This window comes from Coffea arabica, chromosome 3e (genome assembly GCF_036785885.1).
Source record: "Coffea arabica cultivar ET-39 chromosome 3e, Coffea Arabica ET-39 HiFi, whole genome shotgun sequence".
NCBI lineage: Eukaryota > Viridiplantae > Streptophyta > Magnoliopsida > Gentianales > Rubiaceae > Coffea > Coffea arabica.
The window spans coordinates 40,890,827-40,962,915 of NC_092315.1; the positions used below are offsets into that span (position 1 = coordinate 40,890,827).

Below are 72,089 nucleotides of genomic sequence, written 5' to 3' on the forward strand. Positions count from 1 at the left end.
TCTCGTATTTTGGAAACTAGCAAGGTACAGGTCTTAAAGAAAGAAAAGAAATGACACAAGACTTAGGGTTTTAAGAGCTAGAAAAAGTATTTTCTATAACTATCAGGGCTAGTTTAAGCTAAAGGAAAATTGTCGGTTGGCAAAAATTTAGGGCAAAATACTAATTACTGAATTTTATCGTTTGCTACTAGCGAAAAAAATTACTTTTGATTAGCTTGATCAAAATTGCTCGAGTTCACAGGGTCGAAACGACTTTCACAATTTCGATCCCATTTCGAAATCCCATTATGGTTCAAATTTGCCAGCAAATCAAAATCACATTTTAATAGAAAATCCCTAGGGCTTCGTCAATCATTAGCCCTGGGTTTTCAATAGATTCACTTCTGATCAAAATGGAATAAATGACCAAGGCTTCGTCAATCATTAGCTCTTGGTTTTGGCAAGTTCATATCACCTCACAGTTGAAGCAAAATAAATATAAAGGCTTCAAGTAATTCTAGCAATTAATTTCATCACACTTTAACACTTGTATAAAATCATTCAAATGGCCAAGAGCTTCATCAATCATTAGCCCTTGACAACCATCAATCACTTCCAACCACAATTCAATCAGGAATTCAACTCAGAACAAAGAGAAAAGTCACAGCTAACTTAACTCTTAAATAACTCTAGAAATTCAAAAATTCAAATCACAAATAAGCTAAATGTTCGATCCAAGTCAAAATTCAGTTTCATGAAGAAACAGGACATTCAAGCAGGACAGCCTACTTTGAGGAGTCACGGACAGCAGTACACATGGAGGAAAAATATGAAATTTCCAGCTCAAAACAACATTTTTAGAACTAAAATTCGCCACAAGAAATCTGGAAAATTCCTTTACTATCTCTATCAACTCGCTTGAAAATTTTCTAGGTCTACACTTCAACATTTTTGATCAATTCAAACCACAATTCAAATGTTTCACATCAACATATCTTATAGAACTTTAAAACAACATATTCCAGGCATTTCCAACCATTATGCTTCAAAGAAAAATTTCAAAACCAAGCTGAGATTCCAACTCAACCTTCGGCTATCACAAAAGAAATTCCAGCATTTATATATATCAACATTTTTGGTTCAATCTTTCAATATATCAAATATTTCATCGCTAAACAACTTACACAACTTAAAATTTACATCTCTTATGTATTTCTAAACCATTATGTTCCAAGGGAAAAATAAAATAAATTTCCAGAAACCAATTAAAATTTCCAAAGACAAACTGAAAATTCTGGTTCATACCTCTCGGCTATCAATACTTTTCCAGCACTTAGGGTTTTATAAATCCAACTTTTCCTTGGCTAAAACATGGTTTTAGATTCTCAAATTCGTCATGTGAACCTTTGGCTAGCTAATTAACATTTCTGGTTCAAAATCGAATTCGAGTAACAACTACAAACATCCCAAAAATCCAGAAATTTGTCCAGCTAGTCACGGATGAGCATGCATGAAGAAATTTTCTGTTTTCATTTTATTTTCTTGGTTAGCCGAGCTACTTAGCCTCATGCAAGACTTAATTACCTTATTATTAGTGAGGTAATCACATTCACCAGTTCAAATTGTTACCAAATAAACAGATTAGTGCTGCCTTTTCATTTCAGCTACTCGGCAGTCCATTTCTTTCCAAATCAAGGTTTCTTATGCTTCTAATTTAATCATCCAATACGCACAAATCAACATGCAAAGCCACCTAAAGAATTTACTTATCATATCCAGTTCAAAACAGGTTCGGTCAGCAGCTATAAACACCCACAAATCCAGAAATTCCTCCAACTATTCTCGGATGATCTTGCATGCAGCAGGTTTTCTTGTTCATCTTTATTTTTCTGAGTTAAACCCGTTAATTAGCTACATGCAGAGCTTAATCATCTTGAAATTTACTAGTTAATCATGGTTAGAGGCTCAAAACAGCAAAATTAAACCAAATGAAGCGGCATTAAACCAGTCAGATTCTCGGCAGAAACTTTTACTTCCAAAACAGATTTTTCCACAACTTTGATTTCATCATCCGACTGCACAAACAACACATGCAAGCTCTGATACAGCTTCATCTACCAGCAAATAGCTATTTTAAGACTCGAATTTACCTCAGCTAGGAACTCAGCTCACGCACAAGAAAGCTATGAAGTTTTGCTCTCTCAGCTCGCGCACACTATTTGGTCCTGGTTTTTGGTTTGCAGCTGGAATGGTGTTGCGGTGAAGATGGTTGCAGCTGGTGGAGGTTGAAAAGAAAACGGAGGAGACTCACGCACGACCTCTCCCTTTCTTCCTTCAACTCACGGTCAGAACCAGAAAATTTGTTTTGCAGCTCGCGGATTCCCCTCTCTCGGTTTGTAGAGTGCGGCTCTCTCTCACTCCCTCCCTTCGTCGATGGTAACAAGGCAGAGTAGGAGTGCAGTGGTGGTTTGTAATATAGTAATGAAGAGGAAGAGGGATGGTGCCGCTGTTTTGAGAAGGGAGGTTGAGTGTTGAGATGGTAAAAAAAATTTCTATTAGCCGGATGGTGCGGTGCTTAGGATGCTGTCAGAGGGATTGTTTGGTTTTGCATGGAAATGTTGGGGTTGTATGGGGGCATTTTAGTCTTTTCACTTTTCTTCCTAACCTCTACTTAAATTCTCAATTCTAACTTAAATCCAAAAATTATCCCCAAGTGTGATTTGAACGCCTAATTATACACTAGTCATGCAAGACTTTAATTATCGTAACTTCATGCTTTAAGTATGTTTCGCATACTTGTATTATATTTATCTAAAATTCATTGATTTCGTCTTATCGTGAAAAATTTCCTTTTAACATATAACGCTAGCAACTAATTGGAATTAATCATTAAATTTCAAGTAATTTATTTTAAGGTAATAAGATTAATCGGCTCGAGTATCATTAATTTAGTATGAAGGAATCTAAATATTCTAACGTTTTAAATTAATCTAACTATAAAAGTATTAATTTAATCTATCGAAACATAAAAAAAATTCATAGTTTAGTAAAATTATATTATTTTCACATAAAATTGTTTTTACGTGCTTCTCTGCAAACAAGTGAAAGTAATGCTAAAATTTATTAAAGAATTAAAAGAAATGCAAATGAATTATGCGCAGGCTTATATATATTTTTGGGGTTCTCACAATTTATACCTTGAACGAGTTTTCTTTCGCCGTTCATTCGGGTTTCCAGTGGTTCAAAATGTTAAGTGGGAACACAAAAATTAATGACTAAAGCACGTTATTTATGTAAAGTAAGTTTACATCATTTGAATAGCTTGTTTATGCTTTTATTCAGCATCAACCAACCCATTAATGATGAATTTAATTGTGAAACAGGATAACTACTGTTTAAACACATGACGTTAGCGTTACGAGGTGGCATTATTGTAACAAGCATAAGGGAACGTGCTTTGAACGTTGCCTGGTATCTTGCTTAAGGTTAAGTTTAACTTAATATTTATTGATTTGCAGCATTGTTGTGTACGTACAAATTTTCAGGAGATACAAAAGAGGTACTTAAATTGTAAATTCCTTTTTATAACCCATAAAAGACAAAAATAAATCAACAATTAGTCTATGTGTGCAGCTATTGTGCATGAATTGAATTATAGAAACATTTCGGAAGATTAAAAGAAAGTTATGGTTATGCTATCGATGTTATGCACATATTAGCATAAATAATTTCGTAAGATTGAGATTTTATTGTGATTTAATTTAATAGTCTCTCGAATAAAAATTTTATGGTTAAAGAATTAATATTCTCATGAACAGTGGACAAGTACATAGGAATGAGCGGTGAAAAGAAGTCGGTAATGGTTCAAAATGTTTCTAATGATAAATTAATTGTTCAACGATGGACAAGTACATAGGAATGGATTTACCAATAGCTGTTATAAAATTAGATTGAAACACAATTTTTAATGTTTGTCAAGCCAAAATTTTATGAATGCAAAGAGATTTGTATAGGATTATTCTTACTAATTCCTCTGTTTTCCTTGAGGTTTGGAGCTTGATTTTTTTTGTTTGTTATAGAATGAAAAGTAAAATATAGTTAGCTTATCCTTAAGGAAATTTTGTTACCAAAAATCTGTTAAGAGATATATATAAAAGAAAAAGTGATATGTATACACACAAATATATATATATATATATACACACACATGTGTATATATGCGTGAGTGGACATCTTTTCATTTGCAAATAATTCTCGATATGAAAACACAAAACTAGGCTGACCTTTGAATAGGAAAAAGAGTGGTTTCGTAGGATTTCAAATGAATTGACTTATTCAAAAATAGTCTTGTTCTTTGGAAAATCTATATGTGTGTTTATATATGCATATGTATATATATATGTCCACATATGTATATACATACACGCGCGCGCGCACATACATATACACACATATACCTATGCATTTTTCCAATGTACATGTGTACATACATACACACAAACACATACACATATATGAGCAGTAAATATAGTTAATTATTTTTTCTCCTCTAAATGGCAAGCCTAATAGTATTGATACATTCTGAAAACAGGATTTCACTCAATTGTCTATTGCTACGCTCAAGTAGTTTTGGAATCTGTGGAAAGAGAACATCTTGAATATCTTTCAAAATCTTGAATGTATGGAGAATCAAAATTTCAGTAAATACATGGGGTTTGGTGAGTTTTGTTTGAAAAAAAAAATAGTATTGATACATCAAATCTTAACCTTGTCGAAGATTGGACTATTGATAGGTTGCATTTGTATCATTAATTTTATGATTATTTTCCTCTTTTACTGTACCAAATATTGTTTTAATTGATGGATTCTACTTATATTTGATTAATGGTGTTAATTGTAGGAAAATAACCAAAACATGATTAAAAGGGACAATTTTCAGTTAATTTGGTGGTAGTACGTTCGGGACCTACATTCAAGTCCAGAAGACTCGGAAATTTATCGCACATGGAGATTTCCTAGCTCGAGTTAAATATGGACATCTTTGATGGAATTTGGAAAACTTTAATTATTTTTGTTAGTTGTAGAGTTGGATTAGGAAACATGAGTTATTATTGTCTTTATTTCCTTTTTTTCTGGTTAGGCAATAGGCCTTTATTATTAAGTAGTAGATATCAAGTAGGAAACAATAGAATAATGGAAGTCGGCCGAGTCCCGTTTGATTACTACTTCTTAGGGAAGAAAAGAGTCAGCTGGCTATATTCATATATACTAGGAGACTAGAAGAAAAAAGGGATGCTCGGGGGAGGAGCCGATGATTTTGGCTCTTTCCCATAGCATCGCGTTGGCGATTTTCTCAATAATGAAGAACTAAATTCCCATTTTTTAGTCGAAGGTCAATTTGAAAATTCGGTTCCAAACATCTGTGAGATCGAATTATTTTACTTATTTCTTTTATTCATTGGTATTTGTATGTTTTCTGATTTAACTTCTTATGATTGTTATGTTATTTAAATGTCAAGGGTCCGATATTCGAATTAACCTAATAATCTACTGCCAGATTAATTGATTGAATCCGTAATTGTTCAGTTGATTAATACCAGTGGCGACTAGCGTGATTGGTCCCATGTTAGGGAAACGTATGATCTAATTTAAACAAACTCTCGTAGCGTGTTTGTTGGTTAAGTTGGGCTTTTCTAATTCTTAATGCAATCGAGAAATTAAATCCTATGGTCGTACCTAGGGTTATTTCTTGGTTAGGGAAATAGTTAATGACCATACCTTGACTATCGAAAAAGTAAGGAAAAATTGGTTGTTTATTGTGTGTATGACAACTATAACCAATCTATTAATGAGTAATTGAATTATCTTTACATCGATGATCATTTGAATGGACAGTATCTGAAAAGTTGCACCTTTGGCTAGAGTCATACTTATTATTGATTAATTCCTGTTATTTCTGTTAATTGTTTCATTAGTTGGTCAATTAGTTATTTTATATTTTTCAAAAACCCCCCATATTCTGAATTTTAGAAGAAACAAATTATCCGCAATCCCTGTGGATTCGACCCTACTCACCGCTATATACAAAATTTATATTTTTGTTGAATAGGTATTTATTATTATACAGGCTCAACGCCTGTAAATTTTTTGCGCCGTTGCTGGGAACTAGTGTCTGATTAATTTGTTTCTTTTTTAGTTCATCTTATTTTCATTTCTATTTTTTCTCTTATTTTTTTTACTAGTTTATGACTGCTAACATTCCGTATTTTGGTGATAGACTGGATTTTATTCCTATGAAAGGAAATGAGGCTTGTGCTTTTTCTGATGATCAATATTCAGATTCACTGAGTTTTCCTATAGACAAAATGGCTGCTGCAACCTGTGGAATTTGTTATGCCACAGATCATTCAACCAGTATGTGCTTTGAATATCAAGATTACCTAGATGTCTATCTCAATAAGTTTGGAGGTTTTTCATCCCAATCTTGAATATGGTATGACCCTTATTCAAATGGGTATGAGCAAAGATGGTGGGACAACTCCAACTTTAATTATACATCAGAGCCAATCGATTTTCAACATCAATATTAACAGCAACAGCCATCATCAATGTCAGGTATGTCTCTTGAAAAAATGATTAAATTACTAGCTACTAACACATATCGATTTCATAAGGAGACACAAACGAGCATTTGTAACCTGGCGAATCAGGTGCATCTATTGACATCTAGGATAATGCAAGCTTCTCAAATGTGTGAAGAATTACCCTCACAGACTAACATCAATCTTAAAAAAGATGAAAGTGTAATCATCCGGACAAATGACATGGAACTGCAAGAGTTTCAAGAAAACGGATCTAAAGATGCAGTTGAAAAGGAAGTTGAAGTGGAAGAAATAAGACCCCAACATCAACTCGTTCAAATGAATGAATCCAGTGAACAACCTCCAAATGTAGTGACATCTTCTCCATTCCTTAATCAATATTCTCCTGATTCTTATTCTTCAATTCCTGTTAGTGAGATTCACTTTATTATTCCAGAAAATTTTGAATTTCATGACAGGAGTAAGTTAAGAGTGGCAATAGCAAAATATCTTGAACCAGTAAATGCGCGTGATGGAGGAGTGAGTGGAGAATTCAGATTATTATTGACTTATTTGGCGTCATCTACTAGTCCATGGAAGACCATAGCTCGTGTGCTCAAGGGTTACTCTATTTACGAGGGTTATTAGGATTATATAGAGGATGAATCACTGAAACGAGCCACAAGATTTTATCCTCCCTGAACAAACATGACAATATCTAACCAAAAACATTAAAGAAAGGCGTTTATTGGGAGGCGACCCAATTTATTTGCGTTATTTGTTCAATTCTATTTGATTGTTTCAATATGTTTTCTTAGAATTCTTACAAATTTTTGGTTTAATTTTTCGTTTTTGATGATTACTAGATGTCCTCCCGACATGACGCGCCCGCGTCAACAAAGCGCGTGATAATGTGCAACTCTCAAGTGCTTTATCAGAAGAGTTTCCACCCTCATGACGCACCAGTGTCACTTGGGCACGTGGTAATGTGCAATTCTCAAAGTCTTTATCAGAAGGGTTTTCACCCTCATGATCTGCCCATGCCAACAAGGCACGTGGTAACTTTCAATTCAACGATTCTTCATCAGAAGGGTTCCTACCATCATGACGTGCCCATGTCATGTCCTAGGAGAAGGTAAAAAAAAAATGAATAAAATATTTTTTTTCTTTCCTTTCTCTTCTTTTTCCCTTTCTTTTTCTTTCTTTCTTGCTTTCTCTCTTTTTTTCTTTCTTCTTTCTTTCTTTCTTCCATCATTCTCCATCCGAACTCCACCGCCGCCAACCATCAACATACGTTAAGCTCTACAATCATTTGCCCCTCACTTGTAGCTACCCACGACCCCCTCAATTATCAGGGAAGTTTCGTTATTCCATTACTTTTCTTTTGATTATTTATTTTTTACATTGGGGACAATGTAAGATTTAGGTGTGGGGGGATAACGTATGATAGTATATTGGAAAAGTGCAAATATTGGCATTTTCTGTTGGAATTTTTTTGTTCAATGTTTTTTGAATTTATCCAATTTTTGCCAGTCTTTATGCATTTTTATGATTGTTCCTAATAAAAAATGGTTAGATGTTTCAAATTTTTCTATTGCTAAGATTTTATACTCTAAGATGTTATGTATGACATGGTTAAATTTACGGGTATCTCTTTGGTGAATATTTGAGATTTTGTGACTTTTGCACTTTCTGATTAACTTCTCTAAGTATTGTAAATATTTGTCTAGCAATTTTTGTGCAAATTGGTTCAACTATTAATCTTAGTTTCTCCATATTTAAGAAATGAAATGGGTTTGTGTGATTTTTAATTTTAATTTGGTACTTATTTATGAATAGTATTCGGTTATACTTCGCTAGTATCTTTACTTAGTAACCGGAAGTCTTCAACACAAGTGTTGATTTTCGCGTCAAAAAGCAACGATAGTTAAGAGTATGTGATTTTTAAGCGATGGGAGCTGAATAACCAGGCTCCCTTATTTAGCAAATGTCGGAGTTCGAGTCAAAACGCTTAAATGGTTAAAAACTAAACATTCCCCCTGAAAAAAAAAGAAAAAACTCAAGTTTGGGATATTTTAGAAAAAAAAAATGTGCTAATAGTGAAAAATGTGGAAGTGTTTGAATGAATTGTTAACCTGCTGATCCATGAATTTTAATGTTGAGTTTTGCTTAATAGTTGAACCATTTGCTGATGGATGCTGGTTAAATATTTTATATTTTTAGATTAGTTAGTCATAAATTAGAAGAATCCTTGATCTTAAAAACTAACTGGAGAGATATTTCTTGAAAATTGCCACTAATACTTGACGTGTGTTTTAAATATATCTTGGCAATAGAATATTTGAGCAATAGCCATTGTTTGATTGTTTGATTTATTGTTCTCATGCTTGAGGACAAGTATGGTTTAGGTGTGGGGGAAATTTATAGGTTGCATTTTTATCATTAATTTTATAATTATTTTTCTCTTTTACTTTACCAAATATTGTTTTAATTGATGGATTCTACTTATATTTGGCTAATGGTGCTAGTTGTAGGAAAATAACCAAAACATGATTAAAGACAATTTTCAGCTAATTTGGTGGTGGTATGTTTGGAACCTACATTCAAGTCTAGAAGACTCGAGAATTTATCGCGCATGGAGATTTCCTGGTTCGAGTCAAATATGGATATCTTTGGTGGAATTTGAAAAACTTTAATTATTTTTGTTAGTTGTAGAGTTGTATGAGGAAACATGAGTTATTATTGTCTTTATTTCCTTTTTTCCTGGTTAGGCAATAGGCCTTTATTATTAAGTAGTAGATATCAAGTAGGAAACAAAAGAATAAGGGAAGTCGGCTGAGTCCCGTTTGATTACTACTTCTTAGGGAAGAAAAGAGTCATCCGACTATATACATATATATTTGGAGACTAGAAGAAAAAAGGGGAGCTCGGGGGAGGAGCCGATGATTTTGGCTCTTTCCCATAGCATCGCGTTAGCAATTTTCTCAATAATGAAGAACTAAATTCCCATTTTTTATTCAAAGGTCAATTTGAGAATTCGGTTCCAAACATCTGTGAGATCGAATTATTTTACTTATTTCTTTTATTCATTGGTGTTTGTACATTTTCTGATTTAACTTCTTATAATTGTTCTGTTATTTGAATGTCCAGGGTCCGATATTCGAATTAATCTAATAATCTACTACCAGATTAATTGATTGAATCCGTAATTGTTCAATTGATTAATACCAGTGGCGACTAGAGTGATTGGTTCTATGTTAGGGAAATGTATGATCTAATTTAAACAAACCCTCATAGCGTATTTGTTGATTAGGGTTGGGCTTTTTTAATTCTTAATACAATCGAGGAATTAAATCTTATGGTCGTACCTAGGGTTATTTTTTGGTTAGGGAAATAGTTAATGGTCATACCTTGACTATCAAAAAAGTAAGGAAAAGTTGGTTGTTTATCGCGTGTATGACAACTATAACCAATCTATTAATGAGTAATTGAATTATCTTTACATCGATGATCATTTGAATGGACAGTATCTGAAAAGTTGCACCTTTGGCTAGAGTCATACTTATTATTGATTAATTCCTGTTATTTCTGTTAATTGTTTCATTAGTTGGTCAATTAGTTATTTTATATTTTTCAAAAACCCCCCATATTCTGAATTTTAGAAGAAACAAATTATCCGCAATCCCTGTGGATTCGACCCTACTCACCGCTATATACAAAATTTATATTTTTGTTGAATAGGTATTTATTATTATACAGGCTCAACGCCTGTAAATTTTTTGCGCCGTTGCTGGGAACTAGTGTCTGATTAATTTGTTTCTTTTTTAGTTCATCTTATTTTCATTTCTATTTTTTCTCTTATTTTTTTTACTAGTTTATGACTGCTAACATTCCGTATTTTGGTGATAGACTGGATTTTATTCCTATGAAAGGAAATGAGGCTTGTGCTTTTTCTGATGATCAATATTCAGATTCACTGAGTTTTCCTATAGACAAAATGGCTGCTGCAACCTGTGGAATTTGTTATGCCACAGATCATTCAACCAGTATGTGCTTTGAATATCAAGATTACCTAGATGTCTATCTCAATAAGTTTGGAGGTTTTTCATCCCAATCTTGAATATGGTATGACCCTTATTCAAATGGGTATGAGCAAAGATGGTGGGACAACTCCAACTTTAATTATACATCAGAGCCAATCGATTTTCAACATCAATATTAACAGCAACAGCCATCATCAATGTCAGGTATGTCTCTTGAAAAAATGATTAAATTACTAGCTACTAACACATATCGATTTCATAAGGAGACACAAACGAGCATTTGTAACCTGGCGAATCAGGTGCATCTATTGACATCTAGGATAATGCAAGCTTCTCAAATGTGTGAAGAATTACCCTCACAGACTAACATCAATCTTAAAAAAGATGAAAGTGTAATCATCCGGACAAATGACATGGAACTGCAAGAGTTTCAAGAAAACGGATCTAAAGATGCAGTTGAAAAGGAAGTTGAAGTGGAAGAAATAAGACCCCAACATCAACTCGTTCAAATGAATGAATCCAGTGAACAACCTCCAAATGTAGTGACATCTTCTCCATTCCTTAATCAATATTCTCCTGATTCTTATTCTTCAATTCCTGTTAGTGAGATTCACTTTATTATTCCAGAAAATTTTGAATTTCATGACAGGAGTAAGTTAAGAGTGGCAATAGCAAAATATCTTGAACCAGTAAATGCGCGTGATGGAGGAGTGAGTGGAGAATTCAGATTATTATTGACTTATTTGGCGTCATCTACTAGTCCATGGAAGACCATAGCTCGTGTGCTCAAGGGTTACTCTATTTACGAGGGTTATTAGGATTATATAGAGGATGAATCACTGAAACGAGCCACAAGATTTTATCCTCCCTGAACAAACATGACAATATCTAACCAAAAACATTAAAGAAAGGCGTTTATTGGGAGGCGACCCAATTTATTTGCGTTATTTGTTCAATTCTATTTGATTGTTTCAATATGTTTTCTTAGAATTCTTACAAATTTTTGGTTTAATTTTTCGTTTTTGATGATTACTAGATGTCCTCCCGACATGACGCGCCCGCGTCAACAAAGCGCGTGATAATGTGCAACTCTCAAGTGCTTTATCAGAAGAGTTTCCACCCTCATGACGCACCAGTGTCACTTGGGCACGTGGTAATGTGCAATTCTCAAAGTCTTTATCAGAAGGGTTTTCACCCTCATGATCTGCCCATGCCAACAAGGCACGTGGTAACTTTCAATTCAACGATTCTTCATCAGAAGGGTTCCTACCATCATGACGTGCCCATGTCATGTCCTAGGAGAAGGTAAAAAAAAAATGAATAAAATATTTTTTTTCTTTCCTTTCTCTTCTTTTTCCCTTTCTTTTTCTTTCTTTCTTGCTTTCTCTCTTTTTTTCTTTCTTCTTTCTTTCTTTCTTCCATCATTCTCCATCCGAACTCCACCGCCGCCAACCATCAACATACGTTAAGCTCTACAATCATTTGCCCCTCACTTGTAGCTACCCACGACCCCCTCAATTATCAGGGAAGTTTCGTTATTCCATTACTTTTCTTTTGATTATTTATTTTTTACATTGGGGACAATGTAAGATTTAGGTGTGGGGGGATAACGTATGATAGTATATTGGAAAAGTGCAAATATTGGCATTTTCTGTTGGAATTTTTTTGTTCAATGTTTTTTGAATTTATCCAATTTTTGCCAGTCTTTATGCATTTTTATGATTGTTCCTAATAAAAAATGGTTAGATGTTTCAAATTTTTCTATTGCTAAGATTTTATACTCTAAGATGTTATGTATGACATGGTTAAATTTACGGGTATCTCTTTGGTGAATATTTGAGATTTTGTGACTTTTGCACTTTCTGATTAACTTCTCTAAGTATTGTAAATATTTGTCTAGCAATTTTTGTGCAAATTGGTTCAACTATTAATCTTAGTTTCTCCATATTTAAGAAATGAAATGGGTTTGTGTGATTTTTAATTTTAATTTGGTACTTATTTATGAATAGTATTCGGTTATACTTCGCTAGTATCTTTACTTAGTAACCGGAAGTCTTCAACACAAGTGTTGATTTTCGCGTCAAAAAGCAACGATAGTTAAGAGTATGTGATTTTTAAGCGATGGGAGCTGAATAACCAGGCTCCCTTATTTAGCAAATGTCGGAGTTCGAGTCAAAACGCTTAAATGGTTAAAAACTAAACATTCCCCCTGAAAAAAAAAGAAAAAACTCAAGTTTGGGATATTTTAGAAAAAAAAAATGTGCTAATAGTGAAAAATGTGGAAGTGTTTGAATGAATTGTTAACCTGCTGATCCATGAATTTTAATGTTGAGTTTTGCTTAATAGTTGAACCATTTGCTGATGGATGCTGGTTAAATATTTTATATTTTTAGATTAGTTAGTCATAAATTAGAAGAATCCTTGATCTTGAAAACTAACTGGAGAGATATTTCTTGAAAATTGCCACTAATACTTGACGTGTGTTTTAAATATATCTTGGCAATAGAATATTTGAGCAATAGCCATTGTTTGATTGTTTGATTTATTGTTCTCATGCTTGAGGACAAGTATGGTTTAGGTGTGGGGGAAATTTATAGGTTGCATTTTTATCATTAATTTTATAATTATTTTTCTCTTTTACTTTACCAAATATTGTTTTAATTGATGGATTCTACTTATATTTGGCTAATGGTGCTAGTTGTAGGAAAATAACCAAAACATGATTAAAGACAATTTTCAGCTAATTTGGTGGTGGTATGTTTGGAACCTACATTCAAGTCTAGAAGACTCGAGAATTTATCGCGCATGGAGATTTCCTGGTTCGAGTCAAATATGGATATCTTTGGTGGAATTTGAAAAACTTTAATTATTTTTGTTAGTTGTAGAGTTGTATGAGGAAACATGAGTTATTATTGTCTTTATTTCCTTTTTTCCTGGTTAGGCAATAGGCCTTTATTATTAAGTAGTAGATATCAAGTAGGAAACAAAAGAATAAGGGAAGTCGGCTGAGTCCCGTTTGATTACTACTTCTTAGGGAAGAAAAGAGTCATCCGACTATATACATATATATTTGGAGACTAGAAGAAAAAAGGGGAGCTCGGGGGAGGAGCCGATGATTTTGGCTCTTTCCCATAGCATCGCGTTAGCAATTTTCTCAATAATGAAGAACTAAATTCCCATTTTTTATTCAAAGGTCAATTTGAGAATTCGGTTCCAAACATCTGTGAGATCGAATTATTTTACTTATTTCTTTTATTCATTGGTGTTTGTACATTTTCTGATTTAACTTCTTATAATTGTTCTGTTATTTGAATGTCTAGGGTCCGATATTCGAATTAATCTAATAATCTACTACCAGATTAATTGATTGAATCCGTAATTGTTCAATTGATTAATACCAGTGGCGACTAGAGTGATTGGTTCTATGTTAGGGAAATGTATGATCTAATTTAAACAAACCCTCATAGCGTATTTGTTGATTAGGGTTGGGCTTTTTTAATTCTTAATACAATCGAGGAATTAAATCTTATGGTCGTACCTAGGGTTATTTTTTGGTTAGGGAAATAGTTAATGGTCATACCTTGACTATCAAAAAAGTAAGGAAAAGTTGGTTGTTTATCGCGTGTATGACAACTATAACCAATCTATTAATGAGTAATTGAATTATCTTTATATTGATGATCAGTTGAATGGACCGTATTTAAAGAGTTGCACCTTTGGCTAGAGCCGTACTTATTATTGATTAATTCATATTATTTTTGTTAATTGTTTCATTAGTTGGTTAATTAGTTATTTTATATTTTCCAAAAACCCCCCATATTCTGAATTTTAGAATAAACAAATTATCCTCAATCCCTCTGGATTCGACCCTGCTCCCCGCTATATACAAAATTTATATTTTTGTTGAGTAGGTATTTATTATTGTATATGCTCGACACCTGTCAACTGTTCATTTATGAGTAAATAGGCTTTCAGTTAGGTTAGTTTAATAACTTTACTTAATGTTGAAAACTAATTCATTATTCTCTCTCTTTCACACACACCCACACACATATTTTCCTTTCCCTCTGAATGTACAAATAAAGATAATTTTTAAATTATAATATTTGTGTGATATTTCAATTCAATGTTATAATTCAGTTAGTTATTAAACAAAAATAGCTTTATCAATTTAGCAATTTAATATTTTCAGCACTTAATTTTCATATTTCAAAATTTAAGATTCTAGACTTTAGTTTTATCAAACATAGCCTTAGTTGTGTTTAATTTTCAAGCTAAAGAAAAGTAGAGGACTGTATGGCAATGCTGCCGGCCACCTACCCATTTTTTTATGTAAAGGTTTGTAATACTTTGATTTTCAGATTGAACTTTAATTATTGTTTTCTTAATATTTTATATTATAGACTTATAGTTGAGTATTTGGATTGTTTTCTTCTTGGATATATAAATAACAAAATATGAATAAAAATTAACACCTGTGAAAGAACATATGAAAAAAGTCAAAAGCATGACTTGGGTTAGTGGGTCGGTAATTGAGTACTGGGGAGACATTTTTTAAAGAATGGAAATGGGCGTGGGATGGGACCCATCACATTGTGTTTTTGTCAATGTTTTGAAACCGGACCGGACCGGCCGGTTGAACCGTGAACCGGCCATGGCACCGGTCCGGTTCAATGACATTGTTGACTTTGCTAGAAAACCGGTCAAAGACCGGTTGAACCGTGAAAACCGCCGAACCGGATTGAACCGACGGTTTTCCGATTTTCAGCTTTCCCTTTTTTTTTGTTTTTTTTTTTGTTTTTCAAAATGCAGCTATCAAGATTCGAACCCAAGACCTTTGTAATAAAAAACCAATGTATTAACCGTTGCACATCACATCTTATTAGTTTTTTTTAATAATTTATTTATATAAAGCAAACACTCATATTTCTTTTTTCCATTTTTCTTACAAAATCTCATGCTCTCATGGCTCTTTCTTTTTAATTTTCAACTCTCTCTCTCTCTCTCTATTCTCTTTTCTTTTGTCACTCCCTTTTTAATCAAACCTCTTTATTTTTAATTTATTGATGTTTTCTTCCATCTTTTAATTTTGTTTTTGTCCATTAAATTGAAAAAAGTTAAAAAAGAAATTTTTTTAACCCAAATTATTTAATGCCACAACCACTCACTTTTATCTTATTTTTTTGTTTCTTATCAAGTTTACATTTCTATTTTCAATTTTCTTGACTTCCTTCGAATTCCAAATTTTCTTTTTTAAATTGCAATCTCTAAATTCCAAAACATAAATTAAAATTTAAGTTCTTAATATCTAAATTCTCAGAGACATGAATTTTGTATAATTTCAAAATATTGTGATATTTTGGGGTTGGATTTAGATATAATTGAAATTGAGATGAAATTTATTTGTTTTAACTTATAATTTAAAAAATTTATTTTTAAAAATCCAAGTTATTAAAAAATAGTAAACTTTTCATCATATAAAATATTAAATTAGTCTATTACATGTCTTATTTTGTACATATATATTTATATAAATTATTTTTAAAAAAATTCATTGAACCGAGGTTGAACCGGTCCGACCGGTTGAACCTCGACCCTTTCACTTCACCGGTTCAATTAACGGTCCGGTTTTTAAAACATTGGTTTTTGTAGGAGCATTGATTTTTCTAGAAAAGAAGTCCACATCTACGAATAATTGTTGGAAAACAAGGTCAGGGTGGAAGCGAAAATGGATCAAGATTGGGCCGATGGGACTTTGTAGCTCGAAGACTGACTTAGTAAACTAATTAAAGAATTGTCCACAGTCTTCCGTCAAGATGCTGTAAAACGACTTGCTTTCAAATCAAGACCGTGCACGTTAGGATTGAAGGATTTTCCCCTCATAAGTTTTAGCTGAAATTAATTGAAAATAGAATGGTCATTTTCTATCTTTTTACACCGCATTCCCACTTGTTTATACTTTACATCCTATCTAAATCCATTTACATCATGCATTCGTTTGTTTACATCATAAGAAAAAATTGATTTGAATTGAAACTTGTGAGACCTGATTCTAAGAATTGACCAGTACTTTTCAATGATTTGTAAGCTGGGATTTTTTTATTGTCTAGATTAATAATTTTTTGAGGTGTTTTTGAAAAATTTTACTGTAGTAGTATATATCAAAAAGTTTTACTATAAAAATTTTAAAAATATTTGATATATTATATGGATGTGATGCTTTTTTGAGTTATGATGTATTACTATAACATTATATTTAAAAAACTTATTTTTGAAAAAATGACCAATCAAAACGGAGATCAAGTTTGTTAGGTAACAAGCTTGTTACCATGCAATAAATCTGACTTGTGTTTTTCATGGTACTAAATTTGGGTGCTTGGACATATAATGAGCACTTGCGAGATTGTTATCAAGCTAATTTTGAAGTTTGATGGAAGAATTGAAAGAGATTAACAATTTCTACCAAGTATAGAATCACGAGTTCTTCAACATGTGACAATAATGTGAGTACTTGAATAAAAAACCAAATGCTTTCGAGCTTTGGTCACTTGATGGGTGAAGCTCCTGTGGTCTTGGCTATCTTTGCTCTTGTTCTCAAGAATGGTGGGATGATAAATGCATAGCTGCTATTAATGAATCTTTTTACAAGACTTATAGAAACAAGATAATAGATTCTACAGAAAGGAGAAAAGAATCAACTAACAACATTTTAACCTTACATATATGAGATCTGCCACACTAATAAAGAGAGAGAACAGACATGCCAGAAAATTAATTTTTTTACAAAAAATTAATAAATCAGAAAGATAAGCATCTTAATTACCGACCATCAGAGAGAAGATAGTCTGCTACAGAATGTGACAAACATTTTTCTGTGGAAATGTCAAAACCAACAGCAGAACCCCTCATGGCCAGTGATGATAAATCAGGCAGGGCAACTGATCCCTCCAAGTACAACAGAAATTGCCTCATACTTGGCCTAAGATTTGGTTCTGAATGAGAGCATAACAAGCCTAGTTTCAACACCAATTCTGCTTCCTCTTTCACATACTCAGCACCCAGCTTTTGATCAACCGCTTGGAGAATATCCCCTTCTTTCCAGAACAAAAATACCCAATCAACCAAAATGATACTCTCTTCTGGTACTGCTCGGGGATCTATTGGCCTTCTTCCACATGCAACCTCTAGCAAAAAGGCCCCAAAAGCATATACATCAGTCTTCGTTGTGGCCCTCCCTGTCCTACTATACTCAGGGGCAAGGTACCCAAAAGATCCCGCTACATGGGTGCTTTGAGGCAGAGTTCCATGATCGTATAGCCTTGCCAGGCCAAAATCTCCTAATCTTCCATTCAGTTCAGCATCCAACAATACATTACTGGCTTTTACATCTCTGTGGATCACAACTTTCTCCCATTCTTCATGTAGATAAAATAACCCTGATGCTACACCTTTGATGACTCGCAATCTTTGGCTCCAGCTGAGGATATACTTGGGCTGGTTATACAAAAATTTATCTAGACTACCATTGGGCATGAACTCGTATACCAAAAGTAACTCTCCTTTACGCCGACAATAACCCAAGAATGGTACTAAATTTCTATTGCGTAAGCGACCAATACTGATGATTTCTGCAACAAATTCTCTCATTCCCTGTCTTCCTTGATGAGAGACCTTCTTGACAGCAACCTCAACCTTGTTTGTTGTCAAAATGCCTTTGTAGACCCTGCCAAATCCGCCTTCTCCCAACAGCTCTTTTTCTCTGAACCCCTCGGTGGCAATGTATAAATCCTTATACTTGAACCTGTGAGGTCCATAAGCAAGCTCCCATTCTTCCAGCACTTCTGCAAACTTCCACTTTCTCCATAGATAATAAGCTACTCCAGATGTTAGTATTATCAACATAAGTACAAAAATCAGGGGCAATCCCATGGTGAAAATTTTAGACACTTTCTTATGTCCAATCCGAGGTAGCTTGGGGAGCCGAGAGAGATCAAGAGCTTGTGCAACGCCATTCATCCTGAAGCTCCATCCAAGTATAAAATTAGTTATTCCTGTTTTGAGTGGACTAGAGACTGCCGAAAAGCCAACATACATGGTCTGCTGTAAAATTGGCGAAAGATCATATTTCAAAGACAAAAGAGGAGTATGTGGTTTAGCAGCCTCCATTGGAGCTAATGTTACATCGATTCTCCTCTCCACCCCGTCGTATTCCACCCAAAGCTGCATCGGTTGACCGCTGATGAGAGTTAAGTTGTCAAATGAACTTTTGTTATTAGCTTGGTAACTCGCTGGTGCGGATGCCTTGGAGATCACAGAGTAAATATCAATACCAACATGGTTGTCATTGATATCTTCAATATCTTGGTCTTGGTAAATGTCAAGCTCCACAGCAAAAACGTGATTTGTTTGATTTCCATTGGTGTTTGTATCGAAGAGGCCAAGCAACGGATAGGAAGGCACTTGTGCAAGTTTTCTTCTTGGTGCAATCGCGAATGCCATTCCCGTACCAGTCACGCCTGGGACATCGGGTACTATAGCAAACACAAATTGGGTGGAAAAGGAGAAAGCTGAACTATTAGGTGTCGTCTTGAAGTTGATGGGATTAGGATAGAAGGCGTACCCAGTTTGTAATATGGTGCTGTTGGTTACCCGCAGGAGGCCATTTTTGGTGACTGTGGCTAATCCATCCAGGCTTAGATTTGATGATTGAAATCCTTGATAGATGAACCCAACATCATCAGAAGCTGCTGCAGCAACTGCGATGTGAACGAGAAAATAGGCTACGACTGCTGTTACTGGTTTCAGCGACATGATTTAAGAGTTGGATGCTAATTGCCAAATTCTTCTTAATTTGGAAGCTTATATCATGCTATCTAGCGTTGCTATTTCTTCACACTCCTTTCTAGTATCTCAAACAGACTTTGACTGCGGTAGTGGTCTTTTTTAACTGTGCGGTGGCTCTATATCGTCTCATTAAAAAAATATCATACTTTTTCTATTTTGGTCTGTTTCAAAATTCTTATTTGTTAATTTAAATGGAAAATATATTGTCTTGTGAACCCTTTGGTGCCAAATACTCCTTTGTGCAAATGGTGCAATTATAAATAAAATTCTATTTTCCTTTAAGGAGCCATTTCCTTAATTTTTGTCTCTTAGTGATAGCAATGGTTCCTTTTAAGGAGCCTATTGTCTAACGGTCTGAAATACTTTTGTGTTTAGATTGCATTTTTCTAGATTTTTTGTAGAAAAATTACTGTAGCGATTTAATATATATGAGGTAAAAAGGTGATTGAAAAAATGTTCACGGAAAACATAACAATTTTTCTTTGAAGGATGGCTGTCCAAACAAGGCTAACCATGAATTTAACTTGAGGGTATGATGCCAAAAGAGGATTGTAGAATCTCCCAATGCTAGCATAAGTTTATTATGTGTTATAGATTTTTGGGATAGCTAAATGTTTGCAATGAGTACACCACTCTATTATTAAATAATTTTAAAAAGAATTATCTACAAATTGTTTTTAATTGCAATCATTAGAAGGTCATCTAATGGTGTAAAATAACATAATGAGTAAAACTATGCATAAAAAATTGTATAATAGCGCACCATTGAGTATTAGATGTATATTTTCATATATACAATAGACAAATACTGTATGCATAGTCAAACTAGCAAACGATTGTTGCTAACTTGTAATTCGTATGGCTATGAAAAGTTTAATGTTATACGAATAAAATTTGTTAGAAAGAAAATAAAAATAGCATTATAGATATTTTATTTTAATGTTGCATTATAGAAACGATGGTGGTATATATAAAAAATTTTAAAACTTTTGGAGGGCAATTGTAGGGTTAGAGAAAATATTATCAAATTTCAAGGGGACAAAAAATGGGCTAATTCCTTCATTTATTGTTCCCCAATTAACAGAGTTAGGCCACATGGGCATGCTCTGTATAAGATGATGAGCTTCTTGCAAGTCTCCTGCACGACCTAAAAGATCAACCATACATCCACAATGTTCCAGTCTAGGAGTGAGAGAAAATTTTTGCTCCATTGCCTTGAAGAGTTCTCGTCCTTTATTCCGCCATGTGAGCACGCCAAGACTGCCCCAACAAATGTGATGCCATTGGGTGAAATGCCTACCCCCTGCATCAACAATTATACAGGAAAGATGTGAATATCCGCCTAAAAGATTCGGAAGTAGCAGTTGGTCCTGTAACCGAGTATGTCTCTGTAATTGATTTTGGGGCACGAGAAATATTTCTTGTGCATTTGATAAAATGATCCGTACAAAGGTCTTGAACTCAGTTAAAGCTAAATTCGTCACTGGTTATAAGCAAAACGCTAACATTTGGTTGAAAAGGTCAGAGCCTCGCTGCATTTACCATGGATAGCTAGACCCATAATCATAGTATTCCAAGAGCACAAATCTCTTCTTCTCCCAATCTCATGAAATAATCTCATCTCTGAATCTATTCTACCACACAAGCATGTTGTTTAAGTATCCGTTAGACTTGGCATAGGCCTCAATCCTCTGCCCAACTTCCAATGCTCCAAGATTTGCACAAGCTGAAAGAACACTAGCTATGGTCATTTGGTAGGGCCTCACTCCTCTCTTTCTCCATTTCCAGATGCAACGCCAATGCATCTGCGTACCCACCGTTCTGCGAAAACAAGCGAGAAGCTTCCCTCGTATCCCCACTCTTTGTGTGACCAGCGATCAAGGCATTCCAGGCGGGCACATCTCTTGTGGACATCCCATCAAACTTTTTTTTTCCCTTTTGATGATGGCTACCGGGCTGTATAGCCATCAGCCCTTTAAAAAAAAAATAAAAATATCCAGGTGTAAGCCAGGCAGTCCAGTAATTTTTTTTTTAAAAAATTTTTGATAGTAGCCCGATAGGCATAGTTTAATACTTCCCCTTTGTCAGATCAATATTTACACGATTTTTTTTTTGGACAATAAACGGAGGAATTAGCCCAAAAAATGAGTCAACAATAGAAAAACTACTTTTATAGGCTATTCTGAAAATTCTATAAAACTGAGAGGTGCAACATGACTGTCTAGGACCGGGAGTGTCATGTTTCAAACTGTGTTTTAAAACTCGGACCGGACCGGCTAGTTTGACCGGTAAAATCGGGAACCGGCCAAGTATCCGGTTCGAGTTATGCTAAAAAATCGGGTAAGTAAAAATCCGGTCAAATACCCGGTTTGACCACAAAAAAACCGGATTTTCCGGTTCAATCAAGCATTTAAAAAAAAAATCAAACTTTTTTAATATTATGTTTTGACCCCTAGATTGTTAAAAATTATTAATATACCTCAACTATTTCATACTTTATCAATATTGTCTTAAAGTTTGGTGTTATTTTTTAATTAAATCCATAATTTTAATTCTAAACTTGTTAATGCTCATTAAATAATATAAATTGCTACTTGATTGTTCTAATTTCTTTGTATTTTCTTGTTAAATATATTTGAAACATCAAATATATATATGAATATACCTTTATTAATATTAACATGTTATTAGGTATTTTATATATAATATTTTAATTTTTAAATAATTTTTATTTATGACATCATCCGATTCAACCCTTATCGAATTCGGTTGAACCCATTGATTCCTGACCCCTGAACTTGACTAAGTCGATATTCGATCCGGTCTTGAAAACATAGGTTTCAAAGAGTTATGAAAAAGTTTGACATGACATTCACGAAACGATGTTTCAAAGAGCGTGCATACGCTAGACGTAGGAGAACGCTCAGAGATTTACTACAGCACTTTGACCCCACGTGTCTTTTCTTATTTCCCCTAGTGAAGCTTTAGGGACAGAAAAGGGAACTAATGCAAAACAATTAGGAGCGTAAACAAATTTTAAAAAAGTTGAATGCCCTAGCATTCAAGATATTTTAACTATTTTGAAGAGATCGAAATTTTGTTCAATTTACTTCTTGAGTTGAACTCAAATAAATTTTTATTGAACATAACTTGAATTGAATTTGAGTAGGTTGAACATTTTACTCATAAATTTCACTTATATGTTAGACGGGTCGAACTCCCAATATTACCAGAGTAATTAGCACTTTGCTTCTTAAGTTATAAATTGTTATCCGTTTAAATGCCATTTTGATGGCATTCCCAACACTAACAGAGTAATTGGCATATTCCATTAACTTACAAGTGTAACTAAAATAAACAAAATTTCATGGGGACAAAAATGTAAATTCATGAGACAAAAGAAAGCCTCTTAATCCGATTCTTTTACCTTATCTTCTTTTTCATTCTTTTTTTTTTGTTTCTTATTCCTTATCTTCTTCTTCCTGGACTCGATCCTTCTTAATCTCAACTTACAAGGAAATATCCCTTCTCCTGTTCTACTCCTTACCAATCCACTCAAAAATCTAACTCTCCTATCTTTTTAACTCAATTTTTAATGTTCAAAATATTACAAAAATTTATGGCTCCGTTTGAATTCAGCATTTTTTGAAAAATAATTTTTTCATCTACAATGTTACAGTAATACATAAACAAAAACAACTCCAAAAACACCATATCTAAACAATATATCAAAAACAATTTCAAATATACATTAAAATTTCGAATTTTCGATTTCAAATTATGTAAATTTGGTTCGAATTTGGTAATGGAGTTTTTGAAATCAGAAATAGAAATCAGATTTTTCGATTTCAATTTCATTTTATATTATATATATTAATATATATTTATTTATATATATAATATTTTTTATTTCAATTTTTTTATAATATGCATATTAATATGTAGATTTCAATTATGTATATTAATATGTATATTATATATATTATATCAATTGAAATAAATATATATTCATATATAAATATTATATTTTGTTTAAAATATATTATATATATTTATATAAATATATATACGAGGGGTTAGCCCCTTAAACCAGGAACAAGTAAATAAAAGAGGAGGAAAGCATAAAAGTTAGGAAGTGGGTCGCAACCGGACTGCCACTAGTTAGTATAGGCGGTTGAACCAGCCATGTATAAATAGAATGTAAATAAAATGTAAAGGTTAGTAAGTTAGCTCAGGCGGTATAACCAGCCATGTATGGTTAGTATAATCAAAACAAATAAAAACCAGCCATGTAGGTGGCTCAGCCGACCATTTGATTGAATATAAGAATACAAAAGAAAAGAAAAGAAAACTTACAGATATGAAGCTCGCACAAGACTTGCTCCTTTGTTTGAACCTAAACTAAAAATCTAAAAACTAGTTTGTAGAGAGAGGGAGGAGAGTTTCTTCAAGCTAGAGAGAGAATGAGACTTGAAGAAATGGTGTAAGAATGGTGTAGAATTGGTGTTTATGAGGAATTCTAAAAGTTTGGATTGGAATAAGATTTTCAGGAATATAGTTTTGGTCTGACCCTGTATCAACTAGGGCTTTTGTTTCGATTATATAATTATCAATAATTAGTAATCGTATGTGAATCAAGTCTTCCTGAAATAACTGAGAATTGTTATTCAGGTTCCTAGGGTTAAATGTTTTTTTTTTTTTTGTAAGGACATAGGTTGAATAAGGAATCTGTCAAGAATTTCCTGGAAACCATAAGTTTTTGGCTTACAAGAATTTTGTCTAGGAATTTTTTCTGGAATGTCAAAGAAAAGATCCTCTAAAGGATTCGAAATTTGGTTCGAGTATGGTTGTCTTATTTCAAGAATATCTTCAATGATGCTGAAAAGAAGGTTATAATTTTTGGTTATCATATGTCCTTCTTTTTCATCTTCATCACTGTTTGGGAAAGAAGATGTTGAAATGTATTTGTCATAATCTTCCTTTCGTTCAGATTTGAAACTATCTGATTCGATTAGAGGATTTGACAATTGGGCTGCTAGTCTTACAATATTGAATTTTTGGAAATGTTCGATTGTGTATTTGAGTAGATGGATTTTGAAAATGGATAAGGCTAGTTGTTTTGTAGAAAGAAAAAGGGTTTTGAAACCCATAGGTTGGGGTTGTTTATTGGGCCTTGTATGGTAATTCAATGGCCCAAACTGTTTGTAAAAGGATCCAAGATTTCTTCCTTGGGGCTGATCTTCCGTCGGATTGGGAAGCCAGTCAGATTGTTGGTTCTGTTCACAAGTTGTTTCTTTCCAAGACTTAATCTTCTTGTATTGGGATTCAAGAAGGCCTTTGAAGAAATCTTTGTTGTGAACTTTGTTTCTGTCTGATTTCATCAGGAATATGTATTGATATCTTCTGGAGCTTGGGAATAGTTATGATGAATCCTCTTGGATGACCCCAGAATCATCATCAGATGTGATATTGAATAACATTGTTCCTGGCAGGATGTTCCCATCTTGTAGATCAGATTCATCCCTGTTGGTTGTGACTAGAATATCGTGAATAATATTTTTATCTTCAATGATGAGATGTTCCTCCCACCATCCTTTGAATTGCCCAATAAATCCTATGAATAGGACATGAACAATCAGTTGATTGCAGCCATGTAACATAACTGCGGTTGTCATCTGTTGAAATGTCATAGGAAGATTGTATTTGAACATTTCATCTATACTCCATTCATAGATGTCTTCCTTATTGTATGAGTGTTGAAGGATATTGAGTTTTATCCTGAAAATATCAGAATGAATCATTTGGGGGTGGTATAGATTTTGGTTGGGAGTATTATTTTGTAAAAAAGAGTTTGAATATGATTTATTTAGGGTAGAAGACCCTTGAAAGTTTTGTATGGCATTGATCAAGGAGATTTTTTGAATTTTGGACTCTTGTTTGGGTAAAGAAATTGGAAAGTTTTGTTCAATCCAAAATTTTTGGTTTTCTAAAGGTTTGAAAAGCAAGTTTGAGAAGTAGGTTTTTGGAAGAGGAGTTTTTGGGATGAATTGGGTAAAAAAATTGAAAAGGTATTTTTCTGGATAGATTGTAAGAATCTTCTTGGCATGGGTATAGGCTGCCTCTGGGTCAATCCTGATTTCAATTTCATGAATGACCAATTTTGTTGAAGCAGACTCTGCCTGAATCTCTTGTTTGGTGACTGATTTGTCCAGAGAAGATCTTGTTTGAGGATTTTGCCCGATGCGTCTAGTTTTCCACCGGATGTGTCTGATAGCTTGACATTTATTTCTTGTTTGAATAGAAGAATGATCAATTCTATTCTTCCAAGAATATAAATGCTGGATGTATTTGAATTTCTGGATTTTCTGACTCCCTTTACTGGGTCTGATGGATCTTGGAATATTGATTCGAGATCTAGCCAGATTTGTTAGATCTGATTTTTTAGATACTCCTTGTATTTGAGGTTGTTCCTTTAATTTGTTGAAGATCCATGTCTCTTCTGTTTGTCCCTTGTATTTACTGGATAACCATGCTTCTTCTGTATAAGACTCCACCTTGAGACTTGGGTACTCAATATTAAGTACCTCTAACTTATCAAGCTGCAACTGTTTGTAAGTTATAAAAGAATATATAAATGATTTAGAAATTTCTTCCTGATTATTGTTTGTAGGAATTTCTTTTGAATTTTTCCGAGAAATATGTTTATTATTGGAAGGGATATTAAAATCACGGAATAAGTTTAAAATGAATATTTGTAAAGAATTTTGAATTATATCTTTAGTTGACTGGGTTTCAACTAATAGGTTTTCTTGTTTAAAAGAAATAATATTCGTTTGTGAATTAATAACCACTGTTTTGGAAAAAAGGTTGAGAAGAAATTTCAACAGTTTCTTGTTTAATAATTGATTTGAAGAAATCTATTTTTGTTTGAACATTTTTATCAGTTATAGGTTTGATACTAGGTTGATTCTTAGTTAAGACATTTATTGAGGAATATCCTATATCTAAGGAATTTCCTATGTCTTTTCTAATATCAATACTAGTAGAATTATCAATTGATTGTCCGGAAATCAAGAGTTTTGAAGTTTTAATAGACTCTTGGTTTGGTAAATCTACTGGGTTTGATAGATCTACTGGAGAATCTGGTAGATCTATATCTGTTGGGTTTATATAGTTTGATTTTGATGGATCTATGGATTCTGAGAGTTTATGAGAGGATTGTTGTGTCTGGGTTGTTTGGGGCAGATCTATGGGTAGATCTAAAGGTTCTTGTATAAAATCTGTTTGAGCTAGGTCTATGACCTTTGGCTTGGTTTGAATTGGATTTACGGGATCTAAAGTAGAATCCTGAGGTTTTGACATAGAGGATGCAGGTTTTGAAATGTTTTGAACTGGGTTTTTGAGTTCTGGTGCAGACTCTTTAGTTGTTTGAGACTCATACCAGTCAAAGAAATGAATATTTTGTTTTGTTTTTGTCAAAAAGTCATAAAAGTTTTCTTGAATATTTTTTCGGGCTTCTCCCTTATATTTATCAAAAAATTGTTTTCTTTTAAAATGGTTATGATTTGCAAAGAATTTAGATCTAATGTGTTGTTCATTAATCTGGAATTCAGAATGGTTGTTTTCTAGTTTTCTTTGTATAAGAATTGACTGCTCAATTTGAGTAATTCTAGTTTGAAGTTTATTCAAAGATTTATTGTTTGAAGAAGAACTAGAATTTATGAAATATGCTTTAACTGGAGAAGTCATTGAAAATTAAAACAAGAAAATAAATAAAATAAACAAACACTTAAATGATTTTGAAAACTTATTATCCTCTTCCCTTTGGCACAGAATCTTTCGGGATCCATGGAGGATAAACCATTTTTCTTAAACAGATTATAAAGGATAGTGTGAAAATCTACAACAAAAGATCTAACCTTTTGAGGAGAATTAACTATACATGACGACCATATTTTCATCATAATAAAGATAGTAAAAATAAACCTACGAGAATATATCTAAATCTTTTGAGAAAGATTAACTATGCATGATGACTATATTTCCAAACAAAATCATAAAATTGATAGTAAAAACTCATTTTCCCTGGATCTGACCTCTTGACACTTCCCCGTCCTGGAGTACGTCCCAAGAACCTTAACACCCCTATAGAGCCAAATCCCATGGTCTTACCTGGACCGGATGCTAGCACTTACTGGTTCCATGTCCTTTAATCAGATCCAAAGTCATGAAATTTAGACTACCAAAATTATAATATAGCTTGAATACATTAGATAGTAATCACGAAGTTAACCAGTCTCATCTAATCAGATCTAAACTTGTAGATCTACACTATCAGTAGCATAAATAAAAAAAGATGGTAATCACGAAGTTAATAATTCTCATCAGAAAGATATAAACTTGTAGATCTACACTACCAACATCATAATAAGCAAAGAAAGATAGCCATCTCCCCACTTCCCCCTCTGGCTCTGATACCAGACGGGACGAGGGGTTAGCCCCTTAAACCAGGAACAAGTAAAATTGACAGGTGCCAAACCTGTGCAATAATAATAAATAAAACCTAACTACCACCTGAAACAGTAAATAATCAATTCTACTATTGGAGCAGGGACTCTAAGTGTGCAATGGGTTACTTGATTCACCCTGTTCCCGAAGAGTTTGCTTAATCCGATATACCTGAATTAATTATTTAACTGAACTCACTAACTAGTAGACAGTGGTAAGTAGGGTCGTCTCCTCAGGGACTGGAGAGAAAATTTATTTCTTTTCAAGTCAAGATTAATGAGGGGGGGTTTTGAGATTAAATGCCAATTAAACAAATTAAATGCAGAGAATAATTAACTCAAAGAAATAATTAAGAGAAGCTCTAGCCAAGGGTATACTTCAGAAATGGTTCATGCACTGATCATCGATTCACAGATAATTCCACCATTTAGTAATAGACTAGTTATAGTTGTCATGCACGCGATAAACAACCAACCCTTCCTTAATTTCTCGATAGCTAAGGTACGACCGTTAGCTATTTCTCTAACCCAAAATAACTCTAGGTACGACTGTAGGATTTAATTTCTAGATTGCATTAATAATTAGAAAGGCCCAATCCTAACCAACAAATACGCTACAAGGGCTCGTTTAAGTTAGATCATATATTCCCCTGACATAAACCCAATTACGTCAGTTGCTACCGAGATAGAGATAACGAACAATTACGGATTCAATTACCCCTATTTAGCAGAAATTGCCTATATGAACAATTAATTATTGCGCACTAATCAATCACATACAAGAGCTATAACAATTAAAAGCGGGAAACATATGAATATTATTAAATGGAGAAAATAGTTAAAATAAATTCGATCTCACAGTAATTGCCGAACCAAATCGTCAGTTGTCCCCTTGACTAGAATTGGGGGTTTAGTTCCCCATAATTAGAGTACAGGCCATGCGGGCAAAACTGGAGGAAGCCGTCGATTCTTTAACCAAAGCAAACGGAAGAAATTGACCCTCGTTCACTTCGGTCAACCGAAGAAAGAAAAAAACAATTGATTATCGCTGCTTTCAATTGATTTCCACGGCTTTCAATTTCCTTCGGTCAAAGCCAGAATGAAAAGCATTTCCAAAGGTCCACAATTGCGGCTCCTTTTTGCTTCCTTTCTTTCCTCACAAAAACAACATACGAGAGATTACTTTGTTTGGTTTTTTTTTCTTCAATCGATTCACCAATTGCGGCCTTCGTTGCTTTCTTTCTGATTGCTAAGTAAAAGACATACGAGAGAAAGGTTTCAATTGCTTCATTTGTTCTTCCAATTCCGGTCAACCAAACTTAGAATTGAAATTTTCAAAGTCCACAAAAGATGGAAAGTAAAATACAGAAGTCAAGAATGGTGGCTCTTGTCTCTGCCAAAAACTCTCCTCAAAGCTGCGGCCAATCCCTCTTTTAAGAGCATAGCCTCCCCGAAAACCTAAGCCTGGCGACAAACTACTACTCGCCTCTGTTGTCGGCCGAAGTTTTTGGGAAGGGATTTTTCCCTCTCCCAATTGTTGTGTTTTTTCTTTTTCCCAAAATTAAAACAAGACTCCCTCAAAAAAATAAAAATAAAATCTATTACAATTGGATTTCTTCAGCTTCTCAAGCGGGCCCCACGTACTTGAAGTGGCTCCCGTGCGACGAATCTTCTAAATTTCGATTCCAAGCACTTTTTTTGTACCAATTCCTGCAGTTAGCACCAAAACAAAATATCAGCAGAATCCACCCACTTAATGAAAATATTTAATCAACTAGTTGTGCAATAATGCCCAAAATACCCCGCTAAAATACACTCTATCAATCTCCCCCACACCTAAACCATGCTTGCCCTCAAGCATAATTAACTCAGAAGTACAATCGAGATACTAAGCAATTCACAGCAGTTCATACCACGAATGACATTCCAAATTCCCCAATAACCTCATCGAAATCAGAATATACCAAATCAACAATTCTCGCAGTTTTAAGTGCACTCATTCACTCCAAGTGTATAGGATATGTATATCAGATAGCTCTCAAATCAACATAGTAGAATGACACTCCCATAAGCTTGCTCATATATCATATCGCCACCACTTACTTATGAATTTAAATGCAGCAGTCAAGGGACTTTGCAAGGTTGTAGTGGGGCTGGGGCGAGAAGGTAGGATAGAAAGGATTCAAAAGGGTGTAAAAGTATAAAGAAAGTGCTCAGAAATTCATTACACAGATTTTTGCACCTTTGAAACTTCAAGGCATTCTCGACCATCACACAAGTGAAGTAGATCGGCACTTGCTACAGCCTTCGATTTTTTTCTTTCTCCTCTTTTCATTCATCTACTTCCTCTCTTCTTTATTTCCTTTTTTTCACTTTTTTTTCTTTTTTGTTTTTTTTCTTTTCCCCTTTTTTTTCTTTTTTTTTTTCTTTTAACCAGCACCATAAAAGTCAACTTTACTCGTTGATTTCTTGCACTTTGTCTTCTGTTCACCTTTTTTTTCTTTTTCTCTCTTTTTTTTTCTTTCCATAGATATGTATATTGCCTCTCAAATAATACTCCAAATTTTTATGTACTGAAATCAAAGCACTTCTTCACACGGGGTTCAAAAAGATAGTCTAAAAAGAGATTTTACAGCTGAAACTAGGGTCTCAAGCAAAGAATAAGGGTTAAGGCTCAACTTGGCTCCCTAATGGTAAATGAGCATAAGGGTTGGGTTTTTTTTTTTTTTTTTTTTAAGAAAGTCCAAAATGGCTCAATCCTCGGTGCCCTATCATTTCAATGCATTAAACTCATTTAAATGTGGTCTTGACATGCATAACCGAGCAAGTTCTAGAATGACAAACCATGTGCACTAATCACTTAACAAACGAAAAATTAGGCTCAAAAATTGCACAAGTGATCAAATTGATGTCAAGTTCAGCATATTCATCAATTAATTCAATATCAAGGAAAGTAGAACACCCCATGGCATGAACTTGCTACTTATACTCATACCTCAATTGCATTCATCACAGTTTAAAGAAGAGAGCTACTAAGGCAAGGAAAATGCACATAAAACAACTCAAAGCCCAACTACTGCATAATTAACCCTCCCCCACACCTAAACCTTTCATTGTCCTCAATGGAAGCCGATAAAGATGAAAATAAAGTGATTGGGGCAACAGCACTTCCCTCAATACGGAGGAGGGCAGAGGTGAACTAAGGCTGTGGAGGGCACGGTGGGCGGAAGCCCACGTGGTGGAGGTACTGTGCTAAATTCTGGGCCATTCCGGCCATTTGACGCTTCATCCGCTCTATGCGAGTGTCCATGTGCTGCATTTGGAATCGAAGGGCGGTTAACTGGCTATCGGCGGAGGAAGACGGAGGAGGTGCCGAAAAAGACGGTTCGGGGGCATCCGTGGAAGGACCACCGGCCTCCGGGCCGGTGGATTTGGAAGCTCTGCGCTTCGGAGGAACAGAGATTGGCCCCGGGGGGCAAACTGGAAAACGCCATTGACCTATTGCACAAGACCCATTTTCTGCAAACAAACTAAATCGAGGGGTTCCATAGTACAAGCACGATGCAAATTATGATTATTCAAGTCCAAAACCCCAAGATTTACCGCCAATTGAGTGATAAATGACCCTAAGATTAATGGCTTATTTTTCTTACTTAAAACAGTTCGAAGGTGGAGGGCAAACCAGCAACCCATATTGACCTTTTGACGAGCAACCATGCACCAAATGAAAAAGAATTCGGGTTTGGTCAACGTACCCGAACTATCCTTTCTACCCGAGAAACTGTAAGCCATAAATCTATGTAAATACCGGTAGGCGGCGCTCTTAAGGTAAGATGCCTTAGACTGGCTGGGGTCATAGTTGTGCCGGTCAACCGACAATTCTCTCCAATAACCAATGTTATGAAAGAAAAATGGCTCCGTGTACTCGCACACACTGTGCATATATTCCTCACTCTGGGAGTAGGGAATATCAATGAACCCAAGGGCCAAATTAAATTCAGTGATAGATTGGTTGAACTCTTTACCCATTAACCTAAACCTCACTACCCCAGGAGTTGTAACGGAGAATTCATCAGGGATATTGAATTCAAAAGTAGCATAAAATTCCCACGCCAGTTCAGTAAAAGCAGGTAGAATGATAGTAGCATAGCGGCTCCAACCAATGTCAGCTAAGTGCTTTGTGACCTCATCCCTAAGATTCAGGAGATCAAGTGTAGGGCCGTGGATGTATTTACAAGGAATTATCTTCCTTGTGCAAGCCGAGGCGTACCGCTCCTTCTCGGCAGCCCGGGTGAAGGTCAAATTGCCGCCAAAGTGGGCCGGAGAGGAGATATGAACTTCCCTATTCCGCCCAAGGCGGGTCCGAGGCCCTCCCGGACCAGTCGATGGGGCAGGTCCACTCAAGGGGACCGTAGGCTGAGAGGTGGAGGTAGATGACTTGTTCTTGCTTTTGGTTTTTGGTTTAGTCATTTGTGGTCAGAGGACAGGGCAAAGGCAAGTTAATGGGTGTTCACAAGTGATCAACAAATAGCCAACAAAGCAAGGGATCCCCAGTCATAGCTCCCAATCACAGACAAGTGCAGAAAAGGGTAATCAACTCACCCCAGAAACTAATTAACCCTGTAAACAGTGAAATTTTTCCAAAATACTATCAATTCAACCCAAAATCAACTAATTAGATAAACGCAACAAAATTTCCCCCAAAAACTAATTAAACATGTAACCAGAGTAAAAACTTCCCCCAGACATCACTGGTTGAGCACAAAATTTGACAAATAATCAGCAATCAACCAAGACATATTGCAGCACCCAAACAAGCACAAAATTTCTGTCCTCAGCTAGTAAATCAAAACTCTAGCCTCAGCTAAGAAATTGAAATTCTGGCATCAACTAATAAAGAACTAGTAATCTGGCCTCAGCTACTTAAGGACAGAAAATTAAAGAAGACATCACCGGAGCGGAGAACAGAGGCGGCATTGTGGTGGAGGAAAGCAACACGCGTGGGCTTGGACTGGTGTTGGGCACGGATGTCGCGCGAGCTGCTTGCTGGAGCTGCGTCTGCTGGGCTGCACAGGTCGCCACTGGAGGATGGCGCGCGAAGTGGAGTAGGGTAACGAAGGGCTGGCTTGGAGATCGCGCAGAACGCAAGGGAGCGAGCTGCGTGCGCGCGCGGATGCGGTCCGCGACTGCAGCTGCTGCTCGCTGCTCTAGTCGCACGCGCACGGAGTGCGCGCTAGGGTTGAGTGGGCGCTGACCGCGCTCTGGTGCAGGCGGCGTGGTGCGTAGAGGCTGCTGATGGCAGCTGCTCGATAGTGGTCCCCACACAAAGGCCGCGTGATGGAGTTGGTGGACAAAGGCTGTCCTGGTCGCGCGCAGGCGCGTGCGCGAGCTGCAGGTGGCGAGGCGCGGCTGGGCAGAGACGCGATGGGTGGCGGTGGACAGCAAGAAGAAGGAAGAAGAAAGAGAAAAAGAAAGAAAAGGAAGAAGAAAGAAGAAGAAAGAAAAAGAAAAGAAAGGAAGAGGAGAAATAGGGCTACGGGCCCTTGAATTTGGTTTTTTTCTTCTTTTTTTTTCAAGGGCAAATTGGTCTTTTCGCCCCTTTTTTTTTTTTTTTTTTGTCTAAGGGGCCCCTGTCTTAGGCGTGGGCATGCCTAACTGCCCTCTAGTCTTTTCTACCATCCTTCTAAAATTTTTTGATCCTGTAACGTGACCACTTAGCGTGGGCACGCCTAACTGTTACAGAGTCTTCTGTCCGCGGATGAAAATTTTCTTCCCTTAAATGTTACCACCTGGCGTGGGCACGCTTAACTGCTACAGAGTCCTCTGGCCGTCGCCTTCCAACTCCGTTCCTTAGACGTGAGCACGTCTAACTGCCAACTCCCTGCCACCAAACAGCAAACGATTAAATGACACTAACTCCCAACTAAAACTTCAAAAATGTACGAAAACTGAAACAAATAGTCTTGGGTTACCTCCCAAGTAGCGCCATTCTTTAATGTCTTTGGCTAGACATGGCCGAAGCCCTCAAGCAAAATAAAGTGGATCCTGGAGGTGTACAACTTCTACTTCTTCAACAGAGAATCCTTCATAATAAGGCTTGAGACGATGGCCATTCACCACGAACTTCTTCTCCGTTTTTAAACTTTGGATCTCCACTGCACCATAATGAAACACCTTAGAAACAACAAATGGACCAATCCAACGAGAACGTAACTTACCAGGAAAGAGTTTAAGCCTCGAGTGATATAAGAGGACTTTTTACCCCACTGCAAAAGATTTCCTTGAGACTTGCTGATCATGAAAGATTTTACTCTTTTCCTTATAGATCGTGGCATTCTCATATGCTTCATTCCTTATCTTCTCCAACTCCTGTAGCTGCAATTTCCGTTGAACCCCTGCTTCGTCTAATCCCATGTTACACTGCTTCACTGCCCAAAACGCCTTGTGTTCGAACTCTACGGGCAGATGACAAGCCTTACCAAAGACAAGTCTGTACGGGGACATCCCGATCGGCGTCTTATACGCGGTGCGGTACGCCCATAGTGCATCTTCTAACTTTAAACTCCAATCCTTCCTATCTGGGCGCACCATCTTCTCCAAGATTGATTTGATTTCCCTGTTTGACACTTCAGCTTGACCGTTTGCCTGCGGGTGATACGGTGTGGATACCTTATGGAGCACGCCGTATTTTTGGAACAAGGCAGTGATAGTCTTGTTACAGAAATGTGTCCCTCTATCACTTACCACAGCTCTTGGCATTCCAAAGTGGACAAAGATATTAGATTTTAAGAACTCTGCAACCACTCTAGAATCGTTAGTACGGGTGGCTTTGGCTTCCACCTATTTAGAGACATAATCTACCGCGAGCAAGATATATAAGAAACCAAAAGATGATGGAAAAGGACCCATAAAATCTATTCCCCAAACATCAAAAATTTCAACAAACAACATGGGGGTTTGAAGCATTTGGTCCTTACGAAAAATATTTCCCACCCTTTGACACCTATCACAGGATTTACAGAATAAGTATGAATCTTTAAAAAGGGTAGGCCAGTAAAAACCACTCTCTAAAACCTTGCGAGCTGTTCGCTTGGGCCCGAAATGCCCTCCACATGCAAACGAATGACAGAAATTCAAAATGGAGTGGAATTCACCTGCACGTACACATCTTCTTAGTATCTGGTCCGAGCAATGCCTCCACAGGTAGGGGTCGTCCCAAATGTAATACTTGGCATCACTCTTCAACTTGTCCCTCTTAGCCTTTGGCCACCCTGCAAGCAATTGATTAGTCACTAGGAAATTCACTATATCAGCATACCAGGGTGTAGGCGAATCAACGGCAAGAAGTTGTTCCTCTGGGAATGACTCCCTCAATGGTTGCTCCTCCTTATGTACAAGCAGGCGGCTCAAGTGATCAGCAACTAAGTTTCCTGCCCCACTTTTATCTTTAATGTCCAAGTTGAACTCTTGAAGGAGCAGGATCCATCTGATGAGCCTTGGTTTAGCATCCTTCTTCGTCATCAAGTACCTCAAGGCTGCATGATCAGAGAAAACTGTTACTTTTGCACCTAACAAATAAGGTCTAAATTTTTCTAATGCAAAAACCACAGCCAGCAGTTCTTTCTCTGTTGTAGAGTAGTTGAGTTGAGCTCCATTCAACGCTTTTGATGCATAGTAGATTGCATGTGCAGCTCTGCCAATCCGTTGCCCCAGCACCGCTCCCACTGCATAGTCACTCGCGTCACACATTATCTCAAATGGGAGGCTCCAGTCTGGAGGTTGGATAACAGGTGGCGATGTCAATGACTCCCTCAACCTGTTAAATGCCACCTTGCACTCCTCGGTGAAGTCAAATGCTACATCCTTCTGCAACAGTTTGAACAGGAGCGCTCCAATTTTGGAGAAATCTTTGATGAATCTCCTGTAGAACCCTGCATGACCCAAAAAGGAACGCACCTCCCGTACACTTACGGGGTAAGGCAAAGCAGAAATAATATCGACCTTTGCTTTATCCACTTCTATACCCCTGGCCGAAACTACATGCCCTAAAACAATGCTATGATCCACCATGAAATGACATTTTTCTCAATTTAGAACTAAATTCGTCTCAATGCATCTCTTCAAAATTAAAGCTAAATTATCCAGGCATTCATCTAAACTATCTCCATATACACTAAAATCATCCATAAACACCTCAATAATCTTTTCTACATATTCGGAAAAGATACTTACCATGCACCTTTGAAAAGTCGCTGGAGCATTGCAAAGGCCGAAGGGCATCCTCCGGTAGGCAAATGTACCAAAGGGGCAGGTGAAGGTAGTTTTCTCCTGATCCTCTGGTGCTATCGCGATCTGAAAATAACCTGAGAAACCGTCCAGAAAGCAGTAATAGACACGACCAGCCAACCTCTCTATCATCTGATCAATAAAAGGTAGAGGGAAGTGGTCCTTCTTCGGCACGGCATTCAGACGTCGGTAGTCAATGCATTGACGCCATCCTGTGGGTTTCCTCACTGGGGCCATCTCGCCCTCCTGGTTCTCTTCAACGGTTACTCCCGCCTTTTTCGAGACTACTTGCACTGGGCTCACCCAAGGACTATCTGAGATGGCGAAGATGATTCCCACTTCTAGGAGTTTAAGTATCTCCTTCTTCACCACTTCCATCATTAGTGGGTTCAATCTCCGTTGCGCTTGCCTAACCGGCTTTGCATCATCCTCAAGCCGGATCCTATGCATGCACAAGGAGGGGCTAATTCCCTTGATGTCTGCTACGCTCCACCCAATCGCTTCCTTATGGTCTCGAAGAAGACAAATAAGGTTGTCTTCTTGTCATGGTGACAGGTGAGCAGATATGATAACTGGTAGCGTCTCATTATCCCCGAGAAAAGCATACTTCAAATGCTTTGAGAGAGGCTTGAGTTCCAACTCAGGTACCTGCACAATAGAAGGCAACAATTTCGTCTGAATTTCTGGTACAAAGAGAGAAGTAAGCTCATACCTTGGAGTAATTGGTGGAAGCGAATGCAGTGCTTCAACTGCACGGTATAACTCCTCACTCAATTCTACATCAGGAGTTGCTCCCAACTCAAGATGTTTGGCCAATACCACCTCCAGTGCATCGTCCCCATCCAATTCAAACATTTCCTGTGCAAGGGGCTCAACAACACTTGAAGCAAAAACGGAGTTAGCCTCATCCGGGTACTTCATCGCATCAAAGATATTAAAATTTATAATTTCTCCATCAAACTCCATTGACAATGTACCCTCATTTACATCTATTTTCGTCCTAGCAGTGCTTAGAAATGGCCTACCTAACAAAATAGGTGAAGGATTTAGTGCCCTTTCATCTCCCATATCTAAGACATAGAAATCTGCAGGAAAGACTAACTCATTGACCTGTACCAAAATATTTTCAACTAACCCTTCTGGATAAGCATTTGTACGGTCTGCTAGTTGGATTATAATACCTGTACCTTTTAATGGGCCAAGATTAAGAGAGGCGTAAATTGTCTTAGGCATAACATTAATTGATGCCCCCAAATCCAACATCGCTTTCCTAATTAGGGTACCTCCTATCTTGCAGGGAATGGTGAACATACCTGAGTCCCCACATTTTGGTGGGAGTTTCCTATGGAGCATAACTGATACATTTTATCCCACCGCCACTCTTTCATCACCCCTCAACTTCCTCTTGTGGGTGCACAAATCCTTCAAAAACCTGGCATACTTAGGTATCTGCTTGATTGCATCCAGTAAGGGAATGTTAATCTCCACTTTTCGGAATACATCCAAAAGCTCTTTTTCCTTCTCTACTTTCTTTGTCTTCTCTAACCTGCAAGGAAAGGGGGGTAAGTTAGATTTAATAGTGGGTGGAGAAGTGACGGTTACCTTAGGATCCTCGCGAATACGTCCTTCCTCTTCAATTTTCTTTTCTATCTCCTCCTCACTTCTACTTTTTGAATTTTTCACTTTAGGCCCTTCCAGTTCCTTGCCACTCCTCAGTGTCATGGCACTTACATTCTTGGGATTTATCTCGGTTTGAGATGGCAATTTTCCGTGGGCGTGGGACTCCAGGCGATTGATGGCAGTTGCCAATTGGCTTATTCGAGCATCCATATTTTTCATGCCTGCTCTGGTGTCCTGCTGGAACTGAGTGGTGCTCATAGTTAAGGCTCTAGTTTCTTGCCGGAGTTGGGCCATATTCGTGGTCAATGACCTGGTCTCCTGCTGGAGCTGAGTAGTAGTCATGGCCAGACTCTTGACAATATCCTCCAGAGAGCTACCTGAATTGGCGGACGAAGGTTGAGGCTTTTGCTGCCATGGTTGCTGAAACCCTGGTGGACGATTTGAGAGTGAATTCGGTAGCCTGTTCCCATAACTGAGGTTGGGATGGTCCCTCCAGCCTGGATTGTATGTATTGGAGTACGGGTCATACTACCTGCGGGGCGCGGGCACGCATCCGGCCATGTTTACCTGTTCCGCCCCGTCCTCTTGCAAAAGGGGCACGTGTCCGTGCAGTGGTCCATGCTAGTGCAGATTCCACACACCTTCGCTCGTGGTGTGTTCCCCATGGCTAATTGCCTAACAGCGGACGTCAACTCTGACAATTGCTGCTGAATGGATGACGTCTCTACCTCGTTGATCCTACGAGTGGGGTTACTCTCACGGTAGCCAAACTGCTGAGAGTTCTCTGCCATGGCTTCAATAAGCTCCCACGCCTCCTTCGGTGTCTTGTTCGCCAGGGCTCCTCCACTCGCAGCGTCAATGATACTCCTGTCAGTTGACTGAAGCCCTTCATAGAAGTACTGGATCAACAGTTGCTCACTAATTTGATGCTGCGGGCATCTAGTGCACAACTTGTTGAACCTTTCCCAATAGTCGTATAAGGACTCCTCAGAGTACTGTTTGATGCTGCATATTTCCTTTGTCAAACTCACAGCCCGGGATGCGGGGAAGAATTTCTCTAGAAATTTCTTTTTCAATTGCGCCCACGTGGTGATACTACCAGCGGGGAAGTAGTATAGCCAATCCTTCGCTGCATCCTTGAGAGAGAAGGGGAAAGCTCTAAGTCTTATTTGCTCCTCAGTGACCCCAGGAGGTTTCATGCTAGAGCAAACTATCTCGAATTTCTTGACATGTTTGTGGGGTTCTTCCCCAGACAGACCGTGGAACGAAGGTAGGAGGTGAATCAACCCCGACTTCAGCTCGAAGGCGGTGTTTTCAGCCAAAGTGGGGAATGTGATGCACAAGGGCTGGTGAGTCAACTCCGGGGCAGTCAGCTCCCTTAATGTCTGGGTGTTGGCCATGCTAAATTCGTCTTCTGCTGACTTTTTTTCAGTAGATAAGTGCCCTTCTTTTCGTCTCTTGATTTCTTGCTTTCGCCTACGCGCTGCCTTCTCAACCTCAAGATCGTATACCAATTCACCTGTGCGAGAAAAATGGGGCATAAACTAGCAAAAATACCAAGAAAAATAAAATGAAACAAAATAAAAATTGAATTAAAAAAGAAACAAATAATTTAGACGCCAGTCCCCGGCAACGGCGCCAAAAATTGACAGGTGCCGAACCTGTGCAATAATAATAAATAAAACCTAACTACCACCTGAAACAGTAAATAATCAATTCTAGTACTGGAGCAGGGACTCTAGGTGTGCAATGGGTTACTTGATTCACCCTGTTCCGGAAGAGTTTGCTTAATCCGATATACCTGAATTAATTATTTAACTGAACTCACTAACTAGTAGACAGTGGTAAGTAGGGTCGTCTCCTCAGGGACTGGAGAGAAAATTTATTTCTTTTCAAGTCAAGATTAATGAGGGGGGGTTTTTGAGATTAAATGCCAATTAAACAAATTAAATGCAGAGAATAATTAACTCAAAGAAATAATTAAGAGAAGCTCTAGCCAAGGGTATACTTCAGAAATGGTTCATGCACTGATCATCGATTCACAGATAATTCCACCATTTAGTAATAGACTAGTTATAGTTGTCATGCACACGATAAACAACCAACCCTTCCTTAATTTCTCGATAGCTAAGGTACGACCGTTAGCTATTTCTCTAACCCAAAAATAACTCTAGGTACAACCGTAGGATTTAATTTCTAGATTGCATTAATAATTAGAAAGACCCAATCCTAACCAACAAACACGCTACGAGGGTTCGTTTAAGTTAGATCATATGTTCCCCTGACATAAACCCAATTACGCCAGTTGCTATTGAGATAGAGATAACGAACAATTACGGATTCAATTACCCCTATTTAGCAGAAATAGCCTATATGAACAATTAATTATTGCGCACTAATCAATCATACACAAGAGCTATAACAATTAAAAGTGGGAAACATATGAATATTAATAAATGGAGAAAATAGTTAAAATAAATTCGATCTCTCAGTAATTGCCGAACCAAATCGTAAGTTGTCCCCTTGATTAGAATTGGGGATTTAGTTCCCCATAATTAGAGTACAGGCCATGCGGGCAAAACTGGAGGAAACCGTCGATTCTTTAACCAAAGCAAACGGAAGAAATTGACCCTCGTTCACTTCGGTCAACCGAAGAAAGAAAAAAACAATTGATTATCGCTGCTTTCAATTGATTTCCACGGCTTTCAATTTCCTTCGGTCAAAGCCAGAATGAAAAGCATTTCCAAAGGTCCACAATTGCGGCTCCTTTTTGCTTCCTTTCTTTCCTCACAAAAACAACATATGAGAGATTGCTTTGTTTGGTTTTTTTTCCTTCAATCGATTCACCCAAGATAGAAGAGCCAGAATACAAGGTCAACAATTGCGGCCTTCGTTGCTTTCTTTCTGATTGCTAAGTAAAAGACATATGAGAGAAAGGTTTCAATTGCTTCTTTTGTTCTTCCAATTCCGATCAACCAAACTTAGAATTGAAATTTTCAAAATCCATAAAAGATGGAAAGTAAAAAACAGAAGTCAAGAATGGTGGCTCTTGTCTCTGCCAAAAACTCTCCTCAAAGCTGCGGCCAATCCCTCTTTTAAGAGCATAGCCTCCCCGAAAACCTAAGCCTGGCGACAAACTACTACTCGCCTCTGTTGTCGGCCGAAGTTTTTGGGAAGGGATTTTTCCCTCTCCCAATTGTTGTGTTTTTTTCTTTTTCCCAAAATTAAAACAAAACTCCCTCAAAAAAATAAAAATAAAATCTATTACAATTGGATTTCTTCAGCTTCTCAAGCGGGCCCCATGTACTTGAATTGGCTCCCGTGCGACGAATCTTCTAAATTTCGATTTCAAGCACTTTTTTTGTACCAATTCCTGCAGTTAGCACCAAAACAAAATATCAGCAAAATCCACCCACTTAATGAAAATATTTAATCAACTAGTTGTGCAATAATGCCCAAAATACCCCACTAAAATACACCCTATCAAAAGAATTAAGAGGAGGAAAGCGTAAAAGTTAGGAAGTGGGTCGCAGCCGGACTGCCACTAGTTAGTATGGGCGGTTGAACCAGTCATGTATAAACAGAATATAAATAAAATGTAAGAACAAGTTAGGGTGTTAGATCAGGCGGTATAACCAGCCATGTATGGTTAGTATAATCAAAACAAATAAAACAAGTAAATGAATATGAATGTAGGTGGCTCAGCCAACCATTTGATTGAATATAAGAATACAAAAGAAAAGAAAAGAGAACTTACAAAGATATGAAGCTTGTGCCAGCTCCTTTGTTTGATCCTAAAAACTAAAATATAAAACTAAGAACTTGCTTGTAGAGAGAGGGAGGAGGATTCTTCAAGCTAGAGAGAGAAGTAGTCTTGAAGAAATGGTGTTAGAATGGTGTAGAATGGTGTGTGGAATGTGTTGGGTTTGAGGGGTATTTATAGCAAAATTTTCGTAGTATTACAGTACCCACTACAGTGGTTTGCTACAGTGTCGCTACAGTACCGCTACAGTGCGACGTTTGTCTTTTGTTGCCGTGTTTGCACAGTAACTTGCCGGAGTGCTTTCTGGTGCTACAGTGAAAAAATGTCTTTTATGGAATTTGTGAAAAAATTTCATAGCAATCATCTTCATTTTCTGGGCCTTCATACTTATCAAGTTTTATTCCAGAGCTAGAGGCCTTCTCTTCGTTTGGAGTATCTTTTGATTGATCCAGTTGTTGAAGTATATCTTTAAGTTGTTTGACATACTCTTGCTTGTCAGTAATTGATGCCAGTTTTGCTGCCGAAATAGACTTTTGTTGTAAAAACTGACTTGTTTGACTATCTCCAAGTTTGATTGAGCGTGGATTCTTCTGGAACCATACCTGGATGTTTGCTGGTTGAATGAAATTTCTATTGAATGTTGACCACCATTTTGAATATCCTTGTTGGATCAATAATGGCGGGAGCTATGTTTGTTGGAGGTATTCATATTTCCACTGGTAGACCCATGCTACTGAAAATATGGAAAAGAAGTGTAAGCTGATTGGTATGTATTTGTTTGGGGGTTCAAACCTTTCTTTGAATTGTTTGTAGCTTTGTTGGATATCTGAAGGAAGAATTTCCAGATTTGGTCCAAGTTCTTTCCACCATGCTACGAACCATGCTGGAAAACTATATTTGTTTGTTTTCAAAAAATAGAAAAGATAAGAATGTTGGTTCAGTTCATTCTGAAAGGTGAATGCATAAAACCAAGCTTCTCTATAATCCCAATAAGTATATCCTGGGGGATTGAAAGAGGTAGTAAAAGGTTTGGGTTTGCTTAGGTTAGTACCCCATTCTGATGGTTTAATAACCTTTAGAATTTGAGTACTGGAATGAGAATTAATATATTTTCTAGTAGGGTTTCCATCCTTGTCTCTTAACTCTGTTTCATGAGGTTTAAGAATCAAGGATTTTGAATCTGTAAGAATGAGCTTGTAATATTCAAGCGTCTTGGTGAGAGTTTGAGGTATAAAATTGTAAGTGTTTGGAAGAATAGCTTGGGCTAATGTGTTTGGATTTTCATGCCAATAATCTGGTTCAGTTTGAACTACAGGAATGTGGGTACTGTTCTTGACATAAGGGCATGACATTTTGTTTGGTTTTGATTCATAGTTGGCCAAGGTCTTAGATGTTTGGATAGTAATAGGTTTGGTATTTTGTTCTATAGCTTTGGGCTTAGTTTTTTGATCCAAGATCAGTTTAACATGGCTTGGTGTATCCCAAATTGGGTATTCTGGTAGTTCAGGCTGATATCCATGTGATTCAGCCCATTGTTTGAGGCGTTCAAAGTATAATTGTTTTTCATCTTCTTCTTCGGTTATATCAGTCCATGTTTTTGGAGTGGCTATGGATATTGGTTTGGGTGAGGAAAGAGTTTGAAATCTGTTTGGTGTTAAAGAGGAGGATAACCTCTTTTTTGTTTGGGATGAGCCAGAAGAACTCGAAGAGTCCTGTTTTGTTGTCTGAGAAGAAGGATTTGGTTTGTCAGAGGATTTCTCCTATTGTGTCTTTTTCTTGGGCATCTTATCTTCCCTGCAAGAATTCACGAGTTAAGTAATCAGGAATAGAATTTGAAGACCCTTTAATGTATTCAATGTCAAAATCAAAGATTGATAAAATTGCTTGCCATCTTGCAAATATTTGTTTAGAGGCAAGATTTTTAACATCTTTTTGTAAAACATCTTTAGCTGATTTACAATCGACCCGAAGTAAAAACTTCTAGTTTAGTAGTTCAGCTTGAAATTTTGTAATACATAAAACTATTGCTAAAATCTCTTTTTTAATAGTAGAATAGTTTTGTCGCGCCCCACTTTTTGAATGATGATGTGTGATGTGTGTGTAGTGTGGTTTGAGATGTGAGTGTGTAGTGTGTGTGAACGTGTGCAAAATGAAAATAAAGGCCATGGGACTTGATAATGCGACGGTTTGGCCATATAAAGTTCAAAAAGGGTTTTTTGTATCCAAAAATGGAGTCGCCACTTGGTATGGAGTTAGGGTGTACCAAGTCACCCAAAAATGATTTTTGTTTTTGAATGAAAAAGTAAATAAACCCTTTTAGAGAACTTTTGGGTCTACGTAACCAAAAGAGGGATCGGGGGTCACATTTGACGAAGGGGAAGGCAAGGATAAAAATCCAAGGCACCCCTTCGACCTAGCCAAGGCTAGTTGCGTGACTTAAACCAATTTTCCCTAATTTTCTACCCAAGGTATGTATCGCGTGTTGGATATGTCTATATGAATGCACAAACCTAGACCTAGGGGGACATGGGGGAAATTTCTCTTCAAAGGTTGAGTGATGCCAATCACATTAATTGTGAAGCCCAATAATGATCCTTTGGAGAGGTCACACCTAAACCTAAATGACGTGAAAAATGAGTGGATGAATGCATGCCATGAAAAATGTGCGTTTGTGTGAAAAAGTAATAAAAACAATAGTGTAAGTGGAAGTGTGCAAAGAAAATGTCCTTGAATGTATAAAATATACTCCAAGTGCTAGTGGGCAAAAATGCGTGTATGCAATTTAAAGAAAAGTGCGAAAGTGTCGGTGTGCAAATGAAGATGAAAGTACTCGTGTGCGAGTGAAGATAAAATTGTTCGTGTGCAAGTGAAGATAAAAGTGTTTGTGTGCAAGTGAAGATAAAAAAGTGTTCGTGTGCAAGTGAAAGTGATAAAAAGGTGCATGTGTGCAAATGAGACAAAAGTGAAAGTGTGATGATAGAGTGGATTGAGAATGCATGAGCCTAGGGAATTCATGCATATCGGGTACGGGGAGACCTAAATCGTGACTCAATTTGCCCTTTTATAGAGAGGATACAAGCGTGCTAAGGCTTTAGAAAAAGCCACACTCGTCTATATCCCATATTTAAGGGGACTCTCCAGGCAAATGTACCCTAACTAGCATGAGATGCAAGACCTAAAGTGAGGGAAAAGGGGAATCGAGGAGCATGCCAGATGATAAAACTAAGGAAAAATGCATGATATGTAGTGAACAGGCAAATAATGTACTAATGAAAAACAAAGGAAAAATCCTATTGGGTCTAGCGTTGGACTAGCCCTTTCTATGAATTCCTACTAGCATTAGACTAGTGGAAACGATAAAAGAAGCCACAACTAGCGTTGGACTAGTGTGGTGACGTACATTCATCCATTCCATTCATTCATGGCTATAAAAGCAAGTAGACATGCCAAAACACTCGTAAACACGTAACACGTAGCACTTAGCATGCTCGACTAGATGCAAGAGCCTACTAAAGCAATTAAACATGTAGCAACAAAAGCAAGCAACCAAGGGGAAGGGGAAATGGACCAGATGCTCTCCGAGCCCTATCTATTACAAGCCAAGAGGTGTACACATACCCCATAAAAGCATAAAGGGGAAAGGGAAATGGACCAGATGCTCTCCGAGCCCTATCTATTACAAGCCAAGAGGTGTACACATACCCCATAAAAGCATAAAGGGGAAAGGGAAATGGACCAGATGCTCTCCGAGCCCTATCTATTACAAGCCAAGAGGTGTACACATACCCCATAAAACTTAAATAAAAGTAAAAGCAAGTAAATGCATGCAAGGAGGTAAGGAAAGCGGAGTAGGCATGCATATTCACATAACACGTAGGAGCACGTAGGGTCAAATGAAGTGCAAATGAAGGATAGAGTGTACCTCCCTTGAAGCGACGCCCTAACGTAGTGAAATTACTAACTTACCCTCCAAAATAATAAAAAGGTCAAGGTACCACTTAAATTATCAAATAATCACATGAAACAAAAATTAAATATGAAAAATGAAAGTTAAACACTAAATTGAGTCAACTAAAGTATTTACATAGACAAACCAACCATGTACAAAGCAATTAATGCAAGAGGGACTTAATTAGAAGGACTGAAAATTTTTGAAAGAGAGTAAAATAAAATACCAAAATTGATGACTTAAGATGAGACCCATAAAAATCAAATGCAAAAATGTGATTAGAACACAAATCCAAGCTAAAAATTCTATTAAAACTTATTGAACCTCAAAATGCATCCTAAAACTCACTAAACGTCTTACCCAAAATCATGTCAAAGCAAACCAAAAGCAATTAAGATTCTAGAATGACAAAAGTGATTAAATTATTCAACTAATTGGACCATAACAAGACAAAGGGGAATTTAGGGGGTTAAAGTGCAAGTGTTTTAGGACCTAATTGTAAGAACAAACACATAATTGGGCCACAGCAAGATAAGGGGAAACTTGAAGGATCAATGTGCAAAATTCAAAAGTATTTTCATGCAAAACCCATGCAATCACGTAGAAGGATTTCCTGATGCATTTTTCATCTTGGAACATCAAATTCAAGTTCAACCATATTCCTTAACTAAAACTTTCTTGATATAAACCTCCAAAACTTTAAACTAGACAACCAAGCATAAAATGGGCATCAAACATACAAAGACATAGAAGAAAAGCATGCAAACTTTGGAAATGCTTCATGCAAGCTTACGGATGAAACTAATACAACAAAACCTGCTGCATTTTCGTTTGTTCAAAAACCAGATTTTGAGCACAACTTTGATTGGATAGTTTTCAAACTATCATCACAACCTTAAACTAAACAAACAGACTACGTAAATTGAAACTCCAAACAAGCAAGAAACAGCAAAGGAGCTGATGCAAAGGAAATCTGGACAAAACATTCATGCAAAGATGGTTATGTAACCTGATTGTCTATGCTTCCAGCAAGCATTCAAACATAATTTAAACATTTCAGCCCCCAAACATTCAACTGAACTCTGCTACAAAGCATGGCTCTTCCTCAATGCATGCATACACACGATATTCTAATCACAATGGCCAACAAATCACTCACTTCAACAATGCAAAAAAAACTTCAGCCAACCGAAAGTGCAGGCTTGCTGCATTTTCATAATTCAAGTTTTCCAATTCGAACACACGACTTTGATTACATATTTTCAACTCCAACATCACAGCTCTAAACAAAGCAATTAAATCAAAAACTTCAGCATCTGAACAGGCTAAGAAACTTAGCAAAATATTATGTAAAAATCTGGAAAAGCATGCAAACATTTGACGTTCAAAAGCTGCTGCAATTTTCTTACCCACTCAGCCGAGAAAACATTCATAAAAACAACTCAAACGCATTTTCCATCATTCACACCTAACATACAAAGACTTGAAACAAATGTAGGGGAATATCTAACCAGCTTTCAAACAACAAAATGGAACGACATGATCTGAAAACACATTGATTTTGAAGAACAACAAGAATTTCCGCAGCTTTTCCTTTGCAAATCCAGCATGTTTACAAGCATTTACATGACCCAAAGAAACCTGGAAATGCCTTACTCAATATCCCAGAACTCCAACCCAATCTACTTTAGATTAAACAGCGAAATCATAAGTTCAATCACTGCCTTCCTCCCCCACAAAAAAAATCAGAAGCAAAAGATGCAAACTTTGGCTATTTTCGGCAGTAAACTTCGGACCGTGCATTACCAGATTGCAACATAAGCACAATCATTGAACAATAACCAAGAACATGCAGCCTGCTAGCCAGATTCTACAAGCATTTAAGTGAGCAAACAACCCATGATACAAACAATAGCAGCAAAAGGCAACAGCTTTAGACTGTCCAATGACAGGGACCGCACAAAAATAGCATCTTTCTAGCAACCAAATCCACAACGCATGAGTCCAGAATCTCTGGTCTACTAAGCTTGAAGCTTCAGGGAAATGATACAAGACTAACTAAAGGAAAGGATGGATTTACCTGAGGATGCTAGCGTAATCAACGAACCCAGAAATTATGCTGCAGCGATTTCCAGTGATGCAGAACCCGTTACTTCAAGCTTCAATCTATTGGCCTGGGAGATAATTTCAGCCGCCTATTGTTGACCCAAGCTTGTTCCTTCGCTGGTTTTTTCACTCACACAGCCGAGAACTCCTTTGCAGTTTCCTTTGCTCTCTCTTACTTGCTATCTCTCAATCTACTCTCTTGCTTTCTTGTCCTCCGTTCTTGCCTCTCTTTTCTATCTAGCCGAACCCCCCTTTTCTTCTGTTTTTCTAGATTTCTTAGGCCCAAACCCCAGCTCTCACTTTTAGTTTTGCTTTCGCTGTTTCACTCTATCCTCTCTTGCTCACCGAAAAAACCCCGCCACGGCTGAGCCTTCTCTTACCTTTTATATCCACTTCCCAATCTCCTAAACCCTCATCTCAACGATGAGGATGAGGGGCTTGTTACCCCTGTGAAATCCAACCCTCCAATTGTCTCTTGAGGTTGTCCTTTGCACGCTGCAAAAAATTGCAGCGTGCATGCCGCGACAAGATATATTTTTTTTTTTTTTTTAACACAACTTGATAATTACAGAAATGATAAAATAAAATATGAATAATAATAATAACAAAATTACACAAACCAGGTAATAATAATAACAAAACAAAAAATAATTTTAAACAAAAAACTAACAACAATGGCCATTTTTAATTTTTCAATTTTGCATTTTTCATCATTTTCTTTTTCTCAAAATAACTTAATAAAAAAACTAAAGTGCCCAAAGAATGAATTTAAAGAAATAAACATATTTTTGTGAATAAATTTTCCTTTTTCTCTTTTTTTCATTTTTCCAATCTAACTAAAGCCTATTTTTTGAATTTTTCTTCTTTTTCCTCTTTTCCTTTAATTTTCTCTTTTCTCCCTTTTTATGATTTTTCATTTTCATTTTTCTTTTCAAGAAAGCATTGAATAAAAACAAAATGACTAAAACATATATTTTTTTTTGAATGCTTTTTCTTTTTTTCTTTTTTTCTTTTTCAACAAATTCTATGATAAAACTTAAAAATAAAAATAAAACTGGAAACTAAAAACTAAAAATGAACACGACAAATAAAAAACTAAAAATGAAATTACACCAAAAATTTGGTGTCTACAAGTTTTGTTGAGAATTGTTCCAATGTTTGGAAGCAAAGGCAATAATTTGCTCTTTACTATTTTTTGTTTGTTTAAGAATGCCACCATAGCCTAGATCAGAAGCATCCGTTTCCACAACTTTTTGAGCTGTTGGGTCCGGAAGAACAAGACAAGGGATGGCTTTGACCTCAGTTTTGATTTTTCTAACTGTTTCTGTATGTATATCTGTCCATAAAGGTGGAGTGGTTTTTAATCTGTCATATAAAGGTTTGACCAGATTACTAAGGTTTGGAATGAAATCTGAGACATAGTTTAAATATCCTAAAAATCTCTGAAGCTGTTGTTTGTCAAGAATTTGGTCAGGAAATTTGTCAGCAAATTGGATTGACCTATTTATAGGAGTGATGGTTCCTTGATGAATATGATGTCCAAGAAATCTAATCTTAGTTTGGAAAAGGCTGATTTTCTTTTGAGAGACAACCAGACCATTTTTCTGGGTAATATACAGGAAGGTATTTAGATGTTTGAAATGTTGTTCAATTTTTTCTGAGAATACTAGAACATCATCAATATAGACGATGATGAAAGAGGAATAAGGACTGAATATTTCATTCATAATCCTTTGGAATTCAGAGGGAGCATTTTTAAGTCCAAATGGCATCACGTTCCATTCGTAATGTCCAATTGGCACAGTGAATGCTGTTTTGTATCTGTCTGAGATATGAATATGAATTTGCCAAAATCCTGACTTCATATCAAACTTTGAGAATATTTTGGCAGAATAAAGTCTCTGAAGTAGATCCTTCTTGTTTGGTATGGGATATTTGATCCATCGAAGAACTTTATTCAGGGCTTTGTAATTGATTACAAGCCTAGGAACTCCTCTTTCAATCTCCGATTGTTTGTTGACATAGAATGTTGGACAGCTCCATGGAGATTGACTCGGACTAATAATGCCTTTTGAAAGAAGATCATTAATCTCCTTTTGACAATGTTGGAGTAGTTCTTGATTCATCTGTATAGACCTGCCTTTTGTTGGAATATCTTTTTCTTCAAAGTCAGGTTCATAAGGAAGGTGTACAGTATGTTGTTTCCTTGCCTAAAATGCAGTTGGTATTTCTGCACAAACTTTCCCTTGGATTTTTGTTTGCAACTTCTGGATTTTTTGCTGAATATCTGACCTCTTAAGTTGCTCATCTATCCTTTTGTAAATAATTTCCTCTTTTAGGAAATTGATTTGGTTATGCTTGAGGGATAAATAATTTAATGTTTTTTGAACTGATTTTCTAGAAAAGGGTAAAAGAGCATTTTGCCCATAATTTTGGGGTATGATTCCCTCATTAGTAGTCAAATAAGGGATAAGTTTGGTGACAAAGGTTGTTCCAAGAATAACATTGTTGGTTAGGTCATTTGCTAAGAGGAATGTTTCTTTAATGGATACAGAAGAAAATTGGACTTGGACGTTTGAGAGTTTGAACTGAATGTTTAATTGGGAACCATTGGCTCCTCTAAGGCCTTGTTTTGTTTTTTCAAAGAATTTTGTTGGGATGAGACCTTCCTGAATACAGCCAAGATCAGCCCCTGTGTCAAATAAGGCTTCTGTCTCTGCAGCATAATTGTTATCAATAACTAGTCTTATAAAAATAAAATATTTTTTGTAAGTTATTATGTTTGACTGAGAAGGATTATTTTCTTCTTTAGTAGCTGTTTTCTCAATTGTTTTAACTTCCTTTTTGAGAGACAATTTCTGTTTGAAGATCTTTAATAGTTATAGGTTTAGTACTAGGTTGATTCTTAGTTAAGACATTTATTGAGGAATATCCTATGTCTAAGGAATTTCCTATGTCTTTTCTAATATTAATACTAGTATAATTAACAGAATTATCAATTGATTGTCCGGAAATCAAAAGTTTGGAAGTTTCAACAGACTCTTGGTTTGGTAAAACTATTGGGTTTAATAGATCTACGGGAGAATCTGGTAGATCTATATCTGCTGGGTTTATATAGTTTGATTTTATTGGATCTATGGATTTTGAGAGTTTATGAGAGGATTGTAGTGTCTGGGTTGTTTGAAGCAGATCTATGGATAGATCTAAAGGTTCTTGCGTAGAATCTGTTTGAGATAGATCTATGACTTTTGGCTTAGTTTGAATTGGATTTACGGGATCTAAAGTAGAATCCTGAGGTTTTGACATAGAGGATGCAGGTTTTGAAATGTTTTGAACTGGATTTTTGAGTTTTGGTGCAGACTCTTTAGTTGTTTGAGACTCATACCAGTCAAGGAAATGAATATTTTGTTTTGTTTTTGTCAAAAAGTCATAAAAGTTTTCTTGAATATTTTTTCGGGCTTCTCCCTTATATTTGTCAAAAAATTGTTTTCTTTTAAAATGGTTGTGGTTTGCAAAGAATTCAAATCTAATGTGTTGTTCATTAATCTGGAATTCAGAATGGTTGTTTTCTAGTTTTCTTTGTATAAGAATTGACTGCTCAATTTGAGCAATTCTAGTTTGAAGTTTATTCAAAGATTTATTGTTTGAAGAATAACTAGAATTTATGAAATATGCTTTAACTGGAGAAGTCATTGAAAATTAAAACAAGAAAATAAATAAACACTTAAATGATTTTGAAAACTTATAATCCTCTTCCCTTTGGCACAGAATCTTTCGGGATCCATGGAGGATAAACCATTTTTCTTAATCAGATTATAAAGGATAGTGTGAAAATTTACCAGAAAATATCTAACATTTTGAGAAGAATTAACTATACATGACGACCATATTTCCATCATATTAAAGATAGTAAAAATAAATCTACGAGAATAGATCTAAATCTTTTGAGAAGGATTAACTATGCATGACGACTATATTTTCAAACAAAATCATAAAATTGATAGTAAAAACTCATTTTCCCTAGATGTGACCTCTTGACACTTCCCCGTCCTGGAGTACGTCCCAAGAACCTTAACACCCTTACAGAGCCAAATCCCATGGCCTTACCTGAATCGGATGCTAGCACTTACTGGTTCCATGTCCTTTAATTAGATCCAAAGTCGTGAAATTTAGACTACCAAAATTATAATATAGTTTGAATACATTAGATAGTAATCACGAATTTAACCAGTCTCATCTAATCAGATCTAAACTTGTAGATCTACACTATCAGTAGCATAAATAAAGAAAGATGGTAATCACAAAGTTAATAATTCTCATCAGAAAGATATAAACTTGTAGATCTACACTACTAACATCATAATAAGTAAATAAAGATAGCCATCTCCCCACTTCCCCCTCTGGCTCTGATACCAGACGGGACGAGGGGTTAGCCCCTTAAACCAGGAACAAGTAAAGAATTAAGAGGAGGAAAGCATAAAAGTTAGGAAGTGGGTCACAACCGGACTGCCACTAGTTAGTATAGGCGGTTGAACCAGCCATGTATAAATAGAATGTAAATAAAATGTAAAGGTTAGTAAGTTAGCTCAGGCGGTATAACCAGCCATGTATGGTTAGTATAATCAAAACAAATAAAAACAAGTAAATGAATATGAATGTAGGTGGCTCAGCCAACCATTTGATTGAATTAGAATACAAGAAGTAAAAGAAAAGAAAGCTTACAGATATGAAGCTCGCACAAGGGCTTGCTCCTTTGTTTGATCTAAAAACTAAAATATAAAAACTAAGAAACTTGTTTGTAGAGAGAGGGAGGAGGATTCTTCAAGCTAGAGAGAGAAGTAGCTTTGAAGAATTGGTGTTAGAATGGTGTTGTAGGGTCAAAGGTTTAACAGGTTTGGAGGGAAACCTATCAAGAATATCTGTGAGATTATAGGTTTTAAGAATTCTAGGGTCTCTGGCTAAGGGATTTGAAGAATTTGTGGCTTGATTCAAGGATTCTTTGAATTTGTCTAAATAGAGTTGTCTCTTCTCTATTTCAGGAGTATCTTCAATGATGTCAAGAAGAAGGTTTTGGTTTTTTGTTAAGACATTGATGGTAGGGCCTTCTCCTTCTTTGTCACTGGTGGTTTGTGAGGAAGTAGATGTTGAAATATCATCTTTCAATTGATTGAGATAATCTTCTTCTTTTTCAGAATCAGTTTCTGAATCAATTAGAAGGTTTGATATTTGAATTTTGACTTGGTCATCTTGTCCCAAAGTATTAATCCTTTGGTTGAGTTTGCAATATCGAGCTATATGCCCGGGTTTATGGCATTTGTAGCAAACTGGAGAAGAGTTTGTTATTTGAGGAGACTGTGTGGGCGGAGACTGTATGGGTAGAGGTTGTTTGGGCTGATATTTCTTTTTGTATATAGGTGGTTTTTCAAAATGTTTTGTGGGCTTGGGCCGTTTGTGAGGTTTTTTGTAGCAACTGGGTAACCCAAACTGTTCACAAAAGAATCCAAGATCTTTTCTCCTTTGGGCTCGATCCTTTGCTAGTTGTCTGAGCATCTTGTTTTGTCTGCACACTTTGAGTGCCACTTGTTGAATTTGACTGGTTAACTGTCCATAGGTTATTTCTTCCCATGGTACAGTTTCATTGTATTGAATCCTTAATTCTTATCGAACAAGGTCTCGTAATGATTTTGGAAGACCATCAAGGAATTTTTCTTTCCAATAGGCCTTGTTACCATCCGTCCTGGAGTATATCCTGGTTAAGAATGTATCTTTATACCATCGAAAGTCTGAAAGACTCTTGCATTTGAGATTGTTTAGTAGCTCCGATGATTTTTCCCTGAATTTCCCTGGATCACCGACGAATGTCTTTGCAATAGTGAATATTAATGTTGCCACCGCATCTGAGATGGTGTCTCCATCTCGAAGAATAGGTTCACCATTGGTAGCCACTTTAATTGCATTAAAAATGTTGTCTTTGTCTTCTGTGGTAAGATGTTCATCCCACCAACCCTTAAGTTGTCCTGTAAAACCTGTAATAAGAATATGAGCAGTTAATTGGTCAGTACAGCCATGTGATGTCCGATAGGCTGTTGCCACCATTGTCATTTGCTAAAGAATTGTGAGAATATTGTATTCAGAAATCCCATATATGCTCCATTCATATATGTTGTTAGCATTATATAAATTTTGCAGGATGTTGGGTTTTTCTTCAAGAAGGATATCTGGATAAATGGCTCTGGAATAGTATAGTTTTTGTGGATTTTTCCAGTTGGTAATCTGGTTTTATGAAGAAGAAGGTTGATGTAATTTGTTTAAGGTCAAAGACTCTTGAGGTTCTTCTTTGGTAATGGTACAAGCTGTTTGACTAACACTTGCAGAACCTTGGTTATTTGACTATTCGTTTTTCTAATAGGGTTAAGGGTTTGTTTTGGAGTTCTTTTTGAAATTTGGTTGGTATTTCATGAGGTTTGAAAATTGGGTTTGATGAAGAAGTGGTTATAGAAGGAATTTTGGGAATAGGTTGGTTTAAGAGATATTCTCCAAGAGTTTGGAGATACTTGTTGGTGTAGTTATTTTGCTCATAGATTCCTTGGATGTCCTTGCTATTAATTGCTCCTTCATCCTGGATGTTCTTGAGGTTGAATGGCTTAGCATTAATCTCCGTTGATTTGTATGTGAAGGTGATTGACTTTGGTGGTGGAAGCTGTGCTTGAATTTCTCCTTCAGCTGTCTGCCACCTTGTCACTACATTTGTTGTTTGCGAAAAAGGATAATTAATTCCTTTTCTTTGTGAATATACTTCAAACCAATCGAAGAACTGAATATGTTGTTTTGTTCTTCTGAGAAACCCATAGAAATCTTCTTGTATTTTTTGTCGATGTTGTCCCTTGTATTTATCAAAGAACCACATCCTTTTTGGATAATTGTTGTCAGCATAAAATTCTGTCTTGATATTTTATTTATCCAAAGAAATCACCCTTAACTCATCAAGTTGAGGACGACTCTCTGTCATTGAAGAATATGTAGGAGATCTAGGAAGTCCTTCTTGTTCCGCATCATCAGAGGATTCATCTTGGGCCTCTGAAGGAGTAGATCTGCTGGCTGCATACCTTGCTTGTGGAATCTTAGAAGAAAGATCTAGATCTTGAAGTCTGATTGAAATGGAAGGAGTCAGCGGTCTGTCTGAAACTGACCTTCTTCCTGTTGAGTATCTAGGCATATCTATACCAATTGTTGATGAAGATGATGCCCTGAAACTCATGGATCTATTAAATTTGATTTGAACAGCTCCAGAAGCAAATTGTTGAATGCTTGAAACTAATGTATTTTGTATTGGATCTGCTGGAGCTATTTCGGGAAGAACCCAGCTTTCTGGTAGTGAAATCTGGTTCCAAGTGATAGATCTTGGGACTGTAATCCTAGATCTGGCCAGATCTGTTTGGAATAGGACTGTTTCTCCTTTTTGTAATGTCTTTAAGGCTCCTGTCCTGAATGCTGAATTCATAACTTTGTATTGAATTCTATAAATGATAGCCACAGGAAGAGTCCCAGTTTTGACTCTATAATTGACAGTTTTTATGTTTAAAGTTAAAGTATCTAGAATATTTTTGTCTTTTAAAGAAACTGTAAAGTTTGGAAAACAATCAAAGTATACTGGTCCTCCACGAAGGCTAGTTTCTGCCATACCTAGGAGGGAATTATTGAATTCTAAGAATCTGCTATCTCTAAGACAAAGGAGTAGGGAAGTATCTAGTCCTTCTCTTGTCAAAGGTTTAGCTGCAATTTGTACTAATCCAAAATGAATATAATTGTATTTTTCTTTATGTTTTTCTATTGTTCTTTTGGATAATAGTTTGATTTCTTCATGATCAACATCTAAAGCTATAGTTTGTTCTACTGTTTTGATTGTATAATCTGAGGTGGAAAACATCCATTTTCTATCTCTTTCGTATATATCAGTTTGAGTATATTTTGGAATTTCCCAATTGTCTATGTCTTGATTGACATCTTGTATATGAATTTCTTCTTTTAGTTTGTTGTTTGCAGAAGAACTAGAAGATGCAGAATTTGTTCTAAAAAAAGAAGCCATGTAAAAAGACAAGTAAAATTAAAAATAAGCTTAAATAAATGAATAAACTTTATAATCCTCTTCCCTTTGGCACAGAATCCTTCGGGATCCATAGAGGATAAACCATTTTTCTTAAACAGATTATAAAGGATAGTGTGAAAATTTACAAGAAAAGATCTAACCTTTTGAGAAGAATTAACTATACATGACGATCATATTTCCATCATATTAAAGATAGTAAAAATAAACCTACGAGAATAGATCTAAATCTTTTGAGAGAGATTAACTATGCATGACGACTATATTTCCAAACAAATCATAAGATTGATAGTAAAAACTCACTTCCCTGGATCTGACCTCTTGACACTTCCCCGTCTTGGAGTACGTCCCAAGAACCTCAACGCCCCTACAGAGCCAAATCCCTCATGGTCTTACCTGGACCGGACGTTGGCACTTACTGGTTCCATGCCCTTTGACCAGATCCAAAGTCATGAAATTTAGACTACCAAAATTATAATATAGCTTGAATATATTAGATAGTAATCACGAAATTAACCAATCTCATCTAATCAGATCTAAACTTGTAGATCTACACTATCAGTAATATAAATAAAGAAAGATGGTAATCACGAAGTTAATAAATCTCATCAGGAAGATTTAATCTTGTAGATCTACACTACCAACATCATAATAAGTAAAGAAAGATAGCCATCTCCCCACTTCCCCCTCTGGCTCTGATACCATTCAACACCATTCTTACACCAATTCTTCAAAGCTACTTCTCTCTCTAGCTTGAAGAATCCTCCTTCCTCTCTCTACAAACAAGTTCTTATATTCTAGTTTTAGGATCAAACAAAGGAGCAAGCCTTTGTGCGAGCTTCATATCCTTGTAAATTCTCTTTTCTTTTCTTCTGTATTCTAATTCAATCAAATGGTTGGTTGAGCCACCTGCATTCATATTCATTTACCTATTTTTTGTTTTGATTATACTAATCATACATGGCTGGTTATACCGCCTGAACTAACATTCTAACTTGTCTTTAAATATTCTTTATATTATGTTTATACATGGCTGGTTCAACCGCCTATACTAACTAGTGGCAGTCCGGTTGCTACCCACTTCCTAACTTTTATGCTTTCCTCCTCTGTTATTTACTTGTTCCTGGTTTAAGGGGCTAACCCCTCGTCCCGTCCCACTTCCTAACTTTTATGCTTTCCTCCTCTGTTATTTACTTGTTCCTGGTTTAAGGGGCTAACCCCTCGTCCCGTCTGGTATCAGAGCCAGAGGGAGAAGTGGGGAGATGGCTATCTTTCTTTACTTATTATGATGTTGGTAGTGTAGATCTACAAGATTAAATCTTCCTGATGAGATTTATTAACTTCGTGATTACCATATTTCTTTATTTATGCTACTGATAGTGTAGATCTACAAGTTTAGATATGATTAGATGAGATTGGTTAATTTCGTGATTACTATCTAATGTATTCAAGCTATATTATAATTTTGGTAGTCTAAATTTCATGACTTTGGATCTGGTCAAAGGGCATGGAACCAGTAAGTGCCAACGTCCGATCCAGGTAAGACCATGAGGGATTTAGCTCTGTAGGGGTGTTGAGGTTCTTGGAACGTACTCCAAGACGGGGAAGTGTCAAGATGTCAGATCCAGGGAAGTGAGTTTTTACTATCAATCTTATGATTTGTTTGGAAATATAGTCGTCATGCATAGTTAATCTCTCTCAAAAGATTTAGATCTATTCTCGTAGGTTTATTTTTACTATCTTTAATATGATGGAAATATGGTCGTCATGTATAGTTAATTCTTCTCAAAAGGTTAGATCTTTTCTTGTAAATTTTCACACTATCCTTTATAATCTGTTTAAGAAAAATGGTTTATCCTCCATGGATCCCGAAGGATTCTGTGCCAAAGGGAAGAGGATTATAAAGTTTATTCATTTATTTAAGCTTATTTTTAATTTTACTTGTCTTTTTACATGGCTTCTTTTTTTAGAACAAATTCTACATCTTCTAGTTCTTCTGCAAACAACAAACTAAAAGAATAAATTCATATACAAGATGTCAATCAAGACAGACAATTGGGAAATTCCAAAATATATTCAAACTGATATATACGAAAGAGATAGAAATTGGATGTTTTCCACCTCGGATTATACAATCAAAACAGTAGAACAAACTATAGCTTTAGATGTTGATCATGAAGAAATCAAACTATTATCCAAAAGAACAATAGAAAAACATAAAGAAAAATACAATTGTATTCATTTTGGATTAGTACAAATTGCAGCTAAACCTTTGACAAGAGAAGGACTAGATACATCCCTACTCCTTTGTCTTAGAGATAGCAGATTCATAGAATTCAATGATTCCCTCCTAGGTATGGCAGAAACTAGCCTTCGTGGAGGACCAATATACTTTGATTGTTTTCCAAACTTTATATTTTCTTTAAAAGACAAAAATATTCTAGATACTTTAACTTTAAACATAAAAACTGCCAATTATAGAGTCAAAACTGGGACTCTTCCTGTGGCTATCATTTATAGAATTCAATACAAAGTTATGAATTCAGCATTCAGGACAGGAGCCTTAAAGACATTACAAAAAGGAGAAACAGTCCTATTCCAAACAGATCTGACCTGATCTAGGATTACAGTCCCAAGATCTATCACCTGGAACCAGATCTCACTACCAGAAAGCTGGGTTCTTTCCGAAGTAGCTCCAGCAGATCCAATACAAAATACATCAGTTTCAAGCATTTAACAATTTGCTTCTGGAGCTGTTCAAATCAAATTCAATAGATCCATGAGTTTCAGGGCATCATCTTCATCAACAACGGGTATAGATATGCCTAGATACTCAACAGGAAAAAGATCAGTTTCAGACAGACCGCTGACTCCTTCCATTTCAACCAGACTTCAAGATCTAGATCTTTCTTCTAAGATTCCACAAGCAAGGTATGCAGCCAGCAGACCTACTCCTTTAGAGGCCCAAGATGAATCCTCTGATGATGCGGAACAAGAAGGACTTCCTAGATCTCCTACATATTCTTCAATGATAGAGAGTCGTCCTCAACTTGATGAGTTAAGGGTGATTTCTTTGGATAAACAAAATATCAAGACAGAATTTTATGCTGACAACAATTATCCAAAAAGGATGTGGTTCTTTGATAAATACAAGGGACAACATCGACAAAAAATACAAGAAGATTTCTATGGGTTTCTCAGAAGAACAAAAAAACATATTCAGTTCTTCGATTGGTTTGAAGTATGTTCATAAAGAAAAAAATTAATTATCCTTTTTCGCAAACAATAAATGTGGTGACAAGGTGGCAGACAGCTGAAGGAGAAATTCAAGCACAGCTTCCACCACCAAAGTCAATCACCTTCACATACAAATCAACGGAGATTAATGCTAAGCCATTCAAGCTCAAGAACATCCAGGATGAAGGAGCAATTAATAGCAAGGACATCCAAGAAATCTATGAGCAAAACAATTACACCAACAAGTATCTCCAAACTCTTGGAGAATATCTCTTAAACCAACCTATTCCCAAAATTCCTTCTATAACCACTTCTTCATCAAATCCAATTTTCAAACCTCATGAAATACCAACCAAATTTCAAAAAGAACTCCAAAACAAACCCTTAACCCAATTGAAAAAATGAATAGCCAAAATAGAACAATCCTTTTCTACCCCAATGTCCAAACAAGGGTCAAATAACCAAGGTTCTGCAAGTGTTAGTCAAACAGCTTGTACCATTACCAAAGAAGAACCTCAAGAGTCTTTGACCTTAAACAAATTACATCAACCTTCTTCTTCACAAAACCAGATTACCAACTGGAAAAATCCACAAAAATTATACTATTCCAGAGCCACTTATCCAGATATCCTTCTTGAAGAAAAACCCAACATCCTGTAAAATTCATATAATGCTAACAACATATATGAATGGAGCATAGATGGGATTTCTGAATACAACATTCTCACAATTCTTCAGCAAATGACAATGGTGGCAACAGCCTATCGGACATCACATGGCTGTACTGACCAATTAGCTGCTCATATTCTTATTACAAGTTTTACAGGACAACTTAAGGGTTGGTGGGATGAACATCTTACCACAGAAGACAAAGACAACATTCTTAATGCAATTAAAGTGGATACCAATGGTGAACCTATTCTTCGAGATGGAGACACCATCGTAGATGCGGTGGCAACATTAATATTCACTATTGCAAAGACATTCGTCGGTGATCCAGGGATATTCAGGGAAAAATCATCGGAGCTACTAAACAATCTCAAATGCAAGAGTCTTTCAGACTTTCGATGGTATAAAGATACATTCTTAATCAGGATATACTCCAGGACGGATGGTAACAAGGCCTATTGGAAAGAAAAATTCCTTGATGGTCTTCCAAAATCATTACGAGACCTTGTTCGAGAAGAATTAAGGACTCAATACAATGAAACTGTACCATGGGAAGAAATAACTTATGGACAGTTAACCAGTCAAATTCAACAAGTGGCACTCAAAGTGTGCAGACAAGACAAGATGGTCAGACAACTAGCAAAGGATCAAGTCCAAAGGAGAAAAGACCTTGGATCCTTTTGTGAACAGTTTGGGTTACCCAGTTGCTACAAAAAACCTCACAAACGGCCCAAGCCCATAAAACATTTTGAAAAACCACCTATATACAAAAAGAAATATCAGCCCAAACAACCTCTACCCATACAGTCTCCACCCATACAGTCTCCTTAAATAACAAACTCTTCTCCAGTTTGCTACAAATGCCATAAATCCGGGCATATAGCTCGATATTGCAAACTCAACCAAAGGATTAATACTTTGGGACTAGATGACCAAGTCAAAATTCAAATATCAAACCTTCTAATTGATTCAGAAACTGATTCTGAAAAAGAAGAAGATTATCTCAATCAATTGGAAAATGATATTTCAACATCTACTTCCTCCCAAACCACCAGTGACAAAGAAGGAGAAGACCCTACCATCAATGTCTTAACAAAAGACCAAAACCTTCTTCTTGACATCATTGAAGATACTCTTGAAATAGAGAAGAGACAACTCTATTTAAACAAATTCAAAGAATCCCTGAACCAAGCCACAAATTCTTCAAATCCCTTAGCCAGAGACCCTAGAATTCTTAAAACCTATAATCTCACAGATATTCTTGTTAGGTTTCCCTCCAAACCTGTTAAACCTTTGACCCTACAACACCTTCAAACAGAAATTGATTTGCTCAAAGAGCAGATAAGATCAATTAGAGACAAACAAGACCTTAGCAACCTTGTTCTTCAAAACCTAACACCAATTGAGGAACCTATCAACCAGGAGGATTTTGAATTCCTAGAACAAATTTCTAAAAAATCCAAGGAAGACAATGATTATTTGGTCCAGATTCGATTACTAATTAATAATAATTATGTAATCGAAACTGAAGCCCTATTTGATACTGGGGCAGACCAAAATTGTATTCTTGAAAGCCTTATCCCACCTCAATTCTTTGAACAAAACAAAGAAATTCTCAGAGGAGCTAATGGATCCAAACTTGAAATTAACTTCAAGTTAACAAATGTTCAAATCCAATTCTCCTCCCTATCTATTCCAAATACATTTCTTCTAGCCAAAAAACTATCCAACAATGTTATTCTTGGAATACCTTTTATTAAAAAACTTGTTCCTTATCTTACTATAAACGAGGGCATAATACCCCAACTTCTTGATTCAAATGCCCTCCTGCCTTTTTTAAAAAACTAACAAATTTTGTTTTGCAGGAAGAATGACAAATTCAGCAACAGTCGACGAATGGATACCTCAATACCTTGCCAATAATTCTATCGCAAAAGAATATTATTCTTACAAACATCAATGCAGGGAAGATAGGATCAGATTCTTCTATGTTGTATTTTACAACTTTGAAACTGGACAAAGCATTCCTCCCTATCTTCGGTATCAACATAACAACATTGTTGCAAAACCAACAAACAATACAGTTCGCAGCCTGAAGGATCAAAGCTTCATGAGGCGAAGAAAAATTCAGAGACTAATTCTTCACAAACATTGGATCAAGCATCAAGGGGGAACACAAGCACCTGAGATTGACAAAATGATTCAAGAAACAAAACAAGAGCTATCTGCAACTATCTTCTAAAAATAAGATATTGAAGCTGGCTCAATCGGAACAAAATTCAGAAAAAATTATTTTTACTATAGCATCGGAAGCACTGTAGCAATCTGACAAGTTACTGTGCAAACACTGTAACAAAAGACAAACGTTGCACTGTAGCGACACTGTAGCAAACACTATAGCGGGTACTGTAGCACTACGGAAATTTTGCTATAAATACCCCTCAAACCCAACACCATTCTACACCATTCTTACACCAATTCTTCAAAACTACTTCTCTCTCTAGCTTGAAGAATCCTCCTCCCTCTCTCTACAAACAAGGTCTTATATTCTAGTTTTAGGATCAAACAAAGGAGCAAGCCTTTGTGCGAGCTTCATATCCTTGTAAGTTCTCTTTTCTTTTCTTCTCTTCTGTATTCTAATTCAATCAAATGGTTGGCTGAGCCACCTACATTCATATTCATTTACCTGTTTTTTGTTTTGATTATACTAATCATACATGGCTGGTTATACCGCCTAAACTAACATTCTAACTTGTCTTTAAATATTATTTATATTCTATTTATACATGGCTGGTTCAACCGCCTATACTAACTAGTGACAGTCCGGTTGCAACCCACTTCCTAACTTTTATGCTTTCCTCCTCTGTTATTTACTTGTTCCTGGTTTAAGGGGCTAACCCCTATATATTTATATAAATTTATAAATATATTTATTTATATATATTTATATATTTATATAAATTTATAAATATTTACATATATAAATTTATACATATAAATATATATATTTACATATATAAATTTATACATATAAATATATATATTTACATATATAAATTTATTAATTTATATAAATATATATTTATAAATATTTATAAATTTATATAAATATAAATATATAAATATATTTATAAATAGGGATAATTGTAGAAACCTCCCTTGAAACTACTGACAGTTGCACTGAGCTCCCCTCTAAGTTCAGAAATGGCATATAGCACCCCTGAACAAGAACATTAAGTTGCAGAATCAGTCCAGGCAGCTTCAATTCCCATTAAAAAATTAGCTGTACAAATGAGATAAGAATTTTCTTCCAAAATTGCCCTGATGTTGTTTGACAAGTAGTATTAACAAGGGAGGGGTTTTTTCATTAAGCATCAAGGAAGTTCAGGGGGTATAAATGCAACAACATGCTTCCAGATGATGACCTGCAACAACTTCTTCAGTCTGAGAAACCAACGGCTACTTAACGGCTAGTTGATGTAACTCCTTGCACTAGCTTATAAACGATGGTCAGTACTTCCATGAATACCAGAATCTGGACTCATGTATGCAGCAGCAATTTTCCAACCCAAAACACAGCTTGCTTGATACTCAGTTTGGCAGCTTCAAGTCATATTGCAGTCCCTAGAGAATGGCTTCTTCTAGCCACAGGAGAGCATCATGGAACTCTCCAACATCCTTCACAATACAAAACAAATATTGCCGATGCAATCGAAAGGCAACATTGAAGATTTCTGAGTCTGAAAACAACCCCAACAAGTTATACTTTTTTTGTGCAAAATGCAAGTACTTCCAGTGGTATGAAGGTCCTGAAGAAGAAGAGGTTAACATTAGAAATTATGACACCAATTCAGTGCTACAATCGCACCAACAGCAACAAAGGTCTATGGCTGTTAGAAGGGAAATGCCAACTGTTCTGACAAATGCAGCGGCTATACTTTTCATTGTCAATCTCATACTTGTTGCTGTTTATGTTTTCATCCATATTGTGAAGTCAATAGGCTGATGCTATCCAGAAATGTACATTAGTGATGAAGTAGATGTAGCGGCAGTTCGAATTTATATGTAAGACATAGGAGAGGAACAAGTTCCTTTCATCATGTATGCAGCAGCATTTGTAGTTTACAATATAAATGCAAGCTAGAGTTCTATTTATATCTACTGTAATCAGTACAAAATCACTTGTTACCAACAATACAAAACGAAACAGTCACAGAAGCATACTTGCATTACAAGATTAATGCATTAATACAACAAGTCTGATCAGAATTCAGTAATTGAATTACTACAAAAGTGAAACACAACATTCCATTAATAGGAGAGCATGACTGAGCAATCCACAAAAGGTTCAAAACACCATCTGAACCATTAAACCACTTAGAACAGATCGTGAGGATTGCAATGTCGTGAGAGGCAGAAACATATAAATCTGCCACAGTAGAGTACAAAATATTCTGTTATGTACCTAATTAATGGCATACTACTGAGTTGATACTTTTAGCAGTAAGCATTCACTTGCCAAAACTATAGAGTATGAATCAAAATTGCATACTGAAACTGCTATTGTTGCTAACATTTGTTGACTGCAGTGTTGTAGCTGCATTGATGGATTCAGATGCAGGTGTAGCAACTTGAAATGTAGCAATTTGCTGATGACCAACTTGTTCAACAATTTGAGTGATCTGAGCAGTATTTGAGTTGTCTCTCTTGCTGCTCCCTCTAGCAGATGAGAAAGTATTGCTTAAAGGCCTTCCTCTCTGAACAATCACACGTGTTGAACATTACACTCAAGCATTTTATTGAAGCATATCATAAAATGCACTCATTCGATTGCACATTTTTCTTTGAAGTGGTTGATGTGCTCTGAATCTGTACATGCACATTCACAGTTGCAGGTTGAATTGAATGAGAAGGATTGCTTCCTTGGCTTGAGTGTACAACTGGAACATTGCCAGAGACATGATCCTAGCAGTAAACATTGACAAGTAGTATTAGCTTCGACAAGGCATGTGCTATAAATGTTACAATCAGAAGAAGAGGGAAAAAAAATCTTACCCAAAGAGTTGCTCCTGACAGGCCTGTGTTTGCAGTCTCTCTTCCTGGTTTGCCTCTTCTATAGCTCTGTTGTTAAGCAATAAGGTAACTGTAAGTAATAAATTGATATAAAATAATGACATTCAGTAGCAAATTCAGCACATATGACACCTGCTGGCCAGGAGTTCTGTTGCCATTCTTCTTACTCTGGACAGGTGCTCCTTGGCATGACCTCTTGTTGTAACCAAAAGAGCCACAGTTTCTACACTTGAACCTGCTCAATCTTTTTGGTTGTGATGCAGATTGTCCTTCATCATGTTCCCTTCTCCTTTTAGCCTTTGGTCTACCTGGAGCTCTCCTCAATGGAGGAGGTAGGACTGTTGCAGGTGTAACATGTGGCATAGGTGGCCACATTTTCTCATCAGGAATTGGATGAATCATACTTGAATATGTCTTTAAGTACTTGTCTCTTGAGAACCAATGCTCACAGTAGGATTCCAGCTTTTCTCTAGTGCAGCATGTTTACAAAGAAGGCCTGAAATTTGAAATGCTCCACAATCACAACTTTTAGCTGATAAATTGACTATGTAGGACCTGTTCATATCCCCCACTTCAAATACGTCAGTAGAAGCCATAGTGAGTTCACATTGTCTTGATGTTTGTCCTATTTTTTGTAGTTTACCAAGCATCTTTGGTGTGATGGCAGTGGTGAGCATGCATCCTTTCTGATATCACTTATGCATTTTCTTCATGAACTTCTTCCTCAGCCCATCAACAAGTGTCAAGATAGGCTTCCGTCTTAGCTCACCTATCCATGCATTGAAGGACTCAGTGCAGTTATTTGTGACATGATCACATTTTAGTCCAGTGTTGAAGGTATATCTGCACCATGTTGTTTTGGAAATTTTGTCCAAGTATTTCCATGCTTCTACGCTTAACTCCTTTATGCTAGCCATGGCTTCATTATGTCCTGCAACATCAAAGCTTTTTGCTGCTCTCCAGAACAAGTTACTAAGCAAAATACCAAGAAATTGAGCTTTAAAATTACTGCAGATACGCCTACAGCAATGTCTTCCACTAGCAACAGGCACTTTCTCTTCATAAGCTATATTCATGCCCTGAAATGAACACCAAAACATGCAAACAAGTTACATTAATGCCTAACATAATCAGAATTAAGTACATAACTATTCCAGAATCTGGATGCATAACAGAATCAGAATTATGTGCATAACTGTTGTGAAGCTCACCTTTTGCCTGTCACTCATGAAGGTTAGAGGACCATGAGGACCATTTTCTGAAGTAAATGACCCCAAAAACTCCTCAAAGTAATGAAAAAACCAACTCCGGGTTTCTTTATTTTCAGCTTCAGCCACAGCAAATGCAATAGGAAAAATGCTATTGTTAGCATCTAATGTGATTGCTGTGAGAAGCACACCACCAAAGGGACCTTTTAAAAAACATCCATCAAAACCAACAAAAGGTCTACAGCCTTCAACAAATCCACTTCTTTGAGCTTTGAAACTAATAAACATTCTGAGAAATCTAGGCTCAACAAGAAGAGTAGGCCTATCATAATGTATTTTGCAGATACTTTGTGGGTTGTATTTCCTGATGAGCTCTAAATACTTTGGCAATTTGGTGTACGATTCAATATGATTGCCTTCAATCTCATTTCTTGCTTTAGTTAGTGCTTTATACATCTGCCATTTGCTTGGATGCACACCATATTTAATCATCTTTGCTTCTACCCCTTTGGTGGACATGTTAGGGTGAATTCTCATGACTGGAACTAGTTTCTTGGCAATCCAGTCAGCTGTAGCTTCTGTGTTTTTCCTGTCCATCACACATGTGTGTTCACCTTGATAAGTCTTAATCATAAAGGTCATGGAATCTGCAACTGGTGATGCATGGATTCTCCATTTGCACCCTTCAACACCACAGACAGCAGTGACTTTGCTCTTCTCATTCTTTAATCTCATAATTGGAAATTCTTTCTGAATTACATAGTCATTTAAAGTTGCTCTAAATACATCGACATTAGTAAACAGTAGACCTTTCTTAAACTCTATCTCTGCTTTTGGGTTGTCCGTCCAAAGTTTTGATTTCAAAACTTGCTAAACAGGGTCAGTTTCTTCTTCATTTTCAGAATCAGGAACTAAATCACCCTCCTCATTATCATCAAAATCAGAAAATGACATGTCAGATTCACCACTATAACTATCAACATCTAAATCTTTCTCATTGTCACTATCCATGCTGTGCAACCAGTTTGAATCAGAGCTAGAATCACTATATTCATCCTCAGAATCATCAATGGCAACAACAGATACCTTGTCCTTTCCTTTTTCTCCTAAGTTCAAATCAGTGTTATGACAATTTTCATTCATCTGATTAGCTTTATGAGATGGAATAACATCCATATCCAGCACATGCACATTAATCATTCTTTCAGACTTATGCATTGAGAACATTTCACGTACATTATCATAATCTGTAATATCAAACATACGATCTGTCTTAGGAATCTGGCACCTCATGTGTATTAACTTATTCAGATGCCCAGGGACTTCACTGAACACCTTCTCAGCAACATCAACTAGCAAATTAATGTAGAAGTAATCAATTGGATCGACATTTGGAATTCTCACTTGTTTCTCCTCATAGTGAACAGCTATATCATAAGCAGGAAAAAGAGCCATCCTAGGAATCAAAAGTGACAGTTATTGAGCAATGTAAGTAGCAAATAGCAGACAACTGTATCTAGTTTAGAGACTTATGTTTACACTGATGACCAGTCATGAACTCAAGACTATTGAAGCATACACCATGTTTATACAAGTCTTAAAAGATCAAAAAATACATCATGATCAAAACATCCATTGATAAACATGTCTAAAACAACATGAATAGCAGAGCAACCAGGCATAGTACAACAGCTCGTCTGAAACCAGCTACAATATCATCACATTTGGCATTGATCATTACTGACAATAACATCACATTCGTTTCTGATCATTACTAACACATTCAACTCATGATGGAACAACAAACATGTATTCACTGCAATCAGGATTCAAAAACATGATCATACAAGAGCTAAAGTGCAAATTTTGTGCCTTCAAGTGACAACTGCAGAAATTATTTACCTACTCCACTTCAGTTTTTGCAAATTAACTCCAGTTGATGCTTAGAATTGGTTCCTAGCTCACGGTCACATATGTTGTTTATCTCTCACGGACAATTAGCCTCCCATGAACTAAGCCAGAGTTCCAAATTTCTTCTCTTTTGTTTCCTTCTCTCAATGGTCAGAATTTTATCAGCAAGGCACATTCTCTAATGCTGCAAGTAGGCAGCTTGTCACCTCAAGAGCAACTTGTCACAAATTGGCGCCAATTCATGGCGCCATCTTCCTCAGCAATTGGCGCCCTGTTCTTGCCTCTACAACTAGTCTCACACACTAACTAGACTCTGAATCAAAGCTGGACGGAGACTGCAACTTTAGTTAGTTAGTTAATTAGTTAATTAGGTAATTACATAATTAGATAATTAGTTAATTAGTTAAGCATCTGAAGTTAATTAGTTAATTATCTATTTAGATAATTAGATAATTAGTTAATTAATTAATTAGATAATTAGTTATTTAGTTATTTAGTTAATTAGTTAAGCATCTAAAGTTAATTAGTTAATTAATTAATTAGATTATTAGTTATTTAGTTAATTAGTTAAACTATGCAGAAATAGTTAATTTAGTGCAATTTTTATTAACAAACGTTTTGTTGGGTTTGCTGAAAGTACTCGTCACATTCATCTGGTAAAATTAAATCATGATGGGGTACTTTAGTAAATTGACCCACTTTTGCCTATTAAATTGCCTTTAACTTTTTTTAGGGGAGGTAAATGCTATTTCAAAATTGATAGGGGAGGTCAATGCTATTACTATAAAAGTCAGGGGAGGTTTCTGCAATTATCCCTTATAAATATATATAAATATTCATATATTTATATAAATATAAAATATATTATTTATATATATATAAATATATATTAATTATATATTATAAAACAAAATTGAAAAAAAAATATTTTATATATAAATAAATAAATATTAATATATAGAAATAGAGCCAGTATATATTTTTAAAAAATCTCAAAAAAATTATAAATTATAAAAATACTCAAAAATATATTTTAAAATTACCTCTAAAAATAATTTGAAAAACATCTACAGTAAAAGTTTTTCGTATACACAGCTACAGTAAAGTTTTTAAAAAACAGCTAATCCAAACGGAGCCTATAGTGTTCTGGAATCCAAGCCATAAGTGGTGTCTCATTCACTGGTATAGATCGAGATTTTAAGGTGAAGCATTTTGATTTTTGGGCGAGTGTCTTGACATCTGGCTTGCAGAGATGAAAAGCTGCTGCCACTAAAGTTTGAGGGCATTGAGGGTCTTGAATATATACGAGACTACAATCTTCTGTCTTCAGCTTCATTTTACCACAGAAAAAATGACAATCATGGGTACAATTTTGAGGCTGCTGAAATTTTCGATTATCCATGAAATCGGTTTAAAAAAAATTAATTGATGAATTCTAAAAGTCAGGACCAGTAAGAGCAATTTTATTTTATTCATATGACAGCCTTTTTCCATCATTTTTGACATTTCTTCAACTTTAGTACCATCATTGTAGTTTTCATTGAGATTAATTATTTTAGTTGGGATTTTGATGGATTTATAGGGAGGTTTAAATGTGGGATCAAAGCATTCTTAGGAGCATAGATGGTCTTTGATTTCCTTTTGGGTGCACTTACAGCGGATGAACAATGTCTAGTGTTAGACTTGCCTAAGCTATTGATTGTGTGCTGATGGCAATGTGGTACCTTCAGTCTTGGCAATAGAAGAGCGAAAGAAGAAGAAAAGAATAATATTTAATTTTAAGGGGCTTTTTTGGGGTCTCTAAATTCACAATTATGTCCCAGTACATTTGGTTAATTTTAGTTAAAATAATAATTTAATGGAACGTGGAAATATTCTTTTGAGTTTTACTAGTCTTTGGATCCTACGCTATGCCCAGCGTAGGATTAGGCATGGCCATGGTTCCATTTGCAACCGGGAACCGGAACCAGACCGTTTGGAACCGGACCGGAACCGGAACCAGAACCGTGGCAGAACCTTGGATAAAGGTTCCAGTTCTGGTTCTCTAAAAAATAGAACCAGAACCAGAACCGCCGGTTCCAGAACCGTTAAAAATAATTAATATAAGTAGTGAGATAATTCAAAAAAATTAGTTGTGTTTAATAGGTTTTAAGAAAGTTTAATTTTTGTGGACTTTCTATATATTTTACTAATTATTTAATATTTCTATTCATCTATTATCTATCATTATAATTTGTAAGTATTAAATTATTACTTACAATTTTTTTTTTTGCTTATTTGCTATCAAAAAATGGCAAGTTTTGATGGTAGTAGCTCATCTTCAAAATCAAGCAAGCAAAAAAATATTTTTTGCAATATTTCTTCAAATGAAATCTTCAACATTGATGATTGTCCAACTCAAGAAAGTCAACACATGACAACCATTCGATAGTGTAATGTAATTTTTAATTTGATAATGTAATGTACTTTTCATAAAATTTGTATTGTCTATTTATTACTTCTTATTTTGTAGAATAATAATAAAATTAAAATATGATCTTTATTTTGTATTTATTTTTGTACATTCTATTTGAAAATTTAAATATATTGTTATATTCGTATTAAAATTGGTAAGGATAAAGAATTAAATAAAATTGTAGGGTACCATACGGAACCGGAACCAGAACCAGAACCATAAGGAACTGAAATCAGAACTATGCGGTTCTGGTTCTACCTCTTTGAAGAACCAGAACCGGCGGTTCTGGAACCGTGGCCATGCCTACGTAGGATTGCCCTATGCTGAATGCGGTATTTTTTTTAAAAAAAATTTATGTTATTGAATTTAATATTGATTATATTGCTGGTAAAAATGAGGTATTTTGATATCAATATATACTTAGCATTGTTATATGGCAGAACAATGTGAGACATGGCAGAATATTATGATACAATTGTGCTAAATTTCTAAATTAAAGTAGTGTAATCTAAGATCAAACTATAAATTAAAAGAAACTTGACCCTTTCTACTAGCAAACCATGATTAACAGTCTAATACCACTACCAAACTTTCCAAATCTAATGTTAAACCATACATAGAAAGAAAATTGACCTTTTTACAGACGTTAACATAAAAAATAATGACAAAAATGAATGATTCAGACTACAAAATCACCATAAACTTAATTTTGAAATAATTACTACAATATCAAAAAGTATTAAAAAAAAACCCTAAAGCCGAACACAAATACTTGAGTCTTATTACAATTGAATCTCAAAGCGTACATCATAATCACCATCACTTGCTTCAGGCTTCCTCCTCCTCCACCTCATTTAACCACAAAACAAAATCAAATCAAGCAAGCCAAGTAAAAGTAAGATCTAAAAAATTCTAACTGGACACAAAAAAAAATTAAAAGTTCTTGTAACAATACTTTTTTTGGAAAAGAACATTACTGAGCATCTAGTGCAATAATAATGCTACATTTTAGGATATTAATCCTTAAGCCAACTAATAACAACTGAGGAGATTTGGTGACTCCAAAGCAAAACTAAGAGCCCTAAGAACCAAAAGTTCTTATTACTTTTTTTTTCTTGTTAGTTTTGTAATACTTCCAAAGGATTTGCAATCTAGAACTGTGAGGGGAAATATTAGGAGATGGAATGATTGATGACTCAACGAAGTAGGGGGAAACGATCTTTCCAAAATGTGCCAAATGGAGCTTTTACCCACCCCAAAAAAAAAATGAACAGAGAACATCACAGAAGATAAACATATGGCAAAATTAGAAGCAAGAAATTAAGTACAAAATGTTGGTACATGAATAAAAAAAAATCATGTTATTGTTCGTAACATGATCAAGAAGCTTTGCAACTGTGACGTCACAGGAATTCAATCCAGATAGCCAGAAGAAGAAAGAACGCAATACAATCGTCAAAACAGAATGCAGATTTTTACAAAACAATGGAAGTAAGTGAGAAAGAATCTGACTTTTTTTTGGGATCACAAGCAAAGTTGCATTTGCTGATGGTCCACTAGTATTTGTTTTTATTTTATTTTATTTTATTTTTAGTATTTGGTTGAGTAAACCTACATGTCGAGTGCCTAAAAACTACTGACTGAAGTCTGGCAACTAAAGCTATAATTTTCTAGCCAAAGCAACTTTTAATTAAATGCCGAGTTATCCTTACGAAGATATAACAACAAAAATAGAATTTCTGGACCCCATGAAG

At 36.0% G+C, this 72,089-nt stretch overlaps 3 protein-coding genes across 3 annotated transcripts; all 3 read right to left on the bottom strand.

The window, feature by feature from the left end:
• Nucleotides 1–17,391: 17,391 nt before the first annotated feature.
• LOC113737632 (L-type lectin-domain containing receptor kinase IV.1-like) lies at nucleotides 17,392–19,487 on the bottom strand. Its single transcript, XM_072083437.1, has one exon. The coding sequence runs from the start codon at nucleotides 19,412–19,414 to the stop codon at nucleotides 17,423–17,425; it is 1,992 nt and encodes a 663-aa protein (XP_071939538.1). The 5' UTR covers nucleotides 19,415–19,487; the 3' UTR covers nucleotides 17,392–17,422.
• An 18,118-nt stretch (nucleotides 19,488–37,605) lies between these two features.
• On the bottom strand, nucleotides 37,606–42,975 carry LOC140038504 (uncharacterized). The gene is made up of 4 exons (XM_072083880.1): nucleotides 42,675–42,975; nucleotides 38,428–39,379; nucleotides 37,931–38,320; nucleotides 37,606–37,786 (listed from the first exon to the last, which is right to left on the bottom strand). Exons 1-4 carry the CDS (start codon nucleotides 42,973–42,975, stop codon nucleotides 37,606–37,608), a joined length of 1,824 nt encoding a protein of 607 aa, XP_071939981.1.
• Nucleotides 42,976–65,453: 22,478 nt separating this feature from the next.
• On the bottom strand, nucleotides 65,454–66,704 carry LOC113737633 (uncharacterized). The gene is made up of 2 exons (XM_072083881.1): nucleotides 65,973–66,704; nucleotides 65,454–65,840 (listed from the first exon to the last, which is right to left on the bottom strand). The coding sequence occupies exons 1-2, from the start codon at nucleotides 66,702–66,704 to the stop codon at nucleotides 65,454–65,456; spliced, it is 1,119 nt and encodes a 372-aa protein (XP_071939982.1).
• Between the last annotated feature and the right edge of the window lie 5,385 nt (nucleotides 66,705–72,089).

What these genes read in the sequence shown, in the direction of transcription:
- LOC140038504 (XM_072083880.1), bottom strand. Translation starts at nt 42,975, where the DNA reads ATGTCATGCCCTTATGTCAAGAACAGTACCCACATTCCTGTAGTTCAA. An exon ending in TATTAAACCATCAGAATGGG is followed by an intron (nt 39,380 to 42,674) that starts GTACTAACCTAA and finishes TTTCTCGCACAG; the next exon opens with GTGAATTGGTATACGATCTT. An exon ending in AGTGGCAAGGAACTGGAAGG is followed by an intron (nt 37,787 to 37,930) that starts GCCTAAAGTGAA and finishes CTTTCCTTGCAG; the next exon opens with GTTAGAGAAGACAAAGAAAG.
- LOC113737633 (XM_072083881.1), bottom strand. Translation starts at nt 66,704, where the DNA reads ATGAGATTAAAGAATGAGAAGAGCAAAGTCACTGCTGTCTGTGGTGTT. An exon ending in TCATGAGTGACAGGCAAAAG is followed by an intron (nt 65,841 to 65,972) that starts GTGAGCTTCACA and finishes TGTTCATTTCAG; the next exon opens with GGCATGAATATAGCTTATGA.
- LOC113737632 (XM_072083437.1), bottom strand. Translation starts at nt 19,414, where the DNA reads ATGTCGCTGAAACCAGTAACAGCAGTCGTAGCCTATTTTCTCGTTCAC.